This window comes from Balaenoptera borealis (genome assembly GCF_965194805.1).
Source record: "Balaenoptera borealis genome assembly, contig: HAP1_SCAFFOLD_172, whole genome shotgun sequence".
Lineage (NCBI taxonomy): Eukaryota > Metazoa > Chordata > Mammalia > Artiodactyla > Balaenopteridae > Balaenoptera > Balaenoptera borealis.
In genome coordinates this window covers 284,223-356,311 of record NW_028123941.1, presented here as the reverse complement: position 1 = coordinate 356,311, position 72,089 = coordinate 284,223, and the positions used below count along the sequence as shown (strand labels likewise).

At 43.0% G+C, this 72,089-nt stretch overlaps 1 protein-coding gene and 1 long non-coding RNA gene across 3 annotated transcripts; one reads left to right on the top strand and one right to left on the bottom strand.

Annotated features, from left to right (window-relative positions):
- Window positions 1-25,127: 25,127 nt before the first annotated feature.
- LOC309621279 lies at window positions 25,128-34,638 on the bottom strand. 2 transcript variants are annotated; one of them, XR_014239890.1, is made up of 4 exons: window positions 31,839-34,638; window positions 25,981-26,067; window positions 25,583-25,717; window positions 25,128-25,371 (listed from the first exon to the last, which is right to left on the bottom strand). It is a non-coding gene; the product is annotated as an uncharacterized lncRNA (long non-coding RNA). The 2 variants fall into 2 exon arrangements; XR_014239889.1 differs by having other exon boundaries at window positions 25,128-25,717.
- A 10,574-nt stretch (window positions 34,639-45,212) lies between these two features.
- LOC309621281 (myosin-8-like) lies at window positions 45,213-71,143 on the top strand (the record flags this gene model as incomplete). The annotated part of the gene is given in 42 exon segments (XM_082408848.1): window positions 45,213-45,245; window positions 45,377-45,533; window positions 47,897-47,924; window positions 48,025-48,133; window positions 48,217-48,309; window positions 48,444-48,507; window positions 49,488-49,586; window positions 49,678-49,781; window positions 49,932-50,070; window positions 51,165-51,187; window positions 51,191-51,298; window positions 51,300-51,325; window positions 51,327-51,510; window positions 52,635-52,805; window positions 53,708-54,017; window positions 54,126-54,193; window positions 55,832-55,919; window positions 56,005-56,122; window positions 56,483-56,606; window positions 56,698-56,834; window positions 58,311-58,566; window positions 60,582-60,698; window positions 60,700-60,828; window positions 60,921-61,097; window positions 61,173-61,318; window positions 61,404-61,494; window positions 61,580-61,969; window positions 62,403-62,529; window positions 62,864-62,982; window positions 63,110-63,306; window positions 64,443-64,626; window positions 64,711-64,776; window positions 64,778-64,798; window positions 64,802-64,880; window positions 64,976-65,100; window positions 66,034-66,342; window positions 67,305-67,508; window positions 68,489-68,614; window positions 68,698-68,868; window positions 69,053-69,157; window positions 69,718-69,813; window positions 70,818-71,143. Coding segments are annotated over 42 exon segments (5,568 nt in total). The 3' UTR covers window positions 70,968-71,143.
- Between the last annotated feature and the right edge of the window lie 946 nt (window positions 71,144-72,089).

The following is a 72,089-nucleotide window of genomic DNA, read 5'->3' as shown; positions in this document are numbered from 1 at the left end:
GGAACTGGCTCAAAACGGGCACAGGGACCAGAGGAACAGGACAGAGAGACCAGAATTCAACCCACACGGACGGGGTCGGTGAATTTATGACACAGGGACCAAGGACACACCAAGGAGCACGACACTCCCCACGATAAATGGTGCTGGGAAAACTGGACGCCCCGTAACTCACGCTGGCTACCCTGCACACAAACCTGACCAAACACCCAGCTTTCCACGCCAAGCCCTCCCTCGCTCACACGAAGACGGACCCCCTCAACGGTCAGTCGCCCACAGGAAGCTTCTCCCCACTTTTCCTCATCGTCTCTTCACCTTTTCCTCAGGCATCACCTGGGTCCTCAGGAAACCTAGTTCCCTAGTCAGCGTGGAGGCAGCCCCACTTTGTCCTGAAGCCGAAACCCCACCGAGTCCTGAGGAGATGGAGACCGAGCTCCTCTCAGCCGAGACGCTGAGCCGGGCGTCCTACCCGAAGGCCCCCGCCCCCGCCCCCGCCCCCGCGCCTGAGGAGGCTCAACTCCTCTCAGCTGCCCTCACAATCGAGTTCGCAGGGAACGAGCATGCGCTGTGGGTCAGAGAGGTGAACTCGGCGCCACCCTGTGGTCAGTGCAGGAAGTGCAGGCCTCGCCTCCCTCACACGTCACTGGAGGCAGCGTGCCCTACTGACAGGACTGCTGAATCCATTAAACTGGAAATTCAAACGAAAATGGAGTCTCTATCCCAAAAGTCTTCTAAAATTAGTTAAGGAACAATTAATTGGAAACCATTTGGAATGAAGTGAATGTAGATGCAAACTTTACAACTTATACCAAATTCACTCAAAGTTATTCAGAGGCAAATTTTATTTTAGTTTATAATTTATGTTTGGCTGCGTTGGGTCTTCGTTGCTGCATGTGGGCTTTCTCTAGTTGTGCCGAGCGGGGCTACTCTTCGTTGCGGTGCACGGGCTTCTCATTGCGGTGGCTTCTCTTGTGGGCGAGCACGGGCTCTAGGCGCGCAGGCTTCAGTAGTTGTGCCGCGCAGGCTTGGTTGCTCTGCGGCATGTGGGAGCTTCCCGGACCAGGGCTCGAGCCCGTGTCCCCTGCATTGGCAGGCGGACTCTTAACCACTGCGTCACCAGGGAAGTCCCCACAGACAAACTTTAAATACAAAACTATTCAAGGGGCTTCCCTGGTGGCGCAGTGGTTGAGAATCTGCCTGCTAATGCAGGGGACACGGGTTCGAGCCCTGGTCTGGGAAGATCCCACATGCCGCGGAGCAACTAGGCCCGTGAGCCACAACTCCTGAGCCTGCGCGTCTGGAGCCTGTGCTCCGCAACAAGAGAGGCCGCGATAGTGAGAGGCCCGCGCACCGCGATGAAGAGTGGCCCCCGCTTGCCCCAACTAGAGAAAGCCTTCGCACAGAAACGAAGACCCAACACAGCCAAAAATAAATTAATTAATTCATCAATTAAAAAAACAAAAAGCTGTCTCTCAAATTTAACTTCCAGAATATATGCAGGAAAAACGCATACGCCCTTTTTGGCCAACCAAAGAAGCTGGCAATGCAAATCAACACTACAAAGAGGTATCACTTCGAATCAGAAAAAAGGACCATCCTGACAAAGGGTAAAAACCAGATATGCAGGACAAGGAGAGGAGAAAAGGGAGCCTTGTTACTCTGAAGGGGGGAATGTAAATAGCCAACGGCCACTCTGGAGAAGTGTGCTGTGCTTCCTAAAACATCTAAAAAACAGAGCTGCAAAGCATAGGGCGCTTCCACTCATGGGCCTATATGTTGGCAAAACCAAAAATCCACAGGACGCAGGCACCCCGTTTACTGCTGCTATGTTTACAACAGCCTCGACTTGGGTACAACTTCATAGTCCTTGGAAGGAAAAAACGGTGAAAGAAAATTTGGTACTTAAGCACAACGGAATATTACTCAGCCCTGAAATCAATGAAATGAGGCCAGTTGCAGCAACTCAGGGGGACTTATGTATGGTCATTGAGAGTGAAATAAGTTAGACAGCAAGAGAAACTTATCATAAGATATCACTTATAAAGGGAATCTAAAAATCGCCAACCGTGAACTGAATTACAAACAGAACACCATCACACATTTACAAAACACACTTACGGCTGCTTAAGGGGAAAAGTGCGGTGCGGTGATGCATAAACCAGGAGGTTGAAATTGGCACAGATACCGTTCCATACGCCAATAATGTAATCGCCAAGACATACTCATGGTTCAAGGAACTGGACTCAGCACACTCTATTCACAGAAAAAACATATATCTGACTACTAGAAACTAGAAAAGAATTTACTGATGTCTCTCTGTAAGTGACTTAGGTGGATGTACAGCACCAAGAAACACAACATTGCAAATCAGCTACACCCCATTACAAAAATTAATTATCAAAAAAGAAAGACAGTGAGAGAGAGAGGAATTCTTACAAAATTCAATCAGGGGCTGTGATGCAACTGGACTGACCACATCTACACTCACAGCTGAATGGGACATAAGGCTGGACACCCTAACCCTAAACCCTAACCCTAACCCTAACCCTAACCCAACCCTAGCCCAACCTTAACCCTACCATAACCCTAACCCTAACCCAAAACTAACCCTAACCCTAACCTTAAACCCTAACCCTAACCCCTATCCCTAACCCAACCCTAAGCCTAACCCTAACCCCTAGCCCTAGCCCTAGCCCTAACCCTGACCCTAACCCCTAACCCTTAACCCCTAACCCCTAACCCTAACCAAGTTCACAAGTAAACTTCTCGCCCACCTGGAGAGAGCAATTTAATTTGAAAGAGTAAAGACACAATCAGCTCAGTAATTGGCCACGGGGGCTGGAGGGGCCAAGGCTAACCTGAGCTGGAGGAACGTGGGTGCCTGCCTGGATGCTCAGAGGCCAAGGGCTGTCCTGAGACCTGCTTGGACACCCGTGCAGATGGAACAAAGGATCCGTCCAGTCCCAAGAGGGCCCCACCAGCCCTCACGAACGCAACACCAGACTTCCCTGGTGGCGCAGTGGTTAAGAATCCACCTGCCAATGCAGGGGACACGGGTTTGAGCCCTGGTCCGGGAAGATCCCACATGCTGTGGAGCAACTAAGCCCGTGCACCACAACTACTGAGCCTGCGCTCTAGAACCCGCGAGCCCCAACTGTTGAAGCCCACGCGCTTAGAGCCTGTGCTCTGCAACAAGAGAAGCCACCGCAATGAGAAGCCCCCACTCGCCGCAACTAGAGAAAGCCTCCGGGCAGCAATGCAGACCCAACACAGCCCAAAATTAATTAATTAATTAATTGAGAAAAAAAAAAAAAGGCAGCACCTGGGGGCTGGCAGACTGATGCACCAAGTCTTACATCACGTCTACTTAGTATCCTGCATGTCAGGGCCATGCTGGACCTGGGGCTGCCCAGACAGAGTGGGGCCTGCATCACCCTTCCCAGGAGGGAGGGTGGAGGGAAACCCTGCATGACCTCTGAGGCCCTAAGAACCCTTGACTAAGGCTGAGCTCAATTTGAAACAGTGGGTGACCAGAGCAGACATTTCATTCGTCTATCAATGAGAATCCAGCACTGGAGGAGCAGAAAACAATGGCCTCGCTCAACCTTGACGCTAATCCTGACATGGGCCCTAACCCTAAACTCTGATCCTGACCCTAAGCCCTGACCTAACCTTAGCCTAACCCGTACCCTAAACCTGTACCTTACCCTAACCCATGCTCTACCCGTATCCTACCTGTACCCCAATTCTAACCCATACACTAACATCCACTCTAACACAGAACCCTAACACCCTGAGACCAAAACCATAAACCTTAACCAATAAGCAAAACCATAACCATAACCATACCAGAAAATATATTCATTAACCATACCCATAAATAACTCATTAACCATAAAACTTAAACCATAACAGCAACCATAAACCGTACACAGCCCCAACCCTCACACCAGCCCCAGCCCTAATGCTAACCCTCCAAACCACTTACACCAAGCCAAGTCTAATCAGATTATACAAATACATCTTGAAAAAGAAAACTGGGGAATACTCTGGTGGCCCAGTGGTTAGGACTCTGTGCTTTCACTGCCAAGGGCTCGGGTTCCATCCCTGACTGGGGAACTAAGATCCCACAAGCCATGGGATATGGCCAAAATAAATAAATAATTAAAATGAAATAAAACCACTATTTTAAAAAAGATTTTAAAAATAAAGGAAAAAAACAAGAAAACTACCCCAGTACAACTTATAAATAGGAATGTAAAAATCTATCACACAATAATAGCAACATGAAACCAACAGAACTTTAAATGGATAATGCCATAAGCAAGTATCTCTACACCAGAAATTTCAGGTTGCTCAACATATTAAAAGTAAGCAATGTATTCAACCACAATAATGGTGTGAAGTAAAAACACATAATCATATCAATTAATGCAAAAAATCTACAATGAAAATCCAGTGTTATTTCATGAAAAACACTCAAGAAAGCAGGAATAAAAGGAAATTTGCTCAATATGGAAAAGAGTAGTACAAAAAGCCACAGCAAACATCATGCTCAACGTTAAAGACTGAAAGATTTACTCCTGAAATCAGGAACAGGGCCAGGAAGCTGGCCTTCATCACCGTTACTCAGTAGTGTACTGGAAGTTCTACCCAGAATCTTGAGGAAAGAAAGAAAAGGCATCCATGGGTGAATGGAAAAATTAAAACCGGGTCTCTTCACAGAACATAGGTCACATCATCTTATATATAAAACTACCTATAATCAACAAAGAAATTATTTGAGCTAATCGACTCATTAATAAGCAAAGTTATAGAACAAAATATCAATTCATGAAAATCTATCTTATATGCATACGCTGGCAAAAAATAACCTGAAAAAGAATTTATGAGAACAATTCCATTTTTAAGAATGTCAACATCAATAGTTAGGAGTATATTTAATCAAGGTACAAGACTTGTTTTTATGTATGTAAAGTTGTATGTTTGAAATTACTGGAAAGTCAATTACTTTTCAAAACATCATGTATGTCAACAGCATGCCAGAAAAGCAGAGAAAACATCAAACTTCCATATAGAAGCCAAGCCTTACCCAGATCCAGTTCACCCAAAGTCCACATGTCATTTAGAGGCACTGTGGGAAGGTTATATTAGGAGCCGCTGTCCTCCGTGTTGTGGATGACCTGGATATGGTAGAAACAGTGGGATTTTTGAATTCCAATTTTCCACTTCATTCTACAAAAAAACTATTAGAACTAATAAATCAATTCAGTAAAGTTGCAAAATCAATACACAGAAATCAGTTGCCTTTCTAAACACTAATAATGAACCATCAGAAAGAGAAAGAAAGCAACCCTATTTACAACTGCATTCAAAAAGAACAAAATACCTGGGAATAAAGTCAACCAAGGAGGTGAAAGACCTGCACACTGAAAACTTGAAGACATGGATGAAGACATTGCAAAACACACCAAGAAATGGAAAGATATCCTGTTCTCATGGAATGGAACAATTAATATTGTTAAAATATCCATGCTACCCAAAGCAGTGGACACAGTGAATGCAATCCCTCCCAAAATTCCATGGTATTTTCCCCCAAAATAGAGCAAATCCTCCTAATATCTGTGGGGAACCACAAAGGACCCCAAATAGCCAAAGAAACCCTGAAAAAAGAGAACGGGCTGGAGGCATCTCCCTCCCTGACGTCACACTCTGCTGAGAAGCTACAGGCACCAAAACAGTGTGGAACTGGCTCAAAACGGGCACAGGGACCAGAGGAACAGGACAGAGAGACCAGAATTCAACCCACACGGACGGGGTCGGTGAATTTATGACACAGGGACCAAGGACACACCAAGGAGCACGACACTCCCCACGATAAATGGTGCTGGGAAAACTGGACGCCCCGTAACTCACGCTGGCTACCCTGCACACAAACCTGACCAAACACCCAGCTTTCCACGCCAAGCCCTCCCTCGCTCACACGAAGACGGACCCCCTCAACGGTCAGTCGCCCACAGGAAGCTTCTCCCCACTTTTCCTCATCGTCTCTTCACCTTTTCCTCAGGCATCACCTGGGTCCTCAGGAAACCTAGTTCCCTAGTCAGCGTGGAGGCAGCCCCACTTTGTCCTGAAGCCGAAACCCCACCGAGTCCTGAGGAGATGGAGACCGAGCTCCTCTCAGCCGAGACGCTGAGCCGGGCGTCCTACCCGAAGGCCCCCGCCCCCGCCCCCGCCCCCGCGCCTGAGGAGGCTCAACTCCTCTCAGCTGCCCTCACAATCGAGTTCGCAGGGAACGAGCATGCGCTGTGGGTCAGAGAGGTGAACTCGGCGCCACCCTGTGGTCAGTGCAGGAAGTGCAGGCCTCGCCTCCCTCACACGTCACTGGAGGCAGCGTGCCCTACTGACAGGACTGCTGAATCCATTAAACTGGAAATTCAAACGAAAATGGAGTCTCTATCCCAAAAGTCTTCTAAAATTAGTTAAGGAACAATTAATTGGAAACCATTTGGAATGAAGTGAATGTAGATGCAAACTTTACAACTTATACCAAATTCACTCAAAGTTATTCAGAGGCAAATTTTATTTTAGTTTATAATTTATGTTTGGCTGCGTTGGGTCTTCGTTGCTGCATGTGGGCTTTCTCTAGTTGTGCCGAGCGGGGCTACTCTTCGTTGCGGTGCACGGGCTTCTCATTGCGGTGGCTTCTCTTGTGGGCGAGCACGGGCTCTAGGCGCGCAGGCTTCAGTAGTTGTGCCGCGCAGGCTTGGTTGCTCTGCGGCATGTGGGAGCTTCCCGGACCAGGGCTCGAGCCCGTGTCCCCTGCATTGGCAGGCGGACTCTTAACCACTGCGTCACCAGGGAAGTCCCCACAGACAAACTTTAAATACAAAACTATTCAAGGGGCTTCCCTGGTGGCGCAGTGGTTGAGAATCTGCCTGCTAATGCAGGGGACACGGGTTCGAGCCCTGGTCTGGGAAGATCCCACATGCCGCGGAGCAACTAGGCCCGTGAGCCACAACTCCTGAGCCTGCGCGTCTGGAGCCTGTGCTCCGCAACAAGAGAGGCCGCGATAGTGAGAGGCCCGCGCACCGCGATGAAGAGTGGCCCCCGCTTGCCCCAACTAGAGAAAGCCTTCGCACAGAAACGAAGACCCAACACAGCCAAAAATAAATTAATTAATTCATCAATTAAAAAAACAAAAAGCTGTCTCTCAAATTTAACTTCCAGAATATATGCAGGAAAAACGCATACGCCCTTTTTGGCCAACCAAAGAAGCTGGCAATGCAAATCAACACTACAAAGAGGTATCACTTCGAATCAGAAAAAAGGACCATCCTGACAAAGGGTAAAAACCAGATATGCAGGACAAGGAGAGGAGAAAAGGGAGCCTTGTTACTCTGAAGGGGGGAATGTAAATAGCCAACGGCCACTCTGGAGAAGTGTGCTGTGCTTCCTAAAACATCTAAAAAACAGAGCTGCAAAGCATAGGGCGCTTCCACTCATGGGCCTATATGTTGGCAAAACCAAAAATCCACAGGACGCAGGCACCCCGTTTACTGCTGCTATGTTTACAACAGCCTCGACTTGGGTACAACTTCATAGTCCTTGGAAGGAAAAAACGGTGAAAGAAAATTTGGTACTTAAGCACAACGGAATATTACTCAGCCCTGAAATCAATGAAATGAGGCCAGTTGCAGCAACTCAGGGGGACTTATGTATGGTCATTGAGAGTGAAATAAGTTAGACAGCAAGAGAAACTTATCATAAGATATCACTTATAAAGGGAATCTAAAAATCGCCAACCGTGAACTGAATTACAAACAGAACACCATCACACATTTACAAAACACACTTACGGCTGCTTAAGGGGAAAAGTGCGGTGCGGTGATGCATAAACCAGGAGGTTGAAATTGGCACAGATACCGTTCCATACGCCAATAATGTAATCGCCAAGACATACTCATGGTTCAAGGAACTGGACTCAGCACACTCTATTCACAGAAAAAACATATATCTGACTACTAGAAACTAGAAAAGAATTTACTGATGTCTCTCTGTAAGTGACTTAGGTGGATGTACAGCACCAAGAAACACAACATTGCAAATCAGCTACACCCCATTACAAAAATTAATTATCAAAAAAGAAAGACAGTGAGAGAGAGAGGAATTCTTACAAAATTCAATCAGGGGCTGTGATGCAACTGGACTGACCACATCTACACTCACAGCTGAATGGGACATAAGGCTGGACACCCTAACCCTAAACCCTAACCCTAACCCTAACCCTAACCCAACCCTAGCCCAACCTTAACCCTACCATAACCCTAACCCTAACCCAAAACTAACCCTAACCCTAACCTTAAACCCTAACCCTAACCCCTATCCCTAACCCAACCCTAAGCCTAACCCTAACCCCTAGCCCTAGCCCTAGCCCTAACCCTGACCCTAACCCCTAACCCTTAACCCCTAACCCCTAACCCTAACCAAGTTCACAAGTAAACTTCTCGCCCACCTGGAGAGAGCAATTTAATTTGAAAGAGTAAAGACACAATCAGCTCAGTAATTGGCCACGGGGGCTGGAGGGGCCAAGGCTAACCTGAGCTGGAGGAACGTGGGTGCCTGCCTGGATGCTCAGAGGCCAAGGGCTGTCCTGAGACCTGCTTGGACACCCGTGCAGATGGAACAAAGGATCCGTCCAGTCCCAAGAGGGCCCCACCAGCCCTCACGAACGCAACACCAGACTTCCCTGGTGGCGCAGTGGTTAAGAATCCACCTGCCAATGCAGGGGACACGGGTTTGAGCCCTGGTCCGGGAAGATCCCACATGCTGTGGAGCAACTAAGCCCGTGCACCACAACTACTGAGCCTGCGCTCTAGAACCCGCGAGCCCCAACTGTTGAAGCCCACGCGCTTAGAGCCTGTGCTCTGCAACAAGAGAAGCCACCGCAATGAGAAGCCCCCACTCGCCGCAACTAGAGAAAGCCTCCGGGCAGCAATGCAGACCCAACACAGCCCAAAATTAATTAATTAATTAATTGAGAAAAAAAAAAAAAGGCAGCACCTGGGGGCTGGCAGACTGATGCACCAAGTCTTACATCACGTCTACTTAGTATCCTGCATGTCAGGGCCATGCTGGACCTGGGGCTGCCCAGACAGAGTGGGGCCTGCATCACCCTTCCCAGGAGGGAGGGTGGAGGGAAACCCTGCATGACCTCTGAGGCCCTAAGAACCCTTGACTAAGGCTGAGCTCAATTTGAAACAGTGGGTGACCAGAGCAGACATTTCATTCGTCTATCAATGAGAATCCAGCACTGGAGGAGCAGAAAACAATGGCCTCGCTCAACCTTGACGCTAATCCTGACATGGGCCCTAACCCTAAACTCTGATCCTGACCCTAAGCCCTGACCTAACCTTAGCCTAACCCGTACCCTAAACCTGTACCTTACCCTAACCCATGCTCTACCCGTATCCTACCTGTACCCCAATTCTAACCCATACACTAACATCCACTCTAACACAGAACCCTAACACCCTGAGACCAAAACCATAAACCTTAACCAATAAGCAAAACCATAACCATAACCATACCAGAAAATATATTCATTAACCATACCCATAAATAACTCATTAACCATAAAACTTAAACCATAACAGCAACCATAAACCGTACACAGCCCCAACCCTCACACCAGCCCCAGCCCTAATGCTAACCCTCCAAACCACTTACACCAAGCCAAGTCTAATCAGATTATACAAATACATCTTGAAAAAGAAAACTGGGGAATACTCTGGTGGCCCAGTGGTTAGGACTCTGTGCTTTCACTGCCAAGGGCTCGGGTTCCATCCCTGACTGGGGAACTAAGATCCCACAAGCCATGGGATATGGCCAAAATAAATAAATAATTAAAATGAAATAAAACCACTATTTTAAAAAAGATTTTAAAAATAAAGGAAAAAAACAAGAAAACTACCCCAGTACAACTTATAAATAGGAATGTAAAAATCTATCACACAATAATAGCAACATGAAACCAACAGAACTTTAAATGGATAATGCCATAAGCAAGTATCTCTACACCAGAAATTTCAGGTTGCTCAACATATGAAAAGTAAGCAATGTATTCAACCACAATAATGGTGTGAAGTAAAAACACATAATCATATCAATTAATGCAAAACATCTACAATGAAAATCCAGGGTTATTTCATGAAAAACACTCAAGAAAGCAGGAATAAAAGGAAATTTGCTCAATATGGAAAAGAGTAGTACAAAAAGCCACAGCAAACATCATGCTCAACGTTAAAGACTGAAAGATTTACTCCTGAAATCAGGAACAGGGCCAGGAAGCTGGCCTTCATCACCGTTACTCAGTAGTGTACTGGAAGTTCTACCCAGAATCTTGAGGAAAGAAAGAAAAGGCATCCATGGGTGAATGGAAAAATTAAAACCGGGTCTCTTCACAGAACATAGGTCACATCATCTTATATATAAAACTACCTATAATCAACAAAGAAATTATTTGAGCTAATCGACTCATTAATAAGCAAAGTTATAGAACAAAATATCAATTCATGAAAATCTATCTTATATGCATACGCTGGCAAAAAATAACCTGAAAAAGAATTTATGAGAACAATTCCATTTTTAAGAATGTCAACATCAATAGTTAGGAGTATATTTAATCAAGGTACAAGACTTGTTTTTATGTATGTAAAGTTGTATGTTTGAAATTACTGGAAAGTCAATTACTTTTCAAAACATCATGTATGTCAACAGCATGCCAGAAAAGCAGAGAAAACATCAAACTTCCATATAGAAGCCAAGCCTTACCCAGATCCAGTTCACCCAAAGTCCACATGTCATTTAGAGGCACTGTGGGAAGGTTATATTAGGAGCCGCTGTCCTCCGTGTTGTGGATGACCTGGATATGGTAGAAACAGTGGGATTTTTGAATTCCAATTTTCCACTTCATTCTACAAAAAAACTATTAGAACTAATAAATCAATTCAGTAAAGTTGCAAAATCAATACACAGAAATCAGTTGCCTTTCTAAACACTAATAATGAACCATCAGAAAGAGAAAGAAAGCAACCCTATTTACAACTGCATTCAAAAAGAACAAAATACCTGGGAATAAAGTCAACCAAGGAGGTGAAAGACCTGCACACTGAAAACTTGAAGACATGGATGAAGACATTGCAAAACACACCAATAAATGGAAAGATATCCTGTTCTCATGGAATGGAACAATTAATATTGTTAAAATATCCATGCTACCCAAAGCAGTGGACACAGTGAATGCAATCCCTCCCAAAATTCCATGGTATTTTCCCCCAAAATAGAGCAAATCCTCCTAATATCTGTGGGGAACCACAAAGGACCCCAAATAGCCAAAGAAACCCTGAAAAAAGAGAACGGGCTGGAGGCATCTCCCTCCCTGACGTCACACTCTGCTGAGAAGCTACAGGCACCAAAACAGTGTGGAACTGGCTCAAAACGGGCACAGGGACCAGAGGAACAGGACAGAGAGACCAGAATTCAACCCACACGGACGGGGTCGGTGAATTTATGACACAGGGACCAAGGACACACCAAGGAGCACGACACTCCCCACGATAAATGGTGCTGGGAAAACTGGACGCCCCGTAACTCACGCTGGCTACCCTGCACACAAACCTGACCAAACACCCAGCTTTCCACGCCAAGCCCTCCCTCGCTCACACGAAGACGGACCCCCTCAACGGTCAGTCGCCCACAGGAAGCTTCTCCCCACTTTTCCTCATCGTCTCTTCACCTTTTCCTCAGGCATCACCTGGGTCCTCAGGAAACCTAGTTCCCTAGTCAGCGTGGAGGCAGCCCCACTTTGTCCTGAAGCCGAAACCCCACCGAGTCCTGAGGAGATGGAGACCGAGCTCCTCTCAGCCGAGACGCTGAGCCGGGCGTCCTACCCGAAGGCCCCCGCCCCCGCCCCCGCCCCCGCGCCTGAGGAGGCTCAACTCCTCTCAGCTGCCCTCACAATCGAGTTCGCAGGGAACGAGCATGCGCTGTGGGTCAGAGAGGTGAACTCGGCGCCACCCTGTGGTCAGTGCAGGAAGTGCAGGCCTCGCCTCCCTCACACGTCACTGGAGGCAGCGTGCCCTACTGACAGGACTGCTGAATCCATTAAACTGGAAATTCAAACGAAAATGGAGTCTCTATCCCAAAAGTCTTCTAAAATTAGTTAAGGAACAATTAATTGGAAACCATTTGGAAGGAAGTGAATGTAGATGCAAACTTTACAACTTATACCAAATTCACTCAAAGTTATTCAGAGGCAAATTTTATTTTAGTTTATAATTTATGTTTGGCTGCGTTGGGTCTTCGTTGCTGCATGTGGGCTTTCTCTAGTTGTGCCGAGCGGGGCTACTCTTCGTTGCGGTGCACGGGCTTCTCATTGCGGTGGCTTCTCTTGTGGGCGAGCACGGGCTCTAGGCGCGCAGGCTTCAGTAGTTGTGCCGCGCAGGCTTGGTTGCTCTGCGGCATGTGGGAGCTTCCCGGACCAGGGCTCGAGCCCGTGTCCCCTGCATTGGCAGGCGGACTCTTAACCACTGCATCACCAGGGAAGTCCCCACAGACAAACTTTAAATACAAAACTATTCAAGGGGCTTCCCTGGTGGCGCAGTGGTTGAGAATCTGCCTGCTAATGCAGGGGACACGGGTTCGAGCCCTGGTCTGGGAAGATCCCACATGCCGCGGAGCAACTAGGCCCGTGAGCCACAACTCCTGAGCCTGCGCGTCTGGAGCCTGTGCTCCGCAACAAGAGAGGCCGCGATAGTGAGAGGCCCGCGCACCGCGATGAAGAGTGGCCCCCGCTTGCCCCAACTAGAGAAAGCCTTGGCACAGAAACGAAGACCCAACACAGCCAAAAATAAATTAATTCATCAATTAAAAAAACAAAAAGCTGTCTCTCAAATTTAACTTCCAGAATATATGCAGGAAAAACGCATACGCCCTTTTTGGCCAACCAAAGAAGCTGGCAATGCAAATCAACACTACAAAGAGGTATCACTTCGAATCAGAAAAAAGGACCATCCTGACAAAGGGTAAAAACCAGATATGCAGGACAAGGAGAGGAGAAAAGGGAGCCTTGTTACTCTGAAGGGGGCAATGTAAATAGCCAACGGCCACTCTGGAGAAGTGTGCTGTGCTTCCTAAAACATCTAAAAAACAGAGCTACAAAGCATAGGGCGCTTCCACTCATGGGCCTATATGTCGGCAAAACCAAAAATCCACAGGACGCAGGCACCCCGTTTACTGCTGCTATGTTTACAACAGCCTCGACTTGGGTACAACTTAATAGTCCTTGGAAGGAAAAAATGGTGAAAGAAAATTTGGTACTTAAGCACAACGGAATATTACTCAGCCCTGAAATCAATGAAATGAGGCCAGTTGCAGCAACTCAGGGGGACTTATGTATGGTCATTGAGAGTGAAATAAGTTAGACAGCAAGAGAAACTTATCATAAGATATCACTTATAAAGGGAATCTAAAAATCGCCAACCGTGAACTGAATTACAAACAGAACACCATCACACATTTACAAAACACACTTACGGCTGCTTAAGGGGAAAAGTGTGGTGCGTTGATGCATAAACCAGGAGGTTGAAATTGGCACAGATACCGTTCCATACGCCAATAATGTAATCGCCAAGACATACTCATTGTTCAAGGAACTGGACTCAGCACACTCTATTCACAGAAAAAACATATATCTGACTACTAGAAACTAGAAAAGAATTTACTGATGTCTCTCTGTAAGTGACTCAAGTGGATGTACAGCACCAAGAAACACAACATTGCAAATCAGCTACACCCCATTATAAAAATTAATTATTAAAAAAAATGACAGTGAGAGAGACAGGAATATTTACAAAATTCAATCAGGGGCTATGATGCAACTGGACTGACCACATCTACACTCACAGCTGAATGGGACGTAAGGGTGGACACCCTAACCCTACACCCTAAACCCTAACCCTAACCCTAACCCCAGCTCTCTCGCTATTACAGGTATGTGACAGCCAGTAGGTGTGTCCGCATTCCAGGTATGTGACAGGCGCCAGTTCTCTCCCAATCACAGGTGTTTGACAGTCCCCATCTCTCTCCCCATCACAGGTGTGTGAAAGCCCCCAAGTCTCTCTCCATCACAAGTAAGTGACAGCCCCCAGCTGTCTCCCCATCACAGGTATGTGACAGCCCCCAGCTCTCTCCCCATCTCAGGTATGTGACAGCCCCCAGGTGTCTCCGCATCACAGGTGCCTGACAGCCCCCAACTCTCTCCCCATCACAGGTGAGTGACAGCCCCAAGCTCTCTCCACATCACATTTGTGTGAGAGCCCCCAGCACTCTCCCCATCACAGGTGTGTGACAGCCCCCAGCTCTCTCCCCATCACAGGTGAGTGACAGCCCCCAGCTCTCTCCCCATCTCAGGTATGTGACAGCCCCCAGCTGTCTCCGCATCACAGGTGCCTGACAGACCCCAACTCTCTCCCCATCACAGGTACGTGACAGCCCCCAGCTGTCTCGCTGTCACAGGTATGTGACAGCCACTAGCTGTCTGCGCATCCCAGGTATGTGACAGCCCACAGCTCTCTCCCCATCACAGGTGTTTGAAAGTCCCCATCTCTCTTCCAAACACAGGTGTGTGACAGCTCCCAGCTCTCACCCCATCACAGGTGTGTGACAGCCCCCAGCTCTCTCCCCATCACAAGTAAGTGACAGCCCCCAGCTCTCTACCCATCACAGGTGTGTGAAGCCCCCAGCTCTCTCCCCATCACAGGTGAGTGACAGCCCCCAACTCTCTCCCCATCTCAGGTATGTGACAGCCCCCAGCTCTATCCCCATCACAGGTGTGTGAGAGCCCCTAGCTGTCTCAGCATTAGAGGTATGTGACAGTCCCCATCTCTCTCCCCTTCACAGTTGTGTGACAGCCCCCAGCTTTCTCCCCATCACAGGTATGTGACAGCCCACACCTGTCTCTGCATCACAGGTGCCTGACAGCCCCCAACTCTATCCCCATCACAGGTGCCTGACAGCCCCCAACTCTATCCCCATCACAGGTATGTGACAGCCCCCAACTCTCTCCCCATCACAGGTATGTGACAGCCCCCAACTCTCTCCACATCACAGGTATGCAACAGCCACCAGTAGTGTCTGCATCACAGGTATGTGTGAGCCCCCAGCTCTCTCCCCATCACAGGTGTTTGAGAGTCCGCATCTCTCTCCCCATCACAGGTGTGTGACAGCCCCCATCTCTCTCCCCATCACAGGTATGTGACAGACCCCATCTCTCTTCCCATCACAGTTGAGTAACTAATAAATTGTTGATGAAAATAAACAATAAACAATCTACAATAGGACCAGAGAAGCATCTTATTTGAGCCAAACTGTGGACTATAGCCTGGAAGACAACCCCTCAGATAGCTCTGAGGAACTGTCCCATGGAAGCATGGTTTTCACTACAGTTTTATATATTGTCAGAGCAAAGAACATTAAACAAGTCAGGGATACATTCCTTTAAGGCTTCAGGGGAGAAAACAAAAGCAAAAAGAAAACAAACAAACAAAACACAGATCAGCGCATACACAGCAAGTCAGCATGGCTTTGGCACCTGGGAAGTGAGGCTTATTATTGAAGGAGCTTCAGCATTGGCGTCCCAGGAAGGGAGGCATTTCATCTTTATTTTTAACATGCACATTCTTTACTTCTGGTCAATGCACTCTTTTCTTTAATAATTAAAGCAGAAGCACAATGTATGTTTGATAGGCCACACACAGGTTGTTCTAGTATGCGTAACATTCAAGTTAACTCATGTATAAGCCAGACGACTTCCCCATATCTCAATATGTGAAAATATCTTTTATCAAAATCCTGGGTCTGGGTGGGGGGTTCAGCTTTTTCTGCTTTCTTTCTACCCGGAAGCTCCTCTGCTGGCTTCGATGGTGACTAGCAATTACTACCCTCTCACCTGTGAGAGTTTGCACACCTGGACCATCAGCTATTTCAGACACTATGGGTGCTCCACCTAGCCCGTGGAGGGGTCCTTGTTACTGCCTAAATGCGGAGCAGTCTAGCTCCCAAATACTTCTTGTCATTGCTTTCCCCCCGTCACAAGTCAGTTTCTCTGGAAGGGAATGTTAAGATCGATTTTGGCAAGCAGGGTGCAAGTTAGGTGTCAACCTCTGTGACAGGGCAAAGAGGGATCAGGTATGGGCAGATGACATAGTTTCAGGTGTCCAGCCCTGAGGAAGCCTTGGCTCAACCCATTCGGGCTCTGAAGCATATGTGGCCATCACAGGTGTTGTAAGTGCCCCTCTGCACTTGACCATTGGGCGTGGCAGCCCTGAGAGGGACCCATGCATGGGTGAGGCTGCCTGAGGGGATCTTGGCTGGAAGATACCTGTTGATGGCACTCCAGCAGTTGAGTAGTGAGTGTTTTCTGGGCCAGAGGTGTGGGTGGCACATCCGTGTGCACCCTGAGTGGTGCCCCATATTTTAGAGATGAGTAAGTGGGGAACATGTTAGAGATATTTGGCTTGTCATCTTCACCTTGCTGCACCACCTAACATGCTACACTACCTGATTCTGGTGGTAAACAGTCATGATGATTAAGTTTCTTTAACTGCATTTTGAATTATTCCTGTAAAATACGTTGTTTCCTAACATTTACTACATATTCTGGAGCAAAGTCTCACTATTATCAATAAAATTAGTTTAGGTTCATTGTGAGTTGTTACCTTGAGGGCTATTGAAATAATGAGGATTCTGTTTTCTCACATTGTATAATCTAAGTAGATACACGCTGTTGATGCAGGCACACAGAGGGGCAGATCTGGGGTAATATATTAAACAAACGTAGCATTAAACACACTTTAGGTAAAGGCATCTTGGGGCCTTGGGCCAAATACCACTAAGGAATGGAGGACTTCCAGTCCGATCTGCACAGAAGGATCCAAAAATAGCCTGAAGCTACTACACAATGAAAGCCTATTCTTTAGTTTGTCATAATTCCATCACTGGGCAAGTCTTGGTGAGTCATTTGTTGTTGTTGTTTTTGTAGCTGTTGTTTTGGTTCTCCTTGCAATCTACTGGTGCCACTTGAGAAAAAATTTTCAGCTGGGGCAATTTTTCCCCAATCCCCCATCCCCAGAGGACAAGTGGCTGCATCCGGGGACACTTTGGGTTGTCACGCCTGAGGATATGCTAGTGGGTAGAGGCCAGGGGTGCTGCTCAACGTCCCAGAACTCACAGGACAGCTCCCACAGCAAAAAGTCATCCAGCTCAGAATGTCTGTAATCCCCAGGTTGAGAAATCTTGCCCTAGAGCAAGAACAAAGGGCTTAAACATCACACAATGTGCATTCTGCACTTTTTGAGCAGAGTATTGGACTAAAACCTTTATACAAAAAGTGAATAAGCTTGTTGAGGTTAGTGGCACTGTGACAACTCTTGTTGAAAGTCACCCCCACGTGATACTGTACCTCTCATGAGCTTTCAGTGTAGTTGAGCTTTAACAGCCTGACACAAGACTGGAACAACTTTGGTCCTTCCCACTCGGTCTGTGCAAACCTCTAGGAGGAGAAGCTAAAAGGATCATATTATCAGGGGGGAAAGAACACGCAGATGAAACAAGCTGTGAGAGCTTTAGCACCCATCACAGGCAGTGAGGTCTCTGGAGCTCAGCTGCAGTCACAAGCTGTGTGAATCAGCTTAGGAGTAGAAGCTTGTGTAGCTTAGCCTCCTTGTCCCCAATAAATGTTCATGCACTGCCTGCTACATGCTAGACACAGAAATGTCACAGCCCAGTCTCAAGCAGAGCCACTGTAAGCCTGGACACTCAGGACGTGGTATAGGTGCTGTGATAGACACCAGAAGAAACCTCAGTTGAGGAGAGCACAGAGCACAGACTAGTGACTGCAGAGGCTCTAATTTGTAAACCTTGCAGCTACAAGGGTCCTGCTCACGTGTGAAGCCAAAGAAGTGCCTGATGAATGGCTGATATCATGACACTGAGTTTACCAAGAAAAGCTGCCCGTCTAGGGGGCTCAGAGACCAGCCCCATGGAGAACGTGGTAGAGCTGCCGCCACAGCTGCCTGCATAAGGTCTCAACTTCCTGGTCTTACCACCCACACTGGGCCAGCTTCCTCACCTCACCTCTCACTGTCATCTTTTTGACTGAACGAAAACACATCTATATTTGACTTTTCTCTGGCATTTCTCATTTGTCTGGATGGTTAAACAATAACATTGTAAAAGTAGTCGGACAATTTTGACCATGTTAGGTATTTTGCAGGTGTTTCTACCTTTAGTCCCTGTTTACTCTGCCATCTGGAAAACAATGACAGCTAATAAATTTCCCAGTGACCAATCTTTACAAATCTGAGTAGAAGTTAGAAACCTCTAAAGCTGTAATAAATTGAGTGTATGAGAATAGGCTCAATGAAGTTCTGAATATATTTAGTCATGCCAATCTTATCAGGGGAGATTTTTTCTTATTGCATTTTTGGGTTATGTCTTAAACCAACGCACAGCCTGTGCTTAGGTGGCAAGCCTTAGCAACCTCCAGTCGGTGCTAGCATGCACACCCGGGGAAAGTCAGAGGGGTCTTTAGTTGTCCTGCACATCCGAGCACCTGGCGGGGGGAGACTAACAGCAGGGAAAGTCTCCAGTGACAGCAGGTACCCAGTTATCCCAGCTCTGAAAGGAGGAAGATGGGGCAAGGACAGCACGCTGGCTGCAATGAAGGGCCCCAGCCTGGCTAATAGCAGGCCTGAGAGGCTCAAGGAAGGGAAAGAAAACAGAGACGGGAGGGAGGAGAACAGTGGCGGAGGGGTAAATTCACCTCCATGTGGCAAAACACAAGTGTCACAGCAGAGACTGGGGAGGAGAGTGGGTCCGGTGGAAGGAGCCGAAGAAGAAATGCCTGGAGGACACTTCCTCCCCACCCCCACTCCAGACGGGGTGCACGGGGCAGGAAAAGGTGTTTGCATCCACTCCCCTCACTAAGAGTGTGCGCTTCAAGCTGGTCTTGAGAACACACCTCATTCTTCACTGTGACTGCAGGTTGGGTCTTCTCTGCCTGCCTCCCCCTCACATTTCACTTTGCCCTGAAGTCTTCATTTTTTCAGGCACACGGTGTGGCTCAGTGGGCAGAGTTGAGCACCCAGGTGGTAAATCCCGACTCGCAGGTGTAATATATATTCATATTAATAGTTTATTTATATTTATTAATTTAATTTATTATAATAAAAGAATACTACATAAATATATGTACATATAATGTAAATAAAATGTTAAATATTATATACTAATATTATTTTGATATAATAATATTGATTAATATATCAATAATATATGTTCATATTAATCATACATAGGCTGATTTAGTTAGTGACATCCTTGGCAAGAAGAAAAGCGAAGATTATACAAATCAGAAGAACTGAGAACTTAGAAGATCTTTGAGAGAACTCATGCCCACGATGTAAATGGAGAGAAGTACATGAAGGGATCCTGGCCAGGGCTGCTCACAGAGCTTTTCTAGGCCTCCTGTTTACTGGGTCAAGAGTGAATCAGGGCGCCCCAGATGTCTGGATAAAAGCAGGAGCCTAGGGGCCAGGGCCCAGCTCCCCTGGACAATGCCTGCCCTTCTTTCACCACATTACAGTGGCCCAGCCCGCCCGCACATCACCTCCTCACTTACACTCCTGTGAACAAACGTTACCACTTCTCCTACACAATGAAGTGTGCATGTTACAGAAGCATTGGCACGTACCAAATAGTGACAAACATCTTAAAACTATGGAGAGAGGGAGAAGGAGAGATAGATGGACAAATAGTTAAGCATGCCACAGTTTTAGACTATAATGTAAAAATTATGAAAATAGAAAGTAATGTTAAAACTGTTCAACTCTCAGCTTTTATTTTTACCAATGGTTTCATTAAACAATTTATCAGTCATCTAAGTACAGTAGATTCTAAATCATAAAATAGGATTTTAATTCTGAAGTACTTTAGTTTTCTACATTTCCAAAATGTACCTTCAAATCATCCAATGTCTTCTTAACCAAAGCACACATTTGTTGCATATTCAAAGACCCTGTCAGAATGTTTCCAGGAGGTTAGGGAGGAGTTTCCTGGAACATCGTCTGCCCTTCCCCTGTTGCCAGAAGTGTTTATAAATGGATGTTAGTTTTGAGAGAGCTTGGTGAACTGGTTCAGCTCCTACACATGCAGAAACTGTTTGTTGACCAACATTCTCCAGTAGGTTCATCCTCCGCTTGAATGTGCCCTAAATCCCGAGCCACCAAGCAGGCCAAGAGCCTCGCTGTCTCATTACACCCTCTGCTTCCACCCACCAGGGTCATGGGCCCACAGGATGCAGAATGGACTGGACTCTCTAGGCCACTCGTCCGCTCCTACCCTTCCCCACTCACAGGCCCAGAGAAACCAAGCTCCTTGCCCTGATATAAGGAGGAAGGAGATCCAGCAACAGTGCCAGAAGAGGTACATGGGAGGGGCCCCTGCACTCCCAGCAGACCGTGGACTCATCATGTAGCGTTGGGTGGAACATGGTGGCTGGAAGAGACTCAGGACCTGACATCTATGGGACCTCGCCTGCTGAACAGACTCAGAAACCGTCTGTGGGCTGTGCGAGCTGAGGAACAGGGGACGACTTGGATGGACTGGAGGTAGAGGGGAGGGGTTTCCCTGTTGCAAAGCACAGGCTGTGGTCTTTCTGGGCTGGAAATATTGACAGCTCAGCATCTAATGGAGGGTGTTGGTTGGAGGTGTCCTGGTAGTTGACTTTCTTAGGGAGGTGAGAGGAGATTCTGGGAGGATGCAAAACACCTCCGAGAGCCTTGGACCACACACCCAGCCTTCTGACCCCAGCGGTAGAAGGTAGCAGTTTCTTATATTTAAAGCTGTCCCAGGTCAGGACAGCCGATTTCCCAGGGCCTGAACAGTGAGGAATACAGGTGGGTGTTGCTAAAGATGAGCAGTGTCCCTGAGCAGAGGACAGACGAGGGATTCCCGAGCAGCCAGAACACAGGCTATTGAGTCAGCAAGACAGTCATGAAGAGGGTGAGGCAGACATCATGCTGGAACTCACAGCAATCTTTGCCCTTGCATAAGCCCCCACAGGGGAGTGAAGTGTTGGAAGAGAGAAGGGAAGATGGAGGACTGTGCGGGGCAGGCACACAGGTGAGCGCGCATGGAACACGTAGCACGTCTTAGTTCCTCAGAGGGTTTTTATGGAGAAAATAAGGACAGGTCCATGAGGCAGCCCTGAAATACGGATGGTCTAGAGAGTCATTTAGTTTTTTCTTGTCAAGCCTTACCTCTTCCGGGTGGAAAGAGAAAAAGAGAAAGAAAGGAAGGAAGGGAGAAAAGAATGACAAGAGATGTCCCCAAATGTTCACTGGTTCTCCTCCATAGGGGCCTGGCGGGGACCTCAGCATAATACGCCCTCAGGAGACCAGCACTGTACCTAATTGGGCCCCTGGGTGACTGCAGGTCCCAGGGCACTGCTTCCTTGTCCCAAGCACAACAACTTGCCTGGGGGCAGCTGCCCTCTTCACTAGAGTCTCTCCGTGTCTGGAGTTCTCTTTGCTACAATGAGGGACACTAATAGTGGGGTCATGGTCAGTTTGGATGACATTGGGAGTTCCAAGGAAGGGCAGCATGGCTGGGATTGTGTCCTCTGGGCCTACTGACAGCTCCAGGTGAGTGGGGTAAGTTGGGGTCAGGCAGGGAAGTGGTACTTAATGTTAGTCAACTGTAGGCTTTAAATGGTTAAAATCGAAAATATATTTTTTTAGAAAAACAAATCCAGGTGGCATGTGAATGTACGTAAAATCTTATCACTTAAAAAGAAAAATTCTTAGGCCAAACGAAGGAGTACATTACTGATACATTCTAAAACATGAGCCTCAAAAGCATGATATTCAGTATAAGAAGCCAGACATAAAGGGCACATATTTTATGATTCGAGTCACATGAAATATTGAGAATAGGCATATCCGTAGAGACAGAAAGCAGATTTGTGGTAGCCACGGCCTGAGCATAGGTGGAATAGAATGGGCTAATGGGGATGGGGTTTCTTTTTGAGGTGATGAAATGTTCTGGTATTAGTGCCAATGGTTGCACAACTTTGTGAATAGATTATAAATCACTAAATGCTACACTTTTCAAAGGGTGAATTTTATGGTACGTGAATTGTGTCTCAACTTAAAAAATAGTGATTAATAAATGTGATTTTTAAAATAACATGGGGAACATTATCATGAGTTTTATTTGCTTCCTGCCCTACTAAGCTCTGGGATATGAAAAAAGAAACACACAGCACCGCCCCCCCCCCCCCAAAATGAGAACAATCACTATTTACTCAGAACTTGTCTATAGAGCACGGGAGTCAGCCAACACCCCTCACATCAGGCTGAGACTCAGGCACACATAAGAGTGGGGACACTTTCTGGTGGCAAAAAAAAGGAAGGCATGTCCTGCCCAGAGCTTGTGATGGGGGAGGCTGGAGACAAGCTGATAGGAAGAGGGGCGTCCTAAGTGATTACTTAGGGGAACATATTTGGCTTTCCCCGCATTTGGTTCTACATGGAAAAGACTGAAAATGACGAAGCTGTGAGTCACTGACCAAGTCTTAACCCTTGGGGCCTATTGTTGCAGAGGTTGAAGTCTGGTTTTCCAGATTGGTTGTTGCAGGGTGTGGGGCAGGGCCTTGTGGCTGGAGGGAGACGTTGTCAGACTTCCAGGTGGATTTAGAAAATTCTGCATCCCAAAACCCTCCTTCACCATCTTCAATCAATCAGATCCTCTGTGGATAGATAAACTTGAATCAATGTTTTTAAAATTAACTGCAAACAGAATTAGAAATGACTAATGTACAATATAATGACATATTAAAAGGCAAATATCAATAGAAGAATCTAACGGAATTTTATAAATTCCTTCCAAGCAATGAATATGCTCAATTAAAATCATATGCTCATGAACTGCAGTATTTGGTAGTATATATATGTGTGAAAAGAATTTTCAAATATGAAATATGTAAACCATGCAAAATCTCCTTATAAGTCAGGATTAACAACTTAAATTTTGATGATAGGAATCTCTAATAAGCTAAATGGCATCCCCCTTGCAAAAGAATTCCAGTTTTCTCATTAGCAGACTTGTATCACAAAAAATTGTACTAAATATATTTTAAATTTCATAAATCAACATTTTGTGAAAAAATTGCAAATGATAGTAGTTATTACAGTAATGTCGATTTACTGTAAACATCAGGATTTCTCATTTCACTAATGTTCACATTGTAGTGAATCTCACAACAAAAAAAATTTAATTCATTAAATTTTCCTCTTACCCCGATACCGAAATCCGGCCATCTGGTCGACCTTGCGCTGCAGACGCCAAGTTACGTGTAACTGGTGTGAACCTCAACAGGAAGGATCCAGATCGCACACCGGCGAAGGCGCACCGCCACGCCCCTGACACCCGTCCTCGACCCATGCCACCATCGGTCCCATTTCTCGCCCTGGGGGATCCTCCCGTCCGCCCGTGCATCTGTACGCCTTTCCCTGTCTGCAGAGCTTCTTCAGAGAAGCTACCGACAACCACGCCCACCCAGGACCGCGGCCAGGCTCGTGTCTGCTCACGACCATCACCGGATGCCCCGGGCGGTCCCTGTTTCCCAAAGAGAAACGACTACGACCTACGACCACCGAAGCCTAGGAGGGACTGCCGGCCCTCCACGAGCACCCTTCCCGCTTGCCCACGACAGTCCGCGGTGAGGAGACCTGCACAAACGCAAGCGCCATGCTGACGAGGTGACCAAGGAGTGGGGACGGGAGCTCCCCGCGTAGACGCCGGTTCAATCTGCCGGGTGGATCACGTCTCTTGACAAGCATCCCGTGCCCCTGCCTCGGGGCAAGATTCGCCCCCGTGACCGCCTCGCGTGCAACACGGAGAAACTGAAGTGGCCCACGGCGAGCAGCCCCACCGCCTCGACTGCACCGGGATGGGCCCGGGTCCCCAAGCCGGCGAGGACGCACCGACGGATCGTGACACACGGAGGACGACGTCGTGCACGGACATCCTCTCCTGGTCACGCATAGCAGGACGGGAAGTCTCAGCGGGCCAAGGGGCACCAGGGAGTGCTGGTCGACCGGCGCAGACCTCCCCACAACCGTCCGAGGGAGCTCAGCGCCGGCCCCACAGCACACTTCTCGCCACATTCAATCTCCGGTGAGAGCAGGACGCGCTCACCACTCCGCATCACCGGGATGGTCGCCGCCAACGTCAGCGGCCTCCCGGAACTCTGCCCCGCGCCTGGCGGGCGAGTCACATCCCTCGCGAAGGTCACCAAAGCTCAGGAGGGAAGGGACAATATAAAAGCGGCCGCCAGGTGGCTCCCGACAACGGGCTCGAACGTCAGCGGGATGCATTCTGATCGCTGGGCGGCGAGGGATCAGCTCCGACCGCCCAAACGCTCGAGTTCGTCTCGGGGCGTCCGCCTCGTAGCTACCTGCCGGTTCGGCTCGGCACGGCACGACGGGACCCCAGCAGCCGACAAGGCTGGGAAGATTTGGGCAGGAGGCTGCCGCGAAGGAGACGCGCTCCTCACGCTAATGTGGAGAATTCTGCAGTCGGAACCCTGACTCTGCAGACCTGGGTTCCCTTAGTGCCCAGCCTCTTACCTCCTTATCAGGAGACCTTAGCAATTCACTTGCTTGCTCCAATTATCTCTGCCCACCCTACACGTGTGCCGCTCTTCTCTCCATGAGCCTAGAGCTGCTTTCCCAAGGAAAAGACATCCCCATGCCATTGCAGGTAGGAGCCAAGGAGACAGCTGAACATTTGCATCTGGACCTATTAGAGAAATTTTATGTATCCAACGCAGGAAGATACAAGACTGAGAGGGTCTTATAACTTTAGCACCACATGGCCATGGCTTTCATGAAACACTGATGCACACTCGGCAAGTCCAGGGGTGCCAGGAGAAGAAAGACACACACACAGCACATACACACACATCCCCCGGGTCTAATAAGAACACTTATTAGTGCCAGGGCTGGCAATGGTGGGATCAGAAAGCCCATTATTGCCACTTCTGGGGTTCCCTGGGCTAGAACCCCAGCTCATTCAGGCAGATCCTGGTTGTTTTATTCATGTCACTCTGGCGGAGTGAGGTCTTGGAGCTTCCCAGACTGTCATTTGCTGTCCAGTGCTCTACATTTTGTTCTCTGTACTGTGCCCCTTCTCCTCCATACACAGTCCAAATTAAGAAAATAAGAATCTGCAGACATTGCATTCAACTTTCTAATTTGAATGAAGGTTAAGAACACAAAGGAAAAGGGTTATGTGAACAACTTTGTTAAGGAACTTACGTTTATCTTTTTGAAGCTATCAAAATGTTTATGAGTACTCTGTAGAAAGTTAATCTTTTTAAAATTAGGAAAAATAAATGATTCTTTATTGCTATCTCTCACCAAACCCCCACTCACACCAGCACCTATGACACAGGACTCACCTGATGAAACGCCTGCTCCCCACTGGCCTAGAGATTTCTGCTCTGAGTCATTCTCTAGCCCCTGTGTTCACCGCATTCCTAAGTCCACTGCAGCCAGTAACATGATGAAGGAGGTCGCTGTGCCCAAGGGATGACCTTTAAAAAAAGAGAAGGAAGAAACCTCTCCCGTCTTCTGTGAGGTCACAGCTTAATGGAGGCTGGAACAAGTGAAAGTAAATGTTGGGAAAGAGAGTATTTCTTCATTGGTCCCTGACCTGCCGTATCCCTAACAGGGTGGTGAACATAACTGGCGTTAATATTTCCTGGGTGCACTTAGAAAATCCGGACCCAAAGTAGAAACCTGACCATTTGGCAAAAGATGGATCAATTCAGGAATCAAAGTAAGTTTGTTTTCTCACCTGTTGTTTCATTATCAGGAACTCTGCCACCACCTGCCCTCCTCTGCACCCTTATGCAGGGACAATCCAAAAATCAAGCAGATAAATCTGAGGAAAAAGAAAGCAGCCTTCAGAACCCAGCCTTTCAAAGTATTGTTAGATACACCAGGCATGAATCCCCAACCATTCAGCTGGGAGTGACCCCTCCCACCTAACCCACAGGCATGCGCAGACAGTAGGAACGCTTTTTCCTCCCGTGGTCAAAAACAAGCCTGCATTGGCTACTCGGCACGTAAGGAGGATGTAATCTCCCCATTGTGCAGAAAACAATGCAAATCATGGGGAGTTATACTTCGACTTGACTTACTGTTCAGAGTTATTATTTTATTAATATTCAGTTCCTAGGATTAACACTAATTCCCAGGTAACCCTTACCATGGTCTCCTGGAGAGTCTTGTCTCCACAGCAAGGACACCTCTCGCAAAAGTCTCATTTAATAATACTTGGTGAAAGGCACCAACATTTGTTCTCCAACACCCATTCCAGGCCTTTAGCACCCCACCTTCCCTGTTGCACCCCCTGTCCCACCAGATGCCCTTGCCCTCAGTCACCTTGGTTCCTCCCCATGTGGGAATCAGCAACATCAGAGCCTCAACCCTAGCTCTGCCCTCCGTGGCTTTGGACATGTGGCCAGGAGATTTTCTATCAATGTAAAAGGAGGATGGAACAATCTGAGGACCCATGTCATTTGACATTACATGTCAAACTCTAACCTGGGCTTCAATGAAAAGGTAAGTGATTAAACATAGCTCATGGATATAGTGTTTGAAACATAAAGAAGACCTAAAACTTAATCAGAAAGCTATGACCAGTGAGGGTTTACCAGATAGAAAATCTGTGTGAACTCAGCAAAGTAACACTACCTGTGAATGTAAGTAACATGGGGAGATTTTCAATGAAGACCATCACTGAGGGAGCCACCTAGAATTCACATGTAGAGAAATGACTGAATAAATATTATGTGAGTAACTTTTAACAGCCTCCCTTTCCTTGTCAATAGCAGGGATTTCATGCTGGAGAAGAGCCCACTGAATGCAATGAATATGAGGACATTTCACATACAACAACCTTAAATCCACATGTGTTATACTTTCAGCCCAAATGGGAGAGACTTCAGCCGTTATTCATCACTGAATTGGCATAAGCTAATTATACTAGAGAGAAACCATACAGATCTCAGAATGTGGAAGGTTTTTAGTCACCCTCCAACCTTAGACAACATGAGAGAGTGCACCCTGGAGTCACTCTTGCAAATGTCCTGAACGTGGGAAATAATTCAGCTGAAGCCTCGTATTTATACACCAACAGCTCACACTGGAGAAGACGAACCTTATAAAGGTAATACAGCAGAGAGCTGACTTTTATTCACACCAATAAACTCACACGGGAGAGAAGCCCTATGTTTGGAATGACTGTGGAAGAGCTTTCAGTGACCATCCAACACTTCGATGTCATGAGCACATTCACACAGGAGAGAAACCACAATGAATATCATTTATGTGAGAAAGCATTTAGTCAAAGCCGTAACCTTAGTCATCGGGGAGAATTCACACTGCTGAGAAACCCTACAAATGCGATGAATGTGGAAGAGCCTTTAAACGCAGCTCTCACGTTTATACGCACTAGAAAACTGACAGGAGAGACACCCTATGTCTGGAATCCATGTGGTGCAGCCTTTACCCAGAGCTCCCACTTTTATAAACACCAGAGAATTTATACAGTGTAGAAACCCTGTGTCTGTAATCAATGATATGGAGCCTTCAGCCAGAAATGATCCCTTTTAAACCACCAGGAAAGTCATGTGGAGAGAAACCCTGACCCTGTAGTCGTGGTGGAAGAGCCTTCAGGTGGAGCTCCAGCCTCAGAATGCACAGAGAACTCAGAGTGGGCTTCATCCCTGACACAGTAGAGAAGACAGCCCAAGGTTTACTACGAGGAGAGCCCTCCAGGGGTACACCATCTAATCACTGCTGTAGAAGAAATCCGATGAAATGAATGCTAAAGTCACATTTGTCATTGGACATGAGAGGGTTCACACTGAAAAAATAGTCTCAGTGTAATGAAGGAAGGACATTCTTCAGGGATTCCTTATTCCTGAGTGAACAAGAAAGTGCTCACACTGAGGAGATGCCAATTCTAAAGACAATGTGGAAAATCTTTCACTTGCTATTCACATCAGAAAACTCATACTGGGGAAATAGTCTATAAAGAATGTGTTAGCATGCAATTGAGACAATAATTAAGTCCTTCAGCAATTGTCTTTTTATTAAATATACAATATAAAGATGTAGATGGTGAAGGGTTTTGAGAAGTGCTGAAAGCAATATTCAGTATCAAGTAAGAAGAAACGAAGCAAACCTGCTTCAGTAGATCAGTATTTGCAAATATGTAAGCACTACTGAGTGGGTATGTGTCATTCAAAATCATGAAATATTGGGATGAGTAAGAATGGGCCCATTTTCTGTTAATACTCTGTCACTGTTGATCAGTTAGACACTCTCTGTCTTTATAAAATTATAATCATAATTACAAAGACTGGGATCAATCAGGAAACAACGTTGAATGTTAACTGAAAATGTAAAACATAGTATGATGTGTGTTAACTCTTACATTAGCGTCCAAATATGTGTATACACGTTCAGGATGAATGGCTTCAAGGATAAATACACACATACTTTGTGATTAACCTCTGCTGTTTCAATTAATTCTATTACTTAACTTTCATTTACTATTTCCCACATGACTTTAAAAAAGAATTATATATTAATTATATTTAAACAAAGGTGAATAATTGTGGGTACACGGACAGGAAGAACTCAAGAATTCAGAGTCAGACGGTGGTTTAATCCCTACTTAGCATTTTGTAGCCAAGGGTTTCTTTGTTTGTTTTGTCCAAGAAGAACAGATAGATGTCTTCAGGACTGAGAAGGTGAATGATCTTTGCAGACATAAAAAGAGTTGTCCTTTAAGAATGTATTCGAACAATAAGGGGTGCGTATACTAAATCATTTAAACACAAAGGAGATCCCTCAGAGAGCCATTGGTAAGTCTACGTTTAAAGCTTTACTCTTTGATCTAGAAAAATGGTACTGAAAAATGTTACTAAAAAAAGTTCCGAGGCTTCCCTGGTGGCGCAGTGGTTGAGAATCTGCCTGCCAATGCAGGGGACACGGGTTCGAGCCCTGGTCTGGGAAGATGCCACATGCCACAGAGCAGCTAGGCCCGTAAGCCACAATTACTGAGCCTGCGCGTCTGGAGCCTGTGCTCCGCAACAAGAGAGGCCGCGATAGTGAGAGGCCCGTGCACCGCGATGAAGAGTGGCCCCCACTTGCCGCAACTAGAGAAAGCCCTCGCACAGAAACGAAGACCCAACACAGCCATAAATAAATAAAGAAAGAATCCTGGTCACAAAAGGTGATGATTAAAAAAAAAAAAAAAAATTCCGGGAGAAAGATCAGCATAGAGACAATGTCTATTTTGTCAATTAAACCTTCAAGAAGGCTAGCTAGGGAGAGCATACAGGCTGCATGATGAGTTCTGGCCCTTTTTCAGTTCAATTTCTCTTTCTTTGTTGGCCAAAACATTCGTTATAGCCCTGAGGTCCATTGAAGTCTAATGGGTTGAGAAATGGTATTCTAGGGCCTATAAAGCCCATCATGGGGACTTTCCTAGCATTCCAGAGGTTAAGACTTCACCTTCCAATGCAGGGAGTGCGGGTTCGATCCCTGGTCGGGGAGCTAAGATCTCACATGGCTCGCAGCTCAAAAACCAAAATATAAAACAGTAACAATATTGTAACAAATTCAATAAAATACTTTAGAAATGGTCCACATCAAAAACAAAAAAAACTTTAAAAAAAAATTTTGTTTAAAGCCCAAGATGATAGCTGCAACATTACTGTGTGTACGTGCATCTGAGTGCACACACACACACACCCATGCAAGGGAGGGACACTGTAGCAACTATCTGATCATAAAGGGAAAATGCAACTCAGGAATTATTGGCATAAAGGATTCATGCAGGAGAGAAATAAGCTAAATCACCTTGTTCATTCATTTATCAACTTTTCCGTTATTAAATATTTAATGAGAACTTCCAACATTTCAGAACTTGGATTGTTATGATGATTAAACTATAAATAACACAACACATTTCTCTTCCTAGAACTCTGTATTCTAATGCAGGCAATAAGAATAAATTGCAAAATAAAATTTCTGACATTTAAAAAAAAGACATGTTCATACATTGTATAGTTACAAAATATCACTACCAGTCTACAATAAAAAGTTGGCACTTCATAAAATAAAATTGACATTTAAAACAGTCTCAATTCCGGAACTTTGAAAGGTTATATATTTTTAGAAAGACTGGTTAGTAAAAATATTTTACAAAATTCTCAATTTTGGAAAAGCTAGTCTGCATGAATTGGGGAGAACAAAGCTAGATTCCCTGTCTTAAGATCCAGGTTTGCTGTTCTCTATATTCCAAAATAAGTACTTTTAAAATTGTTAGAATTCAAAACTATATGTTTGAAAATCAGTAACGATTCTTATAATGATAAAAATTCTGCTGCACGTGCCTCTTAAAATTCCTTCCATCATCCATTTTATTCAAAATTCAACCGGTTACCATTTTAAAGGATAACAGACAAGAGGATTGCTATCTTGCTCTTTATATTGGACTCTTAATTTCTTTCTATTTTTTTTTTTTGATAATCTAAAACAATCCAGAATAACACATTATTATCATAAAATCCAGAATTTCCCAGTGTGTTCTGTAGTGTATATAGTGTCAATGCGATTATATACACTATTGGTAAATTTGAACTTAAGTGTTTTCCTAAATACAAAATAAAAATCTAAAAATGCATTTACCTATGTGTTTCATTATGCAATAATGCCCTTTTAAGAAAGAAATGGCTTACCACATGCAAGAATACCTGGAAGATGCATAATATGTTTTTATATTTAATAACAGAAAATAAGGTAATAAGTGATTTTTTTGTTGTTATATATTTTTATATTCTTATGTAAATTACATATTCATTGCTTCATCAATGTGATTGTTTTCTAGTTTATTTTACTCTAGTGTGAATCATAGTGCATGAACTCTTGATAGTTTTCTACTAGAAAATGATTCTTGATGAAATTCTCCATGATCAATTAACTTTAGTAAACAACACTGCCACAGTCAAGAGATGTCACCAAAGCAAAATGTAAAGTAAATACTTTTATGGCTTACAATGTCCTATTTTGAGGCTCAGAAATATCTAGCAGTTTTTGCAGTTGATGCTAATTCAGATGGGTGCTAGGTTTTAGTTACACTAATTTGTGATTATTTCTTAGATGAAAAAGAAAAAATCTGCAGGTGGATTCCCTTCCTCAGTGCAGGAATAATTGTGAATTAGTGTTTGTTATAACTGAGATTACTGAGAGTAATGTAACATATTTACTTCTACCTAAGTTTGTTTCCAGGGACAAAATTCGCTAAAAGTTTAACTGTTTTAAAAGTATAAATCCCAGCATACATGTTTCAAAAAAAATTTTTTCCCCACTTTTCTAGAACAGGGGTTGGCAAACTTGTGTAAAGGACCAGAGAGTAAATATTTTAGATTCGCCATATGATGTCTGTCGTTTCTACTCAGCTCAGTCATTGTAGCCAAAAAGCAGCTACAGTAAAATGTAAATAAAGGAGTATAACTGTGATTCAATAAAACATTATTTATAGACAAGGAAATTTGAATGCTATATAATTTTCTTGTGTTGCAAATAGTCTTTTTATGAATTATTTTCAACCATTTAAAAATATAAAAACCATACTTAGCTTGCAGTTCCTACCAGCACAAGCTGGGTGTGGAATTTGGTCGATGGGATGTAGGAGGCAATGGCCTGTTCTCTCGAGTTACAGTGCAAACATCCCTCCTTAGAGACCAGCATTCCAAAACGAATTGATTGTACTAGCCCTGCGCCAGAAAATATGAAAACTAAAATCAAAACAAAAAACAAATTACCAAAATCTGCCCAAGATGTGAGGGGATAAATTCCTCCCCCAGGGTGCCCGCCTGTGCTCATGTATGGTCCCCTCGTGCTGGCGTCCCCAGCCACCAGCAGTGAGTGACACTGTCCTGTCCCTGTGCTCCCTGTCCGGCCGCGTGCAGGGGCCCAAAGAGTTCTGAGCAATAGTTACTCGCTGGGCACAGTTCCTCATCCATCAATTCACCACTAACTTCTGTGGCTCCCAGAAGGACAGAAAGCCGCCTTTCCAGCCCCACCCCTGGCTTGGAGTCCAGCCGCTAAGGGTCCAGCTTCTCTGAGGGCTAATGGCCAGCGGAGTCTGGCAGCTGTTGTGGGTTCTGTGCACCCAAAGGGGGTTGGGGCCGTGACCTGTTCTTCAGCCTCACGGCCAACACCAGCGGATGACTCTGACAGTTCAAGTCACCTAACATCTTATTTTGGCAGGGGACAGAACACCTTCTACAAAATATTTATAAAGAACATTTCTTTCGCCCAGGATAGGAAATCTGGGCCCTTTCACACCAGAGACAAAGATCAAAGAAGTAGCACGCGGGGTGCAGCGTGTAGTTGACCCCCGCGTTGTTGTTCCAGTGCCGGCCCTGCGCGCAGCGTGCAGACAGCGAAGCGGCCCAGCGCTGCGTCCTTCGGCTCATAGGCTACAGACCGGGAAGCCGCTGGAGCCAGAAATGGAAGCGGCCCGGTGTCCCCGGACCGGCCGGGAGACCCCCGACGGCGCCTCTGGCTTCCGTGTCTCCCCGGCTCCGCCTGCAGCTCGGCCGGCAGGTCCGGGAAGGAGCGACCGCGGGGTGGGCGGAGCACACGGCAGGGCTCCTGGGTGGGGCGGCGATCGCGGCTGGGCCCATCCCCGCACGAGCTCCTGGCCCACTCGCTGACGTCGCAGGTGCTGGGTGCGTGGCGGGAGCCCTGGAGGCGGCGAGGAGAGGAGCGGGGCGGCCTACAGGCCCAGGAGACGGTCCCGCTCCTCCGGGCTCAGGGGAAGCGGCAGTCATGGGAGCACCACGGGCGGTACAGCGGCTCCTCGGCCCGGCAGAGGGCTTCCCGCCGGCCGGGCTCAGCCCAGCGGGGCCGGAACCGCACCCGCTTCCCTCCCTCGGCGCACACCCCGGCCCGGGGTCTCAGCCTCCGCCGCGGGAACTTGGGGTCGGAGGACGGAGAGAAGGGGCGCGATCCCAGCATCTCCTCTGGCCCCTGGAGGCTACCTCTTCCGCCGCAGACAGGGGCCTGTCCCTGAGCTTGGCGGCGGGGCCCAGGGCCTCAGAGGCGCCAGTGCCCTGGCCCCTCCCCATGCAGAGGACCCGGTGCTCCTTTTGAAATGTATAGAAATTCCAAATTACTCTGTTGTGTAACAAGAAATAACATAGTGTTGTAGATCAGTTATATTTCAACAGCCAACCAACAAGCAAACAATCTCATCCAATAACAGTCTGATCTGTGGTCGCCAGAGGCAGGGCGTGGGAAGAGGTGGGACTGGATAAAGGTGGCCCAAACTGCCAGCGTCCAGCCATAAGAGAGATGAAGTACTAGGGATGCAACATAGCACATGATAAAGATAATTAACACTGCTGTCTCCTATACATAAAAGTGGTTAAGAGAATAAATTCTAAGGGTTCCCATCACAAGAAAAACACATTTTTCTATTTCTCTAATTTTGTGTCTATATGAGATGTTGAATGTTCGCTAAATTTAGTGTGATAATCATTTCATAACATATGTAAGTCAAATCATTATACACTGTAAAGTTACACTGTGCTCTATGTCAGTTATAGCTCAGTAAAACTGGAAGAAGATAAATGAATAAATAAAATGTTGCCCCACTGAATCTCGAATAAAATGGATGCTAAATGTATTTTAATAGGCATGTGCAGCAGTTTTTGTATTCTAATAAAAACCATTATTGATTTTCAAAAGTGTATTTTGTAATTGAACAATTAATTTAAAAATACTCATTTCATAATATTTTGAACAATTATCTTGGCTGTTAGAAATGGAAATCGATCTTTATTCTTCCCAAATCTTGCAGAATAGCTTTTCAAAGGTTCAGAATTTTGTAAAATATTTTTTAATAACCCAGTCTTTTTGACAATTTTTGGCCTTCCAAAGTTCTATAATGACACTGTTATAAATCTCAATTTTATTTTATAAAGTGGCAACTTTTCTTTGTAAATTAGTAGCAAACATTTTGTACTTACACGATTTGTAAGCCCTTATGTATATTTGATTTTTAATATCAGAAATTTTATTTTGCAGTATATTTGAATTGACTGCGTTATTATGTAGAGTTCTATGAAGATAGGAACATTGTAATATTTACAACTTAGTCCTCATAACAAGCCAAGTTCTGAAATCCTGGAAGCTTTCAGTAAATATTTGTTAGTAATTGAAAATTTGATACATTAATCAATAAGGTAACTTAGATGCTCTTTCTCCTGATGACACATTTATGCCATTGATTCCAGACTCATATTTTCTCTTTAGGATCAGATGGATGCTATATGCTCTCTCCCTTGCTTGCATGTTTGTGTGTGTGCGTGTGCATGTACACAGACAGGAACACAGACACACAAAGGTTGCAGGCAACATCCCATGCTTTATTGACCCCTACAATAACATTCTTTCACCCATTAAACGTCAGTGGACTTTAGGGTTATAATGAATGTTTTTAGGCCAACAAAGTAAAAGCAATTTATCTGAAGAGGAGCCAGACCTTATCATGCAGCCCCTACCCTCTCCAAATCTGAAAATGGAACTCTCCATGTCTGCAATGATTTATTTTATTTTATCTTACCTTATTTTATTTATTGGGGTATAGTTGTTTTACATTTTTGTGTTTATGGAATGATCTTCCAACTTCTCGGTCCTGACATATCTGTTCTTGGTGGGGAAAAAAACATTTTGGCTAAAAAATACTGATGAAGGAATAAACCCCGGCCTGATTGAGTTCTTTGGATTTTCATGGCAGGGTCCACAAATTCTCCAGGACTAGGACTCTTGTGAAAAATTAAATTTATTTATAATTCAATTTTAAGTTATGAGGGGCACATTAAGTGAAAACATAAAAGGAATAAAATAATTGAAGCACCAGATTTTACAGTGTTTCGAGAGAGAGGGCTTCTCACCTTGTGAGTTCATCAGTGTGAATAAAAGTTAAGGCTCTGCTGAAGTGTGTCCCACATTTATCACATTAAGGTTTCTCTCCAGTGTGAGTTTCTGGTGTATTTAAATGTGAGGCTCCAGCTAAACTATCTTCCACATTTATAACCTATATAGGGGTTCACTTCAGGGTGAGTTTTCTCATGTCATCTAAGGTTACAGCATTGCCTGAATGCCTTCCCACATTGATGAGACCTGCATGGTTTCACTCCAGTATAAATTAGCTTATGTTAATTCAATGATGAATAAAGGCTGAAGGCTCTTCCAAATTGATTGCAAGCATAGGGTTTCTGTCCTGTGAGAGGCCACTCATGTAGCGTGAAAGTTCAGTTCTATGTGAATCGCCTCATATTTGTTACATTCAGTGGGCTCTTCTCCAGTGTGAAGTCTCTGCTATTGATAAGGAAAGGAAAGACTGTTAAAAGTTTGCTCACATAAAATTCATTTCTTTAGTTCTCTACACATGAATTCTAGGATGCTCCCTCAGTGATGGTCTCCACTAACTACCCCCCATGTTACTTACATTCACATAGAGTCTCACTTTGCTGAATTCACATAGATTTTTCTATTTCGTAGCCTCTCACTGCCATTGTTTTCTGATTAAGTTTTAGGTCTTCTTTGTTTTTCAAACACTATATACATGAGTTACATTTAAGCAACTGCCCTTTTGAAACTCAAGGTACAGTTTGTCTTTGGGACAATATGGTTCCAAATGCAAAGTATTCAAAAACCTCTGTGGGGCCAGCGTTTAAGTCCACTTTCAGTCAGGTGGTTGTGCTGAATTCCTCTTACCCTAAGATCATGTCTCTAATGTGGACAGCGGGGTTCATCCCCATAAACTTACTGTGGACCTTCAGCTAAATGGGTTCTTCTTGAAGCTACCGTCTGTGAACATGTTTAAAATATTGATCTTTAACACAGAGAAAAGGTATGAAATGGAGGAATATACCAGTAATTGGAAACATATTATAGGATATTGACAATTAGAATATATCTTTAAGGGTAAAACAAACGAAAAATAAAATGGGTGGGATGTTGGCGAGATCAAGATGAGGAAAAGCGCCGAAAGGGAGGGACTGAAACAGTGGGTGCTGCGTTGAAGTTCAGCACCAGTAACAACAGAGCCATCGTTTCCTCTAAGGCCAAGGAATATGCAGAAGGTTAGATTAATAAGATTGATACGTTCACAGAATTGTGGCACTATTGGAGGGATTTTTCTACATTGACTTCAACAAGATTCCAGAGACATTTCACGCAAAGAAACCTGCAATTGACATTACCCCAATTCTGGATGAAGTTCACAGTCACCTGACTTGAAAGTCACTGATTCCTAAAAACATGCTGGACATTCTGGTTCAGGCTGCCCCATGTCCCCAAATGTCCAGAGGTGATGGTCGAGGGCGACAGTACTGAGAAAAGGCAGCTGTGTGTATCGAAAGCTCAAACCCTGTTTGATGTCAAGTCCAATGTTCCTCTGGGCTGACTTGGCGTATGTTTTTCAGATGCATCACAGAACTGGGCACACTCTGAATACAGAGTGACTTTCATGATAAAGGAGCATCACATGCAGGGTGGTGTGAAATAACCTGCACAGTCCACAACAGAATGTTAATTGTGAGCTGACTGGCAATTAAAAAATGTGTACTTGGGAATTCATAAGTATCCCTTCTCCCCAATGCTTTCAGTTAAATCTACAGACTTAGCACAAGGCAGGCAATATACATGTTCCTCCACTTATCAGCAGTGACTACAGGCAAAGTATTCCCCAATAAAAAACTCCCTGTTCTCATGTGGAAAATACTTTAATAACCTCTCAAGAGAGTTGAGTGATTAAATGAGTTGACATGACATGTCTGAACATAACAAAACCCAATAAATAAAAGCTACAGGTGAATTAGTCATTAAAAAGTCAGAGAGCCTTGATGCAATGCCCACCATTTTGTGTGAGTGAACAGAGTGTATATACAACTTGGGGTCCGCAGTTGCTGCCTCCCTAACCTCGACACATACCATGCATTCATGACCAGATATGAGGACAGACGGGCTCAACTTCACAAGCCAGTGGTCTTGGGGCTGCCAAACGGTAAGATGATCCCCGACTGACCTTTCCTGTGGATTGAGGTCCCTCTTTCCCTCCTCGTTTCCTGGGACCTCACCGCTTTGACTATCATTGTGTCTCCTGTAGCTTCCTCCTGTCTTCCCTGCTCACAGACTAACAGGAGACTCTCGATGGTTCAGGCCTCTCCAGAGCTTCAAATATGGCCATAGTATTCTAAGTTTTCCTCTACCTACTATATCCTCCTCAATGCACCAATTAAGGAAAAAATGCTTTCTGTAAAGTGCTTCCAGTTTCTGAACAAAGTTACCTATACAGGGGGAAAATGGCTGGTTTGGAACAAGAATGAAGGGGAGTATTTTGTTTTGACTTTTTAGAGTTTTCAAAATTGTCAATTGTATTCTGAGAAAACAGATTAAAAATTGGATAAAAAAAAAAAAAAGCAAAATTGGCTCCACTCTGCCCTCTGGGCCAGTCCTGCTGAAGGGTTTCTTCTCTCTCTCCTGCCCCCTCAGCCCTGCACAGCCCTCTAGCCAGCACCTCTGACCCTGGACGTATTGAACTTACCCGTCCACACACCTCCTCCCCTACCAGGCCTTGAACTTCTGCTCTTGCTCATCCCTCCACTTGTGTCCATCACATGACAGAGCTCACTGCATCACAGACTCGCTTATGGAGTGAGTCACAGCCTCGTCAAGACCATGGCTGAGGGGAGAGAAATATAACCTCTCATGTGCCCTCTTTATCATCACTGCCTTCATGGAGTCTGGAGCACGTCGGTGTAAATGTTGGAAAGGAGAAGGTTGCTGTATTAGCGCTTGCCCTACTCCACGATCCTCACAGAGATGCCAGATGACAGGACTAGTGCTCAGAGCCTTGACTCCCTCCTGGATACACTTAGAGCACTCACTTCAAGTGGTGGAAACAGAGTTACCGTTTCAGGAGAAAAAGCAAGTCCCCACTCACTTGGGGACAAATTGCCAAGAACTCAGCTGCTAGTATTCTCTCTCAGAGACACTGTTTATTCTAAGTAGGCAAATCGAAGGAAAGAGAAGAAAACCATGACACTTGAATCCTACCTAGAGTTTTCAGACTTTTTGAGGTGATGAAATGTTCTGGTATTAGTGCCGATGGTTGCACAATTTTGTGAATAGACTATAAAGCACTAAATTCTACACTTTTCAAAGGGTGAATTTTATGGTATGTGAATTATGTCTCAACTTAAAAAATGGTGATTAATAAATGTGTTTTTTAAATAATATGGGAAACATTATCATGAGTTTTATTTGCTTCCTGTCATACTAAGCTCTGTAGATATGAAAAACGACACCCCCTCAAATGAGAACAGACACTATTTACTCAGAACTTGTCTATAGAGCACGGGAGTCAGCCACCACCACTCACATCAGGCTGAGACTCAGGCACACATAAGAGTGGGACACTTTCTGGTGGCAAAAAAAGGAAGGCATGTCCTTCCCAGAGCTTGTCATGTGGGAGGCTGGAGACAAGCTGATAGGAAGAGGGGCGTCCTAAATGATTACTTAGGGGAACATATTTGGCTTTCCCCGCATTTGGTTCTACACGGAAATGACTGAAAATGACGAAGCTGTGAGTCACTGGCCAAGTCCTGACCCTTGGGGCCTATTGTTGCAGAGGTTGGAATCTGGTTTTCCAGATTGGTTGTTGCAGGGTGTGGGGCAGGGCCTTGTGGCTGGAGGGAGACGTTGCCAGACTTCCAGGAGGATTTAGAAAATTCTGCATCCCCAAACCGTCCTTCATCATCTTCAATCAATCAGATCCTCTGTGGATAGATAAACTTGAATCAATGTTTTCAAAATTAACTGCAAACAGAATTGGAAATGACTAATGTACAATATAATGACATATTAAAAGGCAAATATCAATAGAAGAATCTAACACACACACACACATACAATAAAAAGAACTACCAGCTAAAAGAGAATCCTCTCCCCAAAGCCCAAATTTATACATCTGGAAATTAAAAAAAAAAAAAAAAAAAACTTTAGATAGTTTGGGAGTTGGAATGGAAATAGAAGCTTTAAAATAATTATAATTGAAGGACAATCATACAAGGGTACTACATATCAACCCATGGGATTTAGCCAAAGTAGTAACCAAAGAAAAATTTATAACCATAAATAAACATGCAAGATCATAAGAAAGAATGAAAATAAATGAAGTTAGCTTTCAGTTCAAGATGCTAGATTAAAGACCAATATAATAAACCTAAGAAATAAAGGAATGAATAAGATTAAAAGCAGAAAATAATAAAATAGAAAAAACCTTATTTGGTAAATCTAAATTAAAAAGACCAACACAAAAGACAAAACTTTGGCAAATACGGTTTAAAATAAAAAGAACAAAATTAAAATATGTTAAAAAAATTAAAAGGAATAGATGCCTACACAGGAGTTTTTTTAACTATAAAAAGATAGGCACAAAAAAATCTAAAAACCCACATGAAATGGGCAATTTTCTAGGAAAATATAAATTCTCCAAATGGGCAAAAAAAAAAAAAAAAAAAAAAAAAGGTAGAAACTCTGAACAAACTAATCAATAGTCATGAAAAACCTTAAATTCGAGTGAAAGATTTCTCCTCCAAAGAGGCTACAGGCAGAAAGAGTTTCCTGAAGGAACTGTTCCAAGCCTTCATAGAACAGATTATTCACATCCTAAACACACTGTTGAAGAAAATAGAAACAAATGGGAGGCACTCATTTTACAAAACTAGCACGATCCTATATCAAAACCAGAAAAGGATAGCACAAGAAAAGACAACTATGGCCTAGTCCCACATGAACTCAGATGCAGAAATCCCACATTTTAAAAAAAAATGTGTAAACTTAAAGCAGCAGGAAATTAAACATTAAATCAATAGGTTTTATTTCATGAATTGCAGAACAGTAAAAGTGAGGAAATCTAACACAGTTTATTACATTAACAAGTGAGAGGAGAAAAAAATATAATTTCAATAGATACAGAAAAAACACTGGTAAAATCCAATGCATTTTTTTAGATATAATTCACATACTATAAAATTCACCATTTGAATGAACAATTCAGTGGTTTTAGTAGATTCACAAAGTTATGCAACCATAACCACTATCTAATTCCAGAACATTTTTATCACCTCAAAAAGAAACCCCATTAGCGGTCATTCCCCAATCTCTCCTCTGCAGACCATTGTCTGGCAACCACTAATCTACTTTTTGTCTCTGTGGATTTGCCTGTTCTTGTTATTCAAATATGAACACCATTAGCGGTCATTCCCCAATCTCTCCTCTGCAGACCATTGTCTGGCAACCACTAATCTACTTTTTGTCTCTGTGGATTTGCCTGTTCTTGTTATTCAAATATGAACACATTGCATCCAGCTTCGTTTACTTAGCATTAGTGTTTTCAAGGTTCATCCATGTTGTATCATGTATCAGTACTACATTCCTTTTCATGGCTGAATAATATACCACTGTATGGATATACCACATTTTATTTATCCATTTGTCTGTTGATGGACATGTGGGTTGTTTCCACTTAGCTATTATGGATAATGCTGTTATGAACATTTATGTGCAAGTCTTTGTATAAGCGTATGCTTTCAATCCTCTTGGCCTTATATCTACGAATGGAACAGTTTAATTCACATTTATGATTACAATGATTAGAAAACCAGATATAAAGTATACATCAAATATCATATTTGATGAGACATTAGATGCAGTCCAATTAATTTTAGTCTAATCTACAAGGCTTTAATTTTTCGTAGAAATAGAACGTAAGAGGTTACACAACAGCACATGTTTATCGAAACTCACAGAAATGAAGTTCTGCATCCTGTCTATGCCAGTGGTTACAAGAAAGAGTGCACATGCAAAAACTCATAGAACTATAAAACAAAAGAAGTGAATTTTATTGTAAATTAAAAATTTTTTTAAATAGCAGCAGAAAAACTTTCATATAACCGTCAGCTAAAAAGAGTCAATTTTGCTGTATATAAATTATACCTCAATATCCCTAGCCATTAAAAAAAGAAAAGATTCTAATTTTAAAAGAATGATCATAATATAATTTGTCTAAAGAATAAGGGTGTAGGGACTTCCCTGGTGGCGCAGGCATTAGCAGGCTTCCCTGGCTAATGCAGGGCACACAGGTTCGAGCCCTGGTCCGGGAAGATCCCACAAGCCACGGAGCAGCTAAGCCTGTGCACCACAGCTACAGAGCCTGCACTCTACAGCCCGCGAGCCACAGCTACTGAGCCCACATGCCACAGCTAGTGAGGCCCGCGCACCTAGAGCCCGTGCTCCGCAACGAAGAGTAGCCCGCACTCGCCGCAACTAGAGAAAGCCTGCGCACAGCAACGAAGACCCAACGCAGTCAAAATTAATTAATTAATTAATTAATTTAAAAGAGAAAGAATAAGGGTGTAAATTTCATTAGTGGTATGAAAATTACCTGTGATATAATTTTTAAAGTAGGTTGTAAGACATATAGGTACTTATATGTCTATATCTTATCTCTGCATATTGGGATTATAGACCTTTTTTCTCTTTGCTTATCTGTATTTTTTCCTACAATGAATACATATAATTTTGTAATAAATAATCATTTTTTTCAGCGTTGGGTGGATGGGCACTGACCCGACGGTAGAGACTCAGGATAGCACCTCCTCTCACCTTGGCCCTGCTGCCCGAGCCCAGACTCCAAGGGGCAGCCTTGGCAGCAGCCCAAGGATGTGGAGGAGGTGGGGGTTGCTGTGGTACCAAAGAAGGGAAAGTGGTTATAGGGCCCTGAAAGCAATGTGTCGCTGAGTATGTGATCACTGGGTCACCACAGGCATGTGCGAGAGAGTTTGCCAAAATGAATATAGCTCTTAGGAGGCCCCACCAGGCACTGTCAAAGATTACCTTCTCAGCACACTAGAAAGCATTCTCTGCCAGCAAACTGGTCGCTGTCAAATTATTTATAGGAGATTGGTTCACATACTCAAAGTGATATGAATACTTCTAATTATATCCAAATATGACAAACGTCAGTACAAGTTATTCTGAGGGTTCATGCTGCCGAATGTCTTGCTCTAACAAAGAGGAGGTAGCTGCAGCATCAGCACATCAGCCCCTGTATAAGCACGAAGGAGCCCTCCTGCTTCGTCTCCACCAAGAACCCAGAGGTAAGTGATGGGGTCCTTGGGACCTGAAGGACTCCGGGGGCAGAAACAGCTTACCCCATGGCCCATCTCTGAGCATGAGACTGTTCCTCCCAACTTTGACTTTTATTTTCATACAGCCAAGTTTCAGACCAGGGAAATACTTTAATTCTGTAACTACCTTACTGGAATTTCAGAGCTTCACTAATAAGAAACTTGTTGTTTTACAGTGTTAGACGCTTCTGAACCTGCATCTTCATTTGGAAGCCAGAGGTAAGACTCTGCTTTATTCATTCATTGATGACAGAGGGGATTCATTTAGGCTAACGAAGCTGGGGGCAGCTCTTCACTGTACACCATTTCCATATTTTTGCAGTTATGTAAATAGATTGTGCTTCCAAACGTCTGCTTATAAATGCTGGGAAATCATTTTTTCAGAATGTCTTATTCTCAGAGACCACCCTCACCTGAATTCCAGGATTAAAGGACCATTTAGGAAAGAATGAATTTTGACAGTGAGTTCTCAGCTGCACTTAGAACTGTCCAGGGGCAATGGACTATTCCATGCCAACCTCCCCCTCCTGACAAGCATTGAACACTTATACATTTTACCAATAATTTTTAAATACCCAGAAAAATTCTTAATCTAAAAATGTAAACAAAAACAAACATCTTGTTAAAACCATAGTATTTTAGCTACCTTTTCATGATTCACTGTAGTTTTTAGAAAGGTTTGTTATTGTTCGTTTAAAAAATCACAAGTATTACACCCACAGAGGGCTAAATATCGTACCTAATTTAGAAGAGATCCTGGCCCTCCCCCCAAGTAATTCACTGCCTGAGAGCAAAGGAAAGATCCAACCGAAGTAACACACCAACACTGAGAGACATACCTATCGACGGAGGACAATGGCTCACATACATGCGATGAACTCTTAAATTTTTGTCTCTTTTCTTTTTCTGGACGGAAAGAAAAGAAGCCTGTGGAATTTATGTGGGATGAAGAAACTTCTTCGTGCTGAAGCTCTCATTTCTCTGTGGTTAGATCTGTTAACTGACAGTTGAAATCTCTCATGCCAAAAGGAGAATGTTAAAAGAGACTTTGGAATTAAGGCAATGCTAAGTCTCTTGGTAACAAGCCAAATGACAAAAAAAACAAAAAATCTAGAATGATAAGAATTTATTATGGGTTTTTTTAATGACCCACCAAGAGATATAACACCAAATATTAACATTAAGTAGACATTAAAAATAATTATTTGGCTTGTGAGAGAAAAATTGGCCATCTAAAAGGCAAAGATGTTTTCGATAGCTTGGAAGATATCAATCTCCATTTGCACAAAACAAACCTTCCCTCCTAACTCTATGACTGTCCTAGCAAATGGCAGATGCAAACATTATGCAGAAGGAAAAGTGGGGATTAAACAATGACAGTTGCTATAAAACAATCCATCAACAACAGTCTTAGCTATAGATATTGTTACAGTTTAGAGAATAAAACATGCAAGGATTCCGTTCTCACTCAGTTGTAGATGCCCTAGCCCTGGAGATCAAGATACGCCATCTGGGAAGGAAATTTTCAAAGCCCTAAAAATGAAGCCTCAAACTGCAGTCTCATGCCAAACCAGCCGTGTGCTAGGGTTACTGTATGAGAACGCTGGTCAGCAACAGCTTGGGAGAATAGTTACAGCCCAGGCAGGCGATGGAGCCTCAACATTTCTTTCATTTCAAATCCTAGCTCACATGTATAACTTCCGGTTTCTATTTCTCCTCTCCCTCATTTTTTCCCCAAGGCAAAATTCTCTCTAAATAAATCGCAGCCATGAGTGCGAGTTTGGACGGTGAGATGGCTGCTTTTGGCGAAGCTGCTCCCTACCTTCGAAAATCGGAAAAGGAGCGGATTGAAGCCCAAAACAGGCCCTTCAATGCTAAATCATCAGTCTTTGTGGCGGAGCCCAAGGAATCCTATGTGAAGAGCATCATACAAAGCAAAGAAGGAGGGAAAGTAACTGTAAAGACAGAACGTGGAGCAGTAAGTAAAAACATAAGGAGAAAAAACTCCCCGCTTTATTCCTCCACCTCCTCGCTTCAAGTTGAAGCCTTCGTTGCTCAGAATCTCTAAGCCTACTGCCAATACAGACACCCTTCTGGTCCATTAACAGACATCAGATTTGGAAGGTAGAAGAAATTCTCAGCAGTAACCTCATTTCTCCCTTTCCCAACTACCCAAAGGACTTTAAAGCCACTAGGCTTGGCCTCCAGCATTTCCCTTCAATTTCTCACTTCCCAGTCTAAATCCCCAAACTTGGGAGAAACAAAAACGAGCTTCTCCTATCAAAACAATTACTATCTACTTAGATAAACAGTGTATTAATATCCCCATTACTTTCCCCCAAATTGAAGTTTCTTGTAATAAAAGGCCAGGAAAAATGAAAAATTAAACCCATTTAAGTAAAATGAAATAAACTGATAAATAAACCTGGGACAAGGAAATGTGGGAGGAAAAAAGTACTTTTTAAAGAGTAGTACGTATTATAGCTCATCAGAGGAAACAGATTTTCTTACCATCAAACGCTAAGATGAATGTATTTTCATGCCTTTATTTAAAAGACACCGAATAATATAATGGAAAGTGTCCACAACTGTAGTCTTATAATTAAAGCAGATAAACATAAATCCTACCTCCAACCATTAATACAAACTTGTCTCTTACTTTACTTGCCAGACTCTAACTGTCAGAGAAGACCAAGTCTTCCCCATGAACCCTCCCAAATATGACAAGGTTGAGGACATGGTCGTGATGACCCACCTGCACGAGCCAGCAGTGCTGTACAGCCTCAAAGAGCGTTAACGCAGCCTGGATGATCTGTGTGAGCGCCCTTCAACCTCTCTTTATTCCACCTATCTCTCCAAGTAAAAACAAATCCCACATGTTGAATATTCTGATTTTCTCAGACCTGCTCGGGCCTCTTCTGTGTCACCGTCAACCCCTACAAGTGGCTGCCGGTGTATGACCCCGAGGTGGGGGCTGCCTACCGAGGCAAAAAGCGCCAGGAGGCCCCGCCCCGCATCTTCTCCGTCTCTGACAACGCCTATCAGTTCATGATGACTGGTGAGTGAGTGATGCATCTGTTTACAGAAATGTGGAAATAGAATCTTTAACGCACAGACAGACTTTGGGCTCTGATCACAATAATACATTGCGGCCACCTGGGGCTTCACTGCTTTCAAGAAGCTCTCAGAGCTGTAATAGCACATATGCTTCCCTGCAGCCATTCTACAGGTGAGTAAAGTGAAGCTCACTGAATGCACCGACCTACCCAAGCTAACCCAGCTGGTAGCCAGAAGCCTAGTTGAAATAAGTAGTAGACCTCTGCAAACATATTTGTTGTTGCTTTCTCACATTTTTTACTTTCTGCTTTGGACAGAAAAAAAGTTCAAGTAGATTTTTAAAAAATATCCACATCCACAGCAATCAAGGAAAATAGTTACCAGCCATAGCGGGAAAGCTTTGTGAATTCTTTATCTTTAAAAGACACAGCTAATATCACTAGCCTTTGGGGTAGAACAGGAGTAAAGAAAGAGCTATGACTTTCCTCTCAAAGATTTTGAAGCATTTTCCTACAAGAATAGAAGAAAATAGAAATCCCTCTTTCTTTGAAAATACTTTTTTTTAAGATTTTTTTTTTTTTTGACGTGGACCATTTTTTTTTAAGTCTTTATTGAATTTGTCACAATATTGCTTCTGTTTTATGTTTTGGTGTTTTGGCTGCGAGGCACATGGGATCTTAGCTCCCTGACCAGGGATCAAATCTGCAACCCCTGCGTTGGAAGGCAAAGTCTTAACTACTGGACCACCAGGGAAGTCCCGAAAATATTTTTTAAAAATTATATCAAAGTCTGTTATTCCTGTCTTATCAAAGCATAAACAAATAGCTTTGATGCGAACTGTAGGCCTAAATACAGCATGAAAACCTTTTATAGGCACACACCAAATGTGTTGCCTTTGGAAATATTCTAAATTCCTGAGTTTCCTGTTCTTCCATGAGATATTAGAAACTGGAGAAGATTTTGTTCCTTTTTGTTTTTTTTATTTGATTGTTTGTTTTTTTGCACTGTTTTTAAATTGTCTTTTAAAGGAGAAGAGGGAAGAGAAAGGGATAAAATAGGAATCTTCCATTACAAATTGGCCAGCAGTTCTACAAGGATATCATGCCAGGAAACTGTTGTTTAGTTGTCAGCAGAAGCTAGCTACCTTCCAGAAATTATCCAAATGTGGGCTCATTCCAGAGGTTTTAACACTTAGCAGTTGCATTTACACTGCTCTGTACACCACCACCCCTACAGAGGTCCCCACTCCCCCAAGTTTTGGGGCTGCTCCAAATTCAAGATTACTTATCTCCAAACATGATTTTTGTATAAAAACCACCCCAAACTGTGGCATTTGACGAGGTTAGAGACTAGAACATTGTTTTCTTATCTATGCTCCCACTAGATGAGATATGATCTTTCTTGTATTTTCTTCTATTGGAAAAAGAAATCAATCTGAATATGTTCCAAAATCTGTCTCTACTTCCCTGAATAGAGCTTTGAAGTTCTCTAAAGTCTATATCCACATCTAAATAGCACCCAAATTAGCATCTATTTCTCTGAATAGATTTTTTTAGATTTGAGAATGCTCTAAAATCTCTATCAGTATAGAATTAAAGATTTAACAAATCAGAAAATTGGTATATATCCAACATATCAGTCATATAACTAGTGACAATTTTTATTTTTATTACTTAGAAACGTGTATAAAATAAAAAGGAAAATAAAAGTAAATGAACACCAACATTTACAGTTCCAGATCCCTTCTTTTTTTAGTATTACCAGCTGTCAAATTCATATGAAAAACCAGGAGGAGGCCCGGTAGCAGAAAAATATATAAACTGGAAGTCAAATAGACCTAAACATCTTGATAAGCTATGTAACTATTGGAAAAGTCACTTATTTCTCTCTGGGTTTGTTTCTTCATCTGTTAAATGAAACTTCAGAATTGTATGATTCTTACTGAAGTAGTTACAGATGAAATTATATGATGCCTGGAATTTTCTTTAAAACAACCAAGTGAGTTTAGGATGGGTGTACAGGTTATACAAAGTTGGCCAAATAATAACTGTTGAAACTGTATGATGGGTACATAGGAGCTCTTTATACATTATTGCCTCTACCTCTGTATACGTTTGAAACTTCCCATAGGTTTTAAAATTAATAATATTTTAAGAAGAAACAGATGATTCTTTGCCTCTCATTTTCATAAGTTTTACTCCAAGAGGCAAGTACTATCTGGGAGCTACACACAAAACCAAGATCATAGGCAACATCTTCAAAATGTTAAAAAGGATAAACTGATGAATCTTTACAGAGTCAATAATCTTTGTACTGAATGTGTACTATCTTTAAAAACTGATGGTCTTGATTTCTTTTTTACAGAACGTGAGAACCAGTCCATCCTGATCACGTATGTGATTTTTTTCTTCTTCTCTGGTTTGTGATGATTGTCTTAGATGTCGACAATGTGAGCTGTAGTTCTGATCTCTTCTCTGGTTTCTCTTTGACAGTGGAGAATCTGGGGCAGGAAAGACTGTGAACACGAAGCGTGTGATCCAGTACTTTGCAACAATTGCAGTTACTGGAGAGAAGAAGAAGGAGGAAACTGGCAAAATGCAGGTGGGTCTGACTGGCGTGTCAGAATCAAGACTGGCAGGGCATGCAGGAAGCCCCAGATGTGAGGACTGTTCTTGCCTTTGCAGGGGACTCTGGAAGATCAAATCATCAGTGCCAACCCCCTGCTGGAGGCTTTTGGCAACGCCAAGACTGTGAGGAATGACAACTCCTCTCGCTTTGTGAGTCTCTGGGTCACAGAAGGGTGTTCTCAGGTCTTAGATGCCCAAAAAGGCATGTCTGAGTTATTAACTCAACCTCTTGTTACTCGTGTGCTAACAGTTTTGTATATAACATCATCTTTTTCACTTGCAAGGGTAAATTCATCAGGATCCACTTCGGTACCACAGGGAAACTGGCTTCTGCTGATATTGAAACATGTGAGTAACAGGACCATTGAAAATCAAACAGAGAAACATGTGATGTCATTTGCAGGGATATTTCACAACACTTGTTGAGCACTGAGCCTGCTGGCGGTGTTGCCCGTGAGCTAATGCCAAACTTATCCATAATCGCTGCGTGCTCTATTTACCTCAGTCGCAGACTGATGGCTCTATAACACATTCTGCAATTCCTGCCTCAGAAGCAACTCTGACATTTTCTCCAGGAAAAACAGTAGGACTATCTATGGACTCCTATGAGTTATCTATAGGCTTACAATACATTTCTGTGATTTGCTCTTGATCTGAACTTTTTTTTAAATAAATTTATTTATTTATTTATTTATTTATGGCTGTGTTGGGCCTTCGTTTCTGTGCAAGGGCTTTCTCTAGTTGCGGCGAGCGGGGGCCACTCTTCATCGTGGTGCACAGGCCTCTCACTATCGCGGCCTCTCTTGTTGCGGAGCACAGGCTCCAGACACGCAGGCTCAGTAGTTGTGGCTCACGGGCCCAGTTGCTCCGCGGCATGTGGGATCTTCCCAGACCAGGGCTCGAACCCGTGTCCCCTGCATTGGCAGGCGGATTCTCAACCACTGCACCACGAGGGAAGCCCAATCTGAGCTTTGGTAGGTGTTTCCAAGGTAAGTCCCTCACCAAAGAATCTAAGGTGATCTGAGAAAGGAGGGGATATTAAGGATCAACTATAATACAGAGGTCGCAGGCCATCCATATGCAAAGTTGATTTTTACTAGAGCATGCATACTTCACTCTCTGCTCTTAGATGGTGAGAACCTTGGGTAATTGCCATACGTATTTGGAATTCTTACATGTAGTACCAACAGGATCCATCATCACGTTGAAATCTCAATGGAGCCGAACGTCATGTCCCCAATTTTAGCCAAAGACACTGCAGTTCATTTAATATCTCAGCAGCATTGATATCTTTTTCTAATTCAATGTCTATTTCCCTCTCTTTCCAGATCTTCTAGAAAAGTCTAGAGTTACTTTCCAGTTAAAGGCAGAAAGAAGCTACCATATTTTTTATCAGATCACTTCCAATAAGAAGGCAGATCTGATTGGTAAGGATGAACTTAAGTTCACAGACAAAAGTTAATATTTTTGTTAACAACTTCTAATGTAAAACATACACCCTGAATTCTATGTATCCAGAAATGCTCCTGATCACCACCAACCCATATGACTATGCCTTCGTCAGTCAAGGGGAGATCACAGTCACTAGCATTGATGACCAAGAAGAGCTAATGGCCACTGATGTAAGACACACACTCACTTTTTAAAAATCTATTATGTATGGAAATGACAATAGCAACCACACTATAAGTGTGGTTACCTTATAGAGTAAATTCTCCAAAATATGTTAAGTCTCTTCTGCCCTAACTTTGTCCTGTCATTTCTCCTGGCAGAGTGCCATTGACATCCTGGGCTTTACTCCTGAGGAGAAAGTGTCCATCTACAAGCTCACAGGGGCTGTGATGCATTATGGAAACATGAAATTCAAGCAAAAGCAGCGTGAGGAGCAAGCGGAGCCAGATGGCACCGAAGGTACCAAATGAACCTCCATCTGGGTTTAAATTAGAGAATACAGCAAGAAAATAAAAAAGGTTATTCTAAACTCACATTTCCTTTGTAGCTGGACTTCTGAGGGGCAGGTACACATTTACACACACTGCATGCTTTCCTCACCCCCTTTCCCTCCTCACATCTCCATATCTCCATCTTTCTATGCAGCCCACATGAACCCTAATAGCCACTTGCAAGGATACATCTAAAAAGCACAACCTGGGGCCAGATCATTAGAGAGGGAATGAGACAGAACCGTGCGCTTGCTTTGCCTTAGCAATGGCGAGAAGGTATATAGGATAACTTGGAATATTGGTCTATTTCAGCACCAGCTGGGTAAACCTAGTGGAGGGATACAGGGTCTTGCCCAAACACAGAGCTGGGGTTGGAGGACATCTGTGCACATGTGTGTGTGTGTTGTCTACATTTAACCCTCAGACAATCTAGGTAACAAGTAAGATAAAAAAGAAACTGAGAAAGAAAAATCATATACTCTATGTATGGAAAGAACATGGAACTTACAGGATCTACCACGGAAGCTAAAGTTATCTGCTCCTTTAAGCCTTTCCTGACCACCCTGGCTCGACATTCTCTCTCCCTCATTTACATCATAGTCGCTGACAAAATTTTTGAAGGGGACTCTGTAGGAATCATGCACTAAAATTTAATCCTCACATTTTCAGATAAAGAAACTAATTCATTGAGGTTAAATTGGGAGGAGCTAAATTGAGATAAGGTGTATTTATCTTACCTTCCACCCCCACCTACTGTGTCTTAAGAGCAGAGACTCTGGCTTTTGTGTTACATAAATTATTTCCATAAACACTGGACATATTTTTATTGTTGTTAAATTTCTCAGGAGTTGCTTGCAACAAATCACCAAAGGCCAGTGTAACTGACTGACCATTTATTAGCAAGTACATGCTCTAATATACAGAGAGCCTCACCTGATCTTCTATAGAATTATTTAAAGCTTTTTATTTAAAAAATAAGGAAAATGGATGGAGGAAAATGGAAAGACTACCTTGAAGAGGTATCTGCTGTTAAACAACATTCCTTGAATTGTGTCTCTGCGGTTGCTGACAAAGCTGCCTATCTCTAGGGTCTGAACTCTGCTGATCTACTCAAAGCCCTTTGCTATCCCAGGGTCAAGGTCGACAATGAATACGTCACCAAAGGCCAGACTGTGCAGCAGGTAAGTGCACAACCTCAATGAATCACACACATCCCAGGCCTTTCATAGTGCCAACAAACATTACTCTGTCCATGAAGGTGTACAATGCAGTGGGCGCTCTGGCCAAAGCCATCTACGAGAAGATGTTCCTGTGGATGGTCGCCCGCATCAACCAGCAGCTGGACACCAAGCAGCCCAGGCAGTTCTTCATCGGGGTCTTGGACATCGCTGGCTTTGAGATCTTTGATGTGAGTTTATCTTCATATTAATAAAAAGTGGGAGAAAGGCAATTTGGGTTTTGATATACTGAGTATTATTATTCATTTACACTTGTAGTGTCTACATTGCTCTCTCCAGCATGGCACCTAGAACGAAATAGCTAGGAGGTAACTGGATAATAACAGAAGTAATAATAATAGCTAACATTTATCACGAAGCCTGTATTTCTGGCTTCTCTACTAAGCACTTCAAAATGTTACCTCATTTAATCTTCACAACAACCCATGAAGGAGTAACTAATATTACTTCTAATTACATGTGGAGAAACAGATGCAAGAAAATCAAAACACTTGCTAAAGATCCTCCAGCCATATAAGGCAAAGCCACGACAGGAACCTGGCTATGTAACGTTTGGTCCATACACAAGGTACCTCCCATGGAGGAGAAACGGCCTAGAGGTAGAAGCGTAGTGACAGTTCATAGTCTTCCCTCTTCCAGATTCATATGACACACACCATTTCCCCTCTGGGGCATCAGCTTTATCATCTATAAAATGAGGGTGTCAATTATTATAAAGACTCCATCAGATCTTCAATTTCTATACCACATCAGTCCCCACTTTCACAGACCTGACAATGAGGATTTACCAAATGTTTGATATGAATAGAAGAGCAATTGGCCTATTAATTTCACTCTGCACATCAACTAAAGGTCTTAAGAAAAGCTTTCCTTAATAAGGTGACGCCAAAAGTGAAAATGTGACCTTTATCTTGAATTGGGGGGGGGGGGTAAAAGAAGTGAGGCTTTGTAATGAATTACTTTCACCCTTAAATCTGAACCATAACTCATAGGATCATGGTTATACTTTTAAGGCACATTTTTGCCCATGCAATCTTCAGAGGTGGAAAGAGGTAGATTCTACCAGAACTCTTGCTGTGTGATTGACAGCTGTGCCTTTAAATAATGCTCAGAAATCATGAAAAGGGTTCATGTCAAAAATGATTATTTTTTCCCTGGGATTTCTGAAGAGACAACAATCAGTTTAAACTTTATTTCGTTATTGTATTCCACATATTTTCAATAAAAGATTTTTCAGTAATGAATTCTACTGCTATAAAAATCCACTTAATGTTGGAAATTTGGTTTTGTGCAGTTCAACACCCTGGAGCAGCTGTGCATCAACTTCACCAACGAGAAACTGCAACAGTTTTTCAACCATCACATGTTCGTGCTGGAGCAGGAGGAGTACAAGAAGGAGGGCATCGAGTGGGAGTTCATCGACTTCGGGATGGACCTGGCCGCCTGCATTGAGCTCATCGAGAAGGTCTGTTTGACTTCTAAAGGAAACCCGAACTGAAAGGATAACTTTCCCAAGTGCCTTAAGCAACTCCAGAATGTATTACTGTAATCTTAAATAGACTGATATCAGAACAAGTTAGAAAATTACTTTAGAAATGACTTTCTCTTTTCAACTTTTACGTAAGAAGAATCAGAGAGTGTTTAGCTTCATTTTGTCGTAACAAGTTCTGTTCTAACACTGACTCAGATCCAAGTTTAAAGCAGCATCTCTATTGAGATGGTCTGCTTCACTAGAAGAACTACCTCATTTGTTCTAAATCTATCTCCACTATGATCCAAGATGTCAACAATAGAAATAACTATTTTCTAAATCAAAATTAATGCACAGGTCACAGAGCTAGGGCTTATATCAAAGGTAACCTGTTTGGAAGTCAAGAGTCAAATTGCTATGCTTCTTCATAATCTATCTTTATGGGATTAAATGCACAAAATGTCTTAAATAAGGTTTGCATTATTTATACCGTTAAGTTATTGCATATAAAGTAAACATCATTCTAAGTCAGTAAGTCCTTTTCATAGAAAAATAAAACTCTGACAATAGATTAATTCACCAAACAGGGGAAAATGTGGTAATCACATAATCACAGAACATTTTAATAAGTCGCCCCCACTTATGCAGTGCTGACATTTGGAGTTTATATCCAGCTATTCTTTTAATTGAAAATAATGCTATGGATTGAATGTGAGAAAGAATGGTGGAAAAGTCATTCTAGTGATAACAAAAGGACCTCTTTGAGCTATGACCCTGGTTTACTTTATAAATATATTTAATTAGGAGTGCTCATAATTCAATCAAACGACAGCCACTATGTCTATATCTTTTGAGACCAGATAGGTTGACACCAATGTCTACTTTTCTGAATTCAGCCACTGGGTATCTTTTCCATCCTGGAAGAGGAGTGCATGTTCCCCAAGGCCACAGACACCTCCTTCAAGAACAAGCTGTATGACCAGCACCTGGGCAAGTGTGCCAACTTCCAGAAGCCCAAAGTGGTCAAGGGCAGGGCCGAGGCCCACTTCTCGCTGGTTCACTACGCGGGCACCGTGGATTACAACATCGCCGGCTGGCTGGACAAGAACAAGGACCCCCTGAACGGCAGTGTGGTTGGGCTGTACCAGACGTCTGCAGTGAAGACTCTGGCCAGTCTCTTTTCCACATATGCTAGTGCTGAAGCTGGTACTTTCTGTGCCCCTGATCTAAATTAACCTCTCCCCACAGAACGTTCACATACCATTCCAGCCTCTGGGACTCTACTTTCGTTGATGGGTTTTCTTTTTATCTTAGACAGCAGCGCAAAGAAAGGTGCTAAGAAGAAGGGCTCTTCTTTCCAGACTGTGTTAGCCCTTTTCAGGGTGAAGTACAAATTTAATTCGAAAAATCTGTTCAGTTTCTATGACTTATCATAATTAGGATAAGAATAAAGGATTTAGAATAAATTAGGAGGGAATGGAATGTTAACAGGAATTACTTCAAATATTCCTTCTTGTCAGGGTACAGCCAAAGCAATACTCCTCCTGTAGGGCTGAATGTTTTACCTCTTATTCCTTATTATGCTCATCTAATGTATTCAGGAATTCCAAAATGCCCTTCGAAGCTTTCTCGCTATATAATAAGGCCGATTTTTAAGGAAGCACAGCTGAACTTCAAAGGTCTCCCTGTGGAAAGCCGTATCTTTATTCCACTAATGTTGCCCTTTGAGAATGTTCCTGAGTTCCCCTTTGAGAATTGAGCCTGAGACACACCCTTTAGGACATCCTTCCACCAAATCACATCTTTGTCCTCTGAGGTGGATTTAATTTTTTGTAATAGCTGAAAATTATCTAAAGCCAAACCTAGTGATTTAGATTGATGATTAAGATAGAAAAATCTCTCTTAAGAATAACAGTAATAATAACATTACTACAAATAATGTGATTCTCTTAGATGGCTTAAAAACTGGCTCTTCTAAAGGGGAACATATGGAGCATCTGGTCTAATGGTTGCTTTGTCAGGATTTCTATGGCTAAGTCTCGTTCTTTTTCAAACTAAAATGCAGATACTATGTATGACCTAAACAAGAAAACAGCCCTGTTCTTTTTTTCTCACTACCAATTTGCATTATTTCACCAAATATGCCCTTGTTTCATCAACTTATCCTTGTACATAATTGCAAGATTAGAAACTCACATTACTCACTTTATTTCCTAATAGTTAACTGAGATATGAAAAATAAAGCAACTCTGCCTTCTCAACGAATATACCTAAGAAATACTGAGAAATAGCTACTTGCTAGTTTTCTGTGGTGGAGTAAAACACCACTGTCTGTCATAATCAGTTACTCTATTTCTGGAATAACCCCCCCCCCCATATGCTTCAGACTGTGATCATTCTCAGGTACCCAAGATCCACTCACACAAGGTCATGTAGTCTTATGATTTTAGACTCTTCCAAAAACAAAAACCAAAAAACAAGAGGTTACAGGTCCCAGGGAATAATACACTCAAGGAAGGAATGGCAAACATTGGACAGTGGCTAACCTAGGTTACCACTGTAAACTACTACTGTGAAAAATATTAGCACTGAGAGAGATGAAAGAGGCCTTAGAGGTAATCTCAACTATTTTCAGATGAGGCCCAGAAAGAGAAAAGGGATTTTATAGAGTCAAGGAGCTCATTAGTGGCAAAGTGAGACTGTAGTCTTTTGTCTTCTGATTCCCGGTCAAGAATACTTGCTGTGTGTCAAGGCTACTGAATTTGCAGTTTGTTTACAGGATAGATCCTAGGTGTCATAAATGAATACCAGGGAGAGCTGCATTTCTTCCCAGCACTTTAGCCTTTCAGTTATTTGGCAGGCTAGAACTCTTGAGACCTTTAAAACACAGAGCAACTGAAGCCTCATAGACTTTTACCTAATATAGTTAAGAAAGTGCCTAGGTTCGTTCCATATAATTACCAAAAAAAGCAATCTGAAATAGAACTTTCTCATCAAGTCCCTTCTACCTGGTCTTCTAGGAAAATTTAAATAAACTGATGACCAATCTGAGGAGCACACACCCTCACTTCGTACGGTGTATCATTCCCAACGAAACCAAAACTCCTGGTAAGATCTAAGAGCATGAAATAATCAAACAGGCACAAGTTTGAAAATTCAGTGCCCAGTAGTAAGTACTCTGATTTATTTTTAGGCGCCATGGAGCATGATCTTGTCCTGCACCAGCTGAGGTGCAACGGTATGCTGGAGGCCATCCGCATCTGCAGGAAGGGGTTCCCAAGCCGAATCTTATATGGGGATTTTAAACAAAGGCCAGTCTCCCTCTGTCATATTTCACTGAATGCTGTGACTAATTAATCATTTTCACTGTTGTCCTCTGTTCATTGTTTTTATGTATCCTGCTTCATCAATACTACGAAATTAAGTCAAATAATATAGCCTTGTGGTGCAAGAACAGAATACAGGCTAGAGAAGGTGGCATTTCTTAAAAATAGGATGGAAGCATGCATTAGCTTGTGGAAAAATCATATTGTTTCACTACCTGAACCTAAAAGGACAGCTGGATTTTCTACTTTTGCTTTTTCTCTTTTTACTGACTTTTTTTTGGTGTCGTTTGGTTTTCATATATGATCACACCTTCCTAATCATTCTTTTTTTCTTCGACTGAACAGATACAGAGCTTTAAATGCAAGTGCTATTCCAGATGGACAGTTCATTGACAGCAAGAAGGCTTCTGAGAAACTTCTTGCCTCTATTGATATTGATCACACCCAGGACAAATTTGGACATACAAAGGTATGGCTATTACTTACACCTGATCCAAGTCCTCTGCCATGGCTGTATCTCCTGTAGTCTGGGGATGATTTGGAACTTTCCCTCTCTCCAGGTTTTCTTCAAAGCTGGCCTGCTGGGTCTTCTGGAAGAAATGAGAGATGAAAAGTTGGTCCAGATTATAACAAGAACTCAAGCCATCTGTAGGGGATTCCTAATGAGGGTAGAATATCAGAAGATGTTGCAAAGGAGGTAACCATGCAGAGGATAAGGACTGTAAGGTCTCTTAGAGACTTTACATCGGTCTTCCTTACTCAGTAACTCTTTCATTTTGTGGTTAACATGCACTTCTCACCCAGTTCGGAACTCACTCTTACAACACATCAGCCTCTGCTTAACCCCTCATACTGGGATTCCCTTCAAAACTTCTCTCCTCCCTCAGTTTCTCCCTTTCATTCATCTCACATACAGCAGCAGGAATCATTTGCAGTAAGCACTATTTTCATCATGCCGTATCTGTTTGCGGTTCCCCACGGTCTCCCACATCAAATCCAAGTTGCCTGTGAGTCTGTCAAGGCCACTCTCTATTCCCTACCTCATCTATCATCTCCCACCGCACAGCCTTTTCCAGCCAGGCTAAACAATTTGCTTATCTCCTTCTCTCCTGTTTGCACAAGCCCTCCCCTCTCAGCCTAATTTATCTCTTTACCAATTCAAGACTTCCATTTCCGCTTCCTCTAATTAACCTCATCCAACCCATCCACCCAGCACTACTGCATTCCCTGTCCTTACACACATGTTTTGCATTCATTTTGCTCATCTGTACTTATTTACTTCTGTGGTATAAGTGTTCCCAAGTCTTTTCCATGTGTCAACATTATGGTTTATGTCATGATATCTGCCTTCTCAGAGATATGGTTCTTATAAATTGGACCTACAGAAATAGAATCTCCATTTTAACAAGCTTGAAGAGGCACACACATTGTTATAAGGCAGGTAAACCTTGCCAGTCTATTGCTACAGTGTGCAGGAATATCTTTTATTACTATTTTAAAATGTTATTTAAATAAAACAAATTTTGTAGCTAAATGCTCTTCAGACATTAACAATCTAACTGAGCAGGTAAGAAGTAGGCATTTGAAAGGACTTGAGAAAAGCCAGTCTATTATGTGAAGAAACTAACAAAAGTTGTTTATGGAGTAGATAATTCGGCAGCGATTAAAATAAGAGGAGAGGTTTCAAGGAAAACAGGATAAACCATAAGCTCAATTTAGGTGGGCAATTAGGAAAGCAAGCCACGCCCTTTCACAGGTCACGTCAGTGTGCCGAAGGCCAAGCAGCACAATTAACTTACACCTGCCACACCCACTCCCAAGTCACTAATATTGTGATTTCTCAAATGTTCTTAAAATGGTACGTGTTGCTCATATATACAAAGTATTCTTCCTCTAAAGTCAGCTTCTTTGCTAATGTGACAGGGACTTGAGAACACACAATCGTTCAGTATGAGCAGTGCACATTAGCAAAGTGGTCATACTGAGGACCGCTCTGAGTGTGAGGGCGTGTGTGTGTGTGTGTGTCCTGCATATAAAATATACAGAATTTGACACATCATTTACATGTAGGGGGGGGTCATTAAAAGGGGAGTTTGTATGTAAAAAAAATAATACTAACGATAACATTGTCTCTAATGGATCAATCTACACTGATACTTTTCGGTCATTTCAGAGAAGTCCTTTTCTGCATCCAGTATAATGTACGTGCCTTCATGAACGTCAAGCACTGGCCCTGGATGAAACTCTTCTTCAAGATCAAGCCCCTGCTGAAGAGTGCGAAGACAGAGAAGGAGATGGCCACCATGAAGGAAGAGTTCCAGAAAACCAAAGATGAACTTGCCAAGTCAGAGGCAAAAAGAAAGGAACTGGAGGAAAAAATGGTGACTCTCTTGAAAGAGAAAAATGAGCTGCAGCTCCAGGTTCAATCTGTGAGTACTCTGTGTGCTGAATGCACCATGTCATGGAAGCTTTTCTGGAATTCACATACACTCTGGATTTACAAATGGCCTTTTCTTGAAAAAGAAAATTTCTAGTTGCTTTTTTCAGTATTTCACTTAACTTTCAATATTCCTGTGAAGAAGTAAGGTACCAACTACTTCCAAATTGCAAATGGAAAATGGGAGATTGAAGAATTTATTTAACAATATCACAAATTTAACAGGCATGAAGGAAGCAGTTTAAAGGCAAGCCCCCAAATCTCAGTCATTTTACTCATCTGCCTTGCCTGCTTCATCCCAGTCTTAAGAGCCCTATTTCCTGAATACAAGTGTATGAGATCGTATTTAAACTCATAAAAGACAGTTATTCTTATTTCTCTCTGTATCTCTTTTCCTCAACCCCCAGGATTTAGCTCAATAAATTCATCTGCAGTTACTTAAACTGAACTACCACGGTGGAAGACAGAGCTAGTGACCGCTGTGATTCTTCCTTTGATACTGATCCTGAGTTCTCAAGGCCTCTGTTTATTGGTTAAAGAAGAAGTTGTAATCAGAGTGGGGGTAGGCTTGGCATCAGCACTCTGGCCAAATACAACCTCCCATTTTCTTGGTCCAACAAGCCCAACAATGTCATGAAGAAATCTGTAAAAAAAAAAAAAGGATAGTTTTCTTAAAATGTTTAAGCTATTTTCAACTTTTCCTTCTGACAAGTTCACTTATATGAAGGTTACATTTTCCCAATCACAGCCTTTCATCTTAACCTCTTTTCATAGGTATTATCATTAGTCAGTGAGTAAATATATACTGAGTGTATGACTATTAAAAATAAAAGCGGGGCTTCCCTGGTGGCGCAGTGGTTGAGAATCTGCCTGCCAATGCAGGGGACACGGGTTCGAGCCCGGGGTCTGGGAAGATCCCACATGCCGCGGAGCAACTGGGCCCGTGAGCCACAATTACTGAGCCTGCGCGTCTGGAGCCTGTGCTCTGCAACAAGAGAGGCCACGATAGTGAGAGGCCCACGCACCGCGATGAAGAGTGGCCCCCGCTTGCCGCAACTAGAGAAAGCCCTCGCACAGAAACGAAGACCCAACACAGCCATAAAAATAAATAAAAATTAAAAAAATAAAAATAAAATAAAATAAAAAAATAAAAGCAAAGGAACCCTGGAAGGCCTCATTATCAAAAGTTTAAGCATTTTAAAAACTTAAGATATAAACAAACACTGAGAAGTTAAAGAAATTCCCCAGCCCAGAGTAATAAGGTCGTGGCTGAACTGATTTTTATGAGTCCTTTAATCATTTATAAAAACCTCATTGAGTTATGTAGTTTCTCAAAATTACAAGTTCTTATATAGTCTAATATTCATTTTGAGACTAATAGGTAATTCTTAAAATGGAAATGGAAACCTTGGACAATTATACAGCACTGTTATGGTCTATCAGGGAGGTTTTGAGTACATGAAAAATGCTTCATGGAAATGTATTTATAGGCATAATCTTACGTAGTTTTCCTTTTTAAAATTCAATGTAGCAACTAGTTCTTTGAGGCAAGTAGGGAATGATCAAAACCAAAACTAACCAATTTGACTAAGTCAAAAATCTTTGAATATTATAGTTGAAATGCTCTTAGCAATCATTTATTCCAATCCTCTTAATTACATGAGATAATTGAGGGTAAGAGGAGTAAATCAATTTGCACAAGGTCATACATATGGAGGCAAATTTGGGACAAGAACCCAGGCTTCCTTTGGTCCTTCCACTCTTCTACACAATACTTTTAAAAATAGTCAATTGCTTCAATCCAGTCATTTTTCAGGCTAATTTGCTTCTAAATCTATAGTGCCATATCTAATTAGCTACATTTCTCCAGACAATGGAATGATGTTCAATTAATTTATATTCATACTGAAAAATTCATTAGCATTCAGTAAACACTACTACTTTGTGCAAAGAACAAGTTCAAAATAAGTAACAATTCTCTAAACAGCTCAGCAAATCTCTCCACAGGAAGCTGATGCCTTGGTTGATGCAGAGGAGAGGTGTGAGCAACTGATTAAAAACAAAATCCAGCTGGTGGCAAAGATCAAGGAAGTGACTGAGAGAGCTGAGGATGAGGAAGAGATAGATCAATGCTGAGCTGACGGCCAAGAAGAGGAAATTGGAGGACGAATGTTCAGAACTGAAGAAAGACATAGATGACCTTGAGCTGACACTGGCCAAGGTTGAGAAGGAGAAACATGCCACAGAGAACAAGGTATGAAATATATTTGTATACAGCATATAGAGACCCTGCCATCTAACTAAGCTGCTTTAGAGCAGAGATAATCTCTTCCTTAACCTTTCTAGGTGAAAAACCTCACAGAAGAGATGGCAGGCCTGGACGAGGTCATAGCTAAGCTGACCAAGGAGAAGAAGGCCCTCCAGGAGGCCCATCAGCGGACCCTGGATGACCTGCAGGCAGAAGAGGACAAAGTGAACACCCTGAACAAAGCTAAAGCCAAGCTAGAGCAGCAAGTGGATGATGTGTGTTTTTAATACCCATTTGAAAGTTTTTTTTAATATACTTTCAATTTTTAACAAAGTTTATTTTCTCATTAGCTTGAAGGGTCTCTAGAACAAGAAAAGAAACTTCGAACGGATCTAGAAAGAGCCAAGAGGAAAGTGGAGGGTGACCTAAAATTGGCCCAAGAATCCATAGTAGATATAGAAAATGACGAACAGCAACTTGATGAGAAACTTAAAAAGTAGGAACTCCAGAAAAAAAGATTCTATGCAACATCATCTTTCAATTTGTATGGGTACTAATACGCCTTGTTCTTCTGTCTAAAGGAAAGAATTTGAAATCAGCAATCTGCTAAGCAAAATTGAAGATGAGCAGGCAGTAGAAATTCAACTACAGAAGAAAATCAAAGAGTTGCAGGTGAGTCATCTCACCTCCATTTGTTTCTGCACCCAAAAAACTGAAATTGAGATGAGTTCATGTTAATGTGCTGTGTCACTGCCAGGCCCGCATCGAGGAGCTGGAGGAGGAGATCGAGGCGGAGCGGGCCTCCCGCGCCAAAGCAGAGAAGCAGCGCTCGGACCTCTCCCGGGAGCTGGAGGAGATCAGCGAGCAGCTGGAAGAGGCCGGCGGGGCCACTTCGGCCCAGACTGAGATGAACAAGAAGCGGGAGGCCGAGCTCCAGAAAATGCTCAGGGACCTGGAGGAGGCCACCCTGCAGCATGAGGCCACGGCGGCCACGCTGAGGAAGAAGCATGCGGACAGTGTGGCCGAGCTGGGGGAGCAGATTGACAACCTGCAGAGGGTCAAGCAGAAGCTGGAGAAGGAGAAGAGTGAGCTGAAGATGGAGATTGACGACCTTAGCAGTAATTCAGAGACCATTTCCAAAGCCAAGGTACCCAATACTGTCTTTAAATGAGCATAGTTAATAACCTGTAAGAACCCTCATTGTTCTCTGGCATTAAACACTGTTTGTAGGCAGTTTATAGCACTGATCTAAAATTTTGTATTCTAATCTATTCCATTTTATTTCATTTTTTTAAAATACTGGATATAATTTGTTAAGATTATTTCCAAATCTACTTTAAGTATCAGTGTCAAGTATCACTGGGATAAATGAATGAGTTCCAACAATGAGCACTTTAGGGAGATTATGCACCCGTCATACTTGAATCCTAGCATGTTCCATAGAGTTGGTGCCATAAGTTTCTACTCACACTTGACATAAATTTATTCACTCTAAAAATATTTTAAGAATCCAGTGGTAACTTTTTTTTTTTTTTCCACTGTATTCAATGTCTCATCTTTCACGGGTACATGTGCTGTAGGGAAACCTTGAAAAGATGTGCCACGCTCTAGAAGATCAAGTGAGTGAACTTAAGACAAAGGAGGAAGATCAGCAGCGGCTGATCAATGACCTGACGGCTCAGAGAGCACGCCTGCAGACGGAAGCGGGTAGAGATTTCCCTCAGTCCCGCAATTATGTACTAGACAAAAGCAATCCCGGGGGTTCTGAATTAACAGCAATACTCCCATATTAGAGGGGAGTAATCAACTATAGGAATTTGCTGAGTAGGTTAGAAGAAATAAAAAAAAGCAAGAAAGAATCAGCAGACTAGTTTATTTGTTACACTACAATAGCAATGCTGCTTTTTAATCTAGCCAATTCTGTAACAATATTTATAATTAGATAAAGTATATATTTGTCATATACATATAATTATATATACAAACTTTAGGCTTGTTTGTTTATGCCGTGAACAAATTCCTTTACTTCGGTAATTCTTAGGTGAATATTCCCGACAATTGGATGAGAAAGATGCTTTGGTCTCTCAGCTTTCAAGGACCAAACAAGCATCTACGCAGCAGATTGAGGAGCTGAAATGTCAGCTAGAGGAAGAAACTAAAGTAAGTTTTACCAAAAGTATTCTCGACTGATCAAATCTAAACATATTCAGTTAGGTTCTCCTTTAAGTGTATAAATTAAATATCACTGAAGAAATGAATTTAAGTCACTGAACTCATACTTCCACAGGCCAAGAACGCCCTGGCCCACGCCCTGCAGTCCTCCCGCCACGACTGTGACCTGCTGCGGGGACAGTATGAGGATGAGCAGGAAGCCAAGGCCGAGCTGCAGAGGGTGCTGTCCAAGGCCAACAGCGAGGTGGCCCAGTGGAGAACCAAATACGAGACGGACGCCATCCAGCGCACAGAGGAGCTGGAGGAGGCCAAGTTTGTACTGTGAACTCTAGAGGAGGGACATGACATGGTTTCCCAGCTGCCCAACTCAGCAACTCCCAGAAACAGCTGTGATGATGATGATAACATAACAAAAGCAGAAGCTACCCTAAGTGCATACTGTGTCAAATACTATCCTATTATTAACTCATTTAGTTTTCGTAGCAACATTACATTGCATTATTATTCATATCCCTGTTTTACAGATGAGGAAATTGAGACTGTGAGAGGTTAACCAACTAACACAAGAGCATATGATTAATAAATAGTACAGCTGGGATTAGAACCAGACATTCTGATTCCAGAGACCACCTTCTTAAGTATTGTAGTACAAAGACAGATCTCTTAAAACTCATGTTGGAGGCCATCTGAACTGTGCATAATGTTCAGGGTTAGTCTGAATAAAGTAAAGCCTTAGTCTGGGTACAGACCAAAGGAGACCTTCAGGTAGATCTTCTAGAGCATTACGGCTAAAGGTTTTTGTGTACCTTAGGCATGTATAGTTGGCACACAATTGGGAGTAAAGCAAGAATGTAGACAATTCAGAAGGAATAAAAAGAAAAACCCTGCCTTTGCTTAGACTACATGAATTATCCTGATTTATTTATTCATTCCTCTCTCAGGTGAGAATGACCAAATATATATTATTAGAAGAAACTGGCTATTTTTCTCTAGGAAGAAAAGTATATAAAATAAAATGTAAAGTCTGAGAAAGCAAAAGAATATGTCCAGTATATCTGTGACCAATAAAATACCTAGTTAGTCTCAAATCCTTTTTGAAATGAGATGAGATATAAATCAATCAATAGAACTGCCCTGGCTAATCATTCTCCATACCATACTCAATCAGAAGCCCTGAAAATCCTGAAATCATATGCTGTAAGATACATACAATGTCAGCTTCAACAATGGCCTCTAACAATTCAAAAACAAAAAGGACTTGAGTCCAGTTGTTCACCACTTTGGACCTTTTCACAGTTTAATCCATCTGGAAAGCAGTTCTGGCTACCACAGTTTTGAAAACCATGCTACTTGACATTGTAGAAAAAGGACTATGAAAGGGGGCTGAGGAGTTTAGCACTTGCCCCTGTTCCTGACCTCTCTCCTTAACTGCCTGGCTAACTTTTCAGGAAGAAGCTGGCCCAGTGTCTGCAGGAAGCCGAGGAACACGTAGAAGCCGTGAACGCCAAATGCGCTTCCCTTGAGAAGACCAAGCAGCGGCTCCAGAATGAAGTGGAGGACTTCATGCTTAATGTGGAGCGGTCTAATGCTGCCTGCGCGGCTCTCGGTAAGAAGCAAAGGAACTTTGACAAGGTGGCCCAGCCTGCTCAAACTCCACCGATGTTTTACTTAGTCTCCCTTTCTCCTTCCATTAGCTGACAGTATACCGCTTTTCACGTCCTATCAGAATGGAAACAGAAGTATGAGGAAACCCAGGCTGAACTTGAGGCCTCCCAGAAGGAGGGAGTCCCGTTCTCTCAGTACTTAGCTGTTCAAGGTCAAGAATGCCTACGAGGAATCCCTGGAACAACTTGAAATGCTAAAGAGAGAAAATAAGAACTTGCAGCATGAGTGCTCTTGAACTTCCCTACCCTATATGGCCCTGGAAAGACCTTTCCATGTTATATCAGTCTGACCACTTCTCCCTTCTGTTCACCCACAGAGGAGATTTCGGACCTCACTGGGCAGATTGCTGAGGGAGGGAAGCAAATCCATGAACTGGAGAAAATAAAGAAGCAAGTGGAACAAGAGAAATGTGAAATTCAGGCTGCCTTAGAGGAAGCAGAGGTATGTATATTGATGTTGTGGGGGGAAAATCAACGATAAACATTGGTGGAAACACCACTGTTTTCATTGGGCAATGGTACTATGAGATGGATCCATTATTACAGAGCAGGTGAGAATCTGAACTCATATAACCTTTATGAAGGGCAATTTGGCAATAGTTATCAAAAGTCTTAAAAATGTAATAATATGACCTATCAGTTCTATTTCTAAGAATCTATCCCAAGAAAATTATCCTAAATGTAGGCAAAGCTTACACACAAGATGTCCAATCCAAAAACAAGGCAAAGCAAACTATAGAACATCCATATGATGCAATTTTCTACAGCCATTAAATGTAGTTAATATGGGGAAATATTTATGGTAGAGGATAATTTTTAAAGCAAGACACACATTTGCATATACAATAGAACTTTATCATGTATAAATATATATAAATAGGAAAAAAACTAGAAAAAAAATGTACCACATTAAAATTGTGCCTCTAAGTGGAGGCAAAATAGGAAGGTTTTGTTTTTATAAATTACCCCACATTCCACAATGGACACATATTTTGTAATCAAAAATATATATATGTTTTAAAACTGAGAATTTCTACAACAGGAATCACATGAACATTTTAATTTATAGAATGGGAGAGAATTCCTGTTTACTACACATAAGTTTAATCATATAATTTTTGTTACTACTCATATGAATAATATTTGTATAGCACTTTATACTTTACAAAGCACCCTTATTACAGAGTTGCCCAATAAAGTCTATGACTGAATAAATTAAAGGATGATTTACCTAGTAGGGTCCTAGAGCTGTTTTATTATACTTTGTAATATTAGACAAACTGATATTAGTAAGAGCTTGGCTCACAAGGGAATACCCTCCAAATATTCATTTTCCATTATTAATTATTAACTAATTGATCACTGTTTTGTTAAGGCATCTCTTGAACATGAAGAGGGAACGATCCTGCGTATCCAGCTGGAGTTGAACCAAGTCAAGTCTGAAGTTGATAAGAAAATCGCTGAAAAGGATGAGGAAATTGACCAGCTGAAGAGGAACCACATTAGAGTCGTGGAGACCATGCAGAGCACACTGGGTGCTGAGATGAGGAGCAGGAATGATGCCCTGAGAGTCAAGAAGAAGATGGAAGGAGACCTGAATGAAATGGAAATCCAGCTGAACCACGCCAACTGCTTGGCAGCAGAGAGCTTGAGGAACTACAGGAACACCCAAGGGATCCTGAAGGTAGATGGGTCCACATTAACAGCCCAGACCAGTCAGGGAAGTGACCCGCCTCCCATTCATCACAACACCTTCTTGTTACACCATCCATTTTTTTTTCTTTTAACAAATTATACAGTTCATAGTATGGAGGTAGCTAAAAATAAATACACATAGAATATATATTTATTTATTTTTGTCTGCATTGGGTCTTTGTTGCTGCACGCAGGCTTTCTCTAGTTGCATCGAGCAGGGTCTACTCTTCGTTGCGGTGCGTGGGCTTCTCATTGCGGTGGCTTCTCTTGTCGCGGAGCACGGGCTCTAGAGCGCAGGCTCAGTAGTTGTGGCACACGGGCTTAGTTGCTCCGTGGCATGTGGGATCTTCCCGGACCAGGGCTCGAACCCATGTGACCTGCATTGGTAGGCAGATTCTTAACCACCACGCCACCAGGGAAGTCTGAATATATTATTTTTAAAGAAATGTTATATAAAAGAACAAACAGAAGCCCAGAGATAAGCTATGATATGAGAGAAATTAAAAGACTTTGGCACCAATAGGCCTGAGGTCAAGTCTTAGTTTTGTCACTTACTAGCTGCCTGATTTTAGGCAAGTTATTATAACCTCTCAGAACCTCTGTTTCTTCTACTAATTAAGAATGAAACTACCCACCTCATAGGGTTACTTGTGAGGATGAAGTGAGAAGACAGATGTCAAGTGCTGGGTACAGCATATGGAAAATGCTCCATAAATTATAGATACTGGTGACTCGCACATGAAAAATAAAAAGTTGATGGCATAAAACACAACAAGAATCAGTCTCCTGATAATCCTCTCTCATCTAAGCAGGTGACATCCCCATTTTCATGCTCCTTCAAATGACAGGCCTGTCATTTCCCGTTCCTGGCACCAACCCATTCTTACAGTTCATCTCCTGGGATGTTCACATCCTCTTCAGAGTGTCTAAGCCTTTTTATTAACTTAACAGGATACCCAGCTCCACGTGGATGATGCTCTCCGGGGCCAAGAGGACCTGAAGGAGCAGCTGGCGATCGTGGAGCGCAGAGCCAACCTGCTGCAGGCCGAGATCGAGGAGCTGCGGGCCACCCTGGAGCAGACGGAGTGGAGCAGGAAGATGGCAGAGCAGGAGCTCCTGGATGCCAGCGAGCGCGTCCAGCTCCTGCACACCCAGGTGGGACCCTCACATCAGACAAATGCTGGTGTACTGTAAAGTGACGAATCAGAATTATAATATGGAAGTACTCTATTTTTATAAATATGTGTATATTTAAAAGGATGGGGGAGATGCTTTAAAATATTAATTGCAATTACCTTGAAGTGATGCGATTATAGATGATTTTTTGCTGTGTGTTCTTTTTAAGATTTTCTACGAAAACGGGGCAGGGTTATTACTTTTTTTATTTAAAAAGAAGATTTAACTCTAGATTATTTTGAAAACCATGGTGTGGAATAAACTTGAATAAAGATATCTGTTGACTCCAAACTCTGAAAATGTTCCACGTAGCGTTTCCCACCAGGAGCGCTTTAGCGTTCAGCACTGCTATGTTCACAGTCCCTGTGCCTTGCAGGACACTCAGCATCGCTGACCAGCCTGGGTGTTAAATGCAGTAGCATGCCTTAGTTATTCTGACAACCACAAATATCCACCCCCATACATTTCCAAATACCCACTGAGGTGATATTGCTTCCCTTAGAGAACCACTGGGTTGAAATTTTAAGAAAATGTTTCGTAAGAGTAATTCAGTATTCCCCAAGGGAGCAAACCATTCAAGCTAACAGAGAATAGATTCCTTCTAACTGAGAAACTCTCAGTGCCAGGCTCTCACAAAAAGAATCGACTCTTTTCTAATATTTCCAACCTTTTAAGGACAGAACACTAGCGATGTCTGGTTGACATATAATTGAAAGAGCAATTAACTAATATAGACATTCTTGAACCTCCATGTCCGTATGCAAAAATCAGATGGACATTGGGGCAGTGGCGGGGCGGGGTAACCAACCTTGCAAATGATTAACATTATGCACTGAACAAATATTTAAAGTTCAGTGAAATGTTGCCATTAGTCCCCTGCATAAGCCAACCAGTAAGACACTTGTAAAATCCCAAGTGTGCAAACTGCAGGTCTTGTAAATTTCCACTACTTTTAACAGAACACCAGCCTGATCAACACCAAGAAAAAATTGGAAAATGATGTTTCACAACTCCAGAGTGAAGTGGAAGAAGTAATTCAAGAATCACACAATGCAGAAGAGAAGGCCAAGAAGGCCATCACTAACGTGAGCAAATGAGCATTTGTTTAACGACACTGTGTGTTACCTGCCATTACCAGGTTTATTATACTGGTTTATTTACTAATTAGGCGGCCATGATGGCCGAGGAGCTGAAGAAGGAGCAGGACACCAGCGCCCACCTGGAGTGGATGAAGAAGAACCTGGAGCAGACGGTGAAGGACCTGCAGCACCGCCTGGACGAGGCTGAGCAGCTGGCCCTGAAAGGCAGCAAGAAGCACATCCAGAAGCTGGAGGCCAGGGTGGGTCTCTCAATCTCTCTGAATCCGGGAAGTGAAAACGGCACTCCCCGATCCTTCTCTCTTCTTGTATATTGACTCCCATCCTTATCCTGTGGCTGGGGACAGCCACCCAATATCGTCAGTAGGTCCTGAGGTAATTAACATCCCCCAAGACTGACTATATAAGTATCTTTCTTGATTGTAGGTACGTGAGCTTGAAGGAGAGGTTGAAAGTGAGCAGAAACATAATGCTGAGGCTGTTAAAGGTTTGCGGAAACACGAGAGAAGAGTAAAGGAACTCACCTCCCAGGTAAGGGGAAGAGCTTTCTAGAATATCCAGACTTCCTGCACAAAGGGAAATTGAAAACCTGGTGACTATGTGGTACTCACAAATAGCTACATGTTAACTCGATATACATAAGGGGCAAATGACACAATCACCTATCACAGACCCTTTCCTAAGCTAGGAAAATCAGGAAGGCCTTTAGAAAATTGTGTAAGTGAGGAAAGAATACAGGTTTCAAAGACAGATAAACTGGTGTTAGTCCTAGTTTGGCCTCTTACTTTTTAAACTCGGATACGTTACCTAACACTCTCAACCTTAATTCATCACCTGTAAGATAGAATAAAAACATCTACTCACCAGAGTAGGGAGGTAAGGATTAGAGACGTGTATAACTCTCCAATATAGTGCCTGCGCACAGTGGACATTTAACAAGAGTGGCTACTGTTAATACTATGAAGGAAGCCTCAGAGTTGACCACATTTACCCCAGGCCCACCTGCCATCATATCAAAGTAATTCACTACACCACCTGCAGTGGGTTTATTTTGTTGGATTCAATGCAGACCATTTTTTTCAAACTTCCAGACTGAGGAAGACCGCAAGAATGTTCTCAGGCTGCAAGACCTGGTAGATAAATTACAGGCAAAGGTGAAATCATACAAGAGACAAGCTGAGGAGGCTGTAAGTATCTTTAAGCCCTTGAGGGAAGAAGGAAACTTCGTTGGGGGTAGAAAGTATATTAAGAGAATGTGTTAATGAGAAAGAAAGAGACCAAGTAAGAATATGTCATTCTTCTTTTAAGAGAGAGGATATAAATATGAATTTACCCCCAAATCCTAATTATAGAATAAGACCTCAAGACGAGATATTTTTATTATTAAGCAATTTGTAGGGGTTGGGGGAAAAAAGAAAATTCCAAATAACCCACCTTACTTGATAGCTGCAAAGAATATCCAGCAGAAAATCTAACACCATGATAAATATTCCTCTCCCTCTAGAAATGCACAAAATCAATTGTTCCCAAAAGCCAAACAGAAATCTTTTACCCCAGCTGACTCCTTCCCTCACTACCACTGTCATCAGCAGGGACTTATCCCTGCACATTCGCTGTAGCAAATTAGGATGTGTTGGAAGATTCTCCAGCTTCACTTTTCCTGGTTGTTCCCCACTCTTCCAGACACAATGTAGTGGGTAAGAGGTAAGAAAAGGGAACACGAAAGGGAGAGGCACGAATGGTAGTAAGTGCAACCAACAAAGGGCATACTTTCTTCCTATCCCCATCCCCCCACCCGCAGCGTCTCTGTATACCAGAGTCAAAATATATGGCAAAAACATTTCAACTGGGATTTTCCCGAAGTTAGAATTTGACCTTACATTTACTGTCTAACCTCTGTGAGCAAGCGCACGTGGGTCTCTTCCTCCTTTCCACTCAGTCCATACATCGTAATTAGACTTCACGTATACATGGGTTTGACATAATGAGCTCGTCTCTTCCATTTCAAAACTATTTCTTCTTTCATTCTTTAGAGTAAAAAATATAATTGAAGTTACAAGTTCTGTCTGGATTTGAAATCAGATATGACAAACAAACCGTAAGAAGGAAATATCTGAGTTGAGGAAATAATCCTCTTTGTGACAAGTGCAATGAGAACCACAAAGTCTAACTCTCACAACTTTATTCTTAGGAGGAACAATCCAATGCTAATCTTGCCAAATTCCGCAAGCTCCAGCATGAGCTGGAGGAGGCCGAGGAACGGGCTGACATTGCCGAGTCCCAGGTCAACAAGCTGCGGGTGAAGAGCCGGGAGATTCACACGCAAGTCAGTGCAGAGTGAACACATCTGCCTGATGCTGCCAAGGGGCTGAAGAAATGCACAACATGTGCTATTTTGGGTCACTTGCTTTGTGATGTTTTTCTCCTCATGTTGAATAAATAAAAACTACAGTGAACTGATAAACTGAACCAGACTCATTTACTTCCAAAATTACTTATTCTCAAACACAGTTCTCACCTAGCTATTATTATTCTAACATTATATATGGCTTTGTGGAACATTCAATATCTGTACCTCCCTCACCACCCCGCATCCCCTTTCCCATCTCCAGCTCCACCACACACACACACACAATTATCTTTTACTGGACTTAATTTTATTAAGTCTCTCTAGACTGTTACAAATGACTAAGGAAACCACTCACTGAGGTTACGCCTTCAGACAGGACACACTCATGCACCCACTCCACAGGTGGTTACTGAGCATCTACTATGCGCCGGGCCCTGCTCTCAGTACTATGGGAATAGCAGTGAACAAAGCATAGTTCCCTCCCTCTGGGAACTTATATTCTGCAAGGAAAGAAAGGCAGTCAACAAATAAGAAGCTGTGTCTACTATATTTAAAATAGATAATCAACAAGAACCTAGTGTATAGCACAGGGAACTCGGCTCAGTATTCTCTAATAACCTAAACGGGAAAAGAATTTGAAAAAGAATGGATACTTGTATGGGTATAAATGAATCACTCTGCTGTACACCTGTAACTAACACATCATTGTTAATCAACGACACTCCAACATAAAATTTTTGTAAAAAGATCTACAAAAAAAATAAGAAGCTGCGTAATGTGTCAGGTAAGTGCTCATGAGAAATAAAAAAAGTAAGAGGGAGGCAGTTAGTACTATGTAGAGAGGAGTCAAGCAAGGCCTCTCTAAGAAAAACACATTTGAGCTGAGACCTGAAGGAAGCAAGAGTATTCCAGGCAGAGGGTACAAAAGAAAATGCAAAGGCCCTGAGGCAGGGGCAGTTTGGCATGTCCCAGGGACAGGAAGGAGGCCAGCAGGGCTAGAGGAGAATGAGCAAGATAGTTACGGCATAAGAGAGGAACCTGGGACCCCAGGGATCATGTAGGGCTTCAGGGCCACCTGAGGACTTTTTTCTTCACTCAGAGTGAGATGGGAAA